Here is a 68044-nt window from a genome sequence, read left to right as displayed (position 1 = left end):
TATGGAGTGCTGGGATAGAAACCAGGTTGACACAGGCATGCCGCCAGACCCCACGCCAGCTGTTTCATTTGGGGCAAACTGGAGGTGGGTGGGTGAGGCCCCTCCCCACCCCAATGGAGCTAGCCCGGACAGCCGAAAACCTCCAGAACTGAACCAACGCTATGCTCACACGCTCAGGCTGAGCCTCACCCTGGAGTGAACCTATTCCTGGGCATCTCATACTTGACACCACCAATATAGCAAGTATAGTGCACCACATGTGATGGAGTTTAAAGTAGAAGGCAACCAAGCTTAGGGGGAAATATACAGATACAGATATAAAGACACAAGGCTCAACCTTTCACAGCACGTTATTAATCTCTTATTGAAGGGCTTAATGGCTCCTGAGTGAAATACAACAATCCTCACACACTTTCCTCTAAGAAAAGTTTTATGTCTCGTATTTAGTGGATTTTTCATAAGCAATAAAAAATATATTATTTCGGTTCTGCTTTGGGGACAGGATTTGGGGTTCAGGATGGAAATATGGTGGTGGGAAGGTTTAATTGTGGTGGAATTGGTGTTCAGATATTAAATTAATCAAATATTGTGAAAAGCTTTATAAAGTTTAAAAAAATCTGTACCCAAGGACCGGAGTGATAGTATAGCAGGGAAGGTGTTTGCCTTGCACGTGGTCAACCCAGGTTCAATCCCATATGGTTCTCCAAGCACCACCAGGAGTAATTCCTGAGTGCAGAGCCAGGAGTAACCCCTGGGCATCGGTGGGTGTGACCCAAAAAGACAAAAAAAATCCGTACCAATCCCCTTCCCCCCCCCCAAAAAAAGAAAGAAAACCAGGTTGACCACATACAGGGCAAACACCTTACCCTTTATACTTTCTCCCTGCTCAAGATTTTGGATGAATTTTAATTTTTTTTTCAACCCGGTCAGCCAAGATAATAGATTATAAAATGAGAGCCTGACACATGAAAATGGATATTCTCCAAGATACCTGATAAGCCAGTTCCAGTAAAGGATTTACCATGGGCTGGGCACTGTTCCTGAAGTATTCCCCAATCCCTGATCCACGTCCAGCCCCATCAGGAAGAGAAAGAACCCAGATGGGGAGGTGGTTACTTCCCTACGGTCACCAGCAGTAGATGAACCAGAGAAGATTTAAACCTGAATATCTGTAGGGCCAGTATTGTGTGTGTGTGTGTGTGTGTGTGTCTGTGTGTGTGTGTGTGTAAGAAAACAAACAGCAGAGAAGTGTGAGTAGTTTGATTCTAGAGGCGAGGCAATATTCTGCCCATCTAAGTTTGGATTGTTGGTCCTGATTTCTGGGCCACGCTCAGGGGCTACTCATAGCACAGTGCTCGGAGGTCGATCCCAGTGGTGGTGGATTGGGGACCGTCACACTGCCAGGATGGAATTAGGAACTTCCTCATGGAAATCCTGTGCTCCCTTTGAACTATGTCCCCAGACCCCATATTAGTGTTTTGGCCAGCACTCAAATGAAAGGCAGCTTAACAGGAGCAAAACGGGGCCAGAGCAATAGTACAGTGAGTAAGGCACTTGCTTGCAGCTGGCCCGGGTTTGATCCCTGGCATCCATATGGTCCCCAGAGCCCAGCAGGAGTGATTCCTGAGTGCAGATCCAGGAATAATCCCTGAGCATTGCTGGGTGTGGGCCCCAAAACAAAAACCAAAAAAAAAAAAAATCAAAGCAAAACGGTTCAATATGCATGCAGCACACATCTCATGGAAGAAGCCCAACAAAAGTATCTCAAATGGCAGCTTAAAACTCCCACTTGGAATGTGTCTTCAGCAAGGAACAATAAATCTAGAGAAATGATAGGACAAAGGAGAGCCGCTGAGGTTTCCAGGGGCTGGGACTGTCGGGAGGTGGATCGATGAGCGGAAACCGAGCAGTGAGAAGCTTGTCTGCTTGTCCCCACCTCATCCCTTCCCCGCCTCATCCCTGCACCCCTAAGATAAAAGTCTGGCTCCAGTAAAAGGAGAATCAATGCCCTGTCTTAAGGCAGAAAATAGGGAGTTTTTTTCTGGGTTTGCTGCTGCTTAATTACCTTCAGCTCAAAATAATTTTTATGTCAGAGAGGCATATTTTGGGATAATATATTCTAATTTCCTCCTTTTCCATATTTATGTGGGAGATAAATGTGTGTATGCTGATGTCTGCATAGACCCCACTCCCACGTTCTGTAAGATCAGCCAGATGGTGGGCCAGAGAGATAGTACAGTAGGTAAGGCACTTGCGTTCTACACAGCTGACCCCGGTTCTATTCCTGGCATCCCATATGGTCCCCTGAGCACCACCACGAGTGATTTTTGACCGCAGAGCCAGTAGTAAGCCCTGAGCACTGCTAGGTGTGGCCCCCCAAACCAGAATTAAATAAATAACATCAGCCTGATGGTAATTGTGATTGTGGGCAGGGACTGGCTGTGTGCTAGAATGGGAGGGACATTGTATGCTACCGTCTGTTCTACTGTATGTGTATGTGTGCTTTAGAGTTTTGGAGTCAGGGGCTGCAGGGAGAGCCCATTAGACTGAGCACATGTTTTTCATGCAGAAGCCTGAGTTTGATCCCTGTTACCATATGTTCCCTGTACACCACTGCTGTGACACAAAAGGTAAAGGTAAAGGTAAAGGCCCTCCCGTTGTTCGTCGATTTGCTCGAGCGGGCCCAGTAACGTCTCCATTGGAGACTTTGTTGTTACTGTGTCTGGCATATCGAATACGTCACGGGGAGCTTGCCAGGCTCTGCCGTGTGGGCGAGATACTCTCGGTAGCTTGCCGGGCTCTCCAAGAGGGGCGGAGGAATCGAATTCGGGTCGGCCATGTTGGCTGCGTGCAAGGCAAACGCCCTACCGCTGAAAATTATTTTGAACCCTGTACTTTCAGTGCCTTTTAAAGATCACAAAGGCTGGGGATAGATCCCAGCATACTAATGCATGCATTCCCATCAATAGGAGTATAAATTTTTAGGAGCATCTTGGAAAAATGAATGTCCCCAAATATGCACACAAGAGAAAAAAGGAAGTAGATCCCAAAAGGCAATTTTAATTTTTTCAATTGTTTAATTTAGTAAACAACCTAAATGTGCCTTAATAATTGAATATACAGGGGCTGAAGCGATAGCACAACAGGTAGGGTGTTTGCCTTGCACGCAGCCGACCCGGGTTCAATTCCCAGCATCCCATATAGTCCCCCAAGCACCGCCAGGAGTAATTCCTGAGTGCATGAGCCAGGAGTAACCTTTGTGCATCACCGGGTGTGACCCAAAAAGCAAAAAAAAAAAAAAAAGTTGAATATATAATACATGTGTATTTATACAGTAGGATGAATACTATACTGAGTACCAGTGAGCAGATGAGCGATACAAACATACTGATGATTTCACAAACATTGATCAAAATAGTCCAGACACAAAAAAGTAACTTCCACATCATTTCATGTATATAAATGTAATTTGTGTTGGGCCAGAAAGATAATACAGGGTTAGGCGCTTGCCTGGCATCCCACAGACACCTGTTCAAATTCTTGGCACCGCCAGGCTTACTCCCGAACAGAAAACCAGGAATAACCTCTAAACACTGAGTGTAGCCTATGCCCATTCCTCCCGCCTCACTCCCCAAAGCAATCTGGGGCCAAAGCAGTAGTATAGTGGGTAGCTATACTTGCATGTTGCTTACCTGGGTTCAATCGCTGATGCTACATATGGTTCCATGAGCCCCTCTATGAGTGGTCCCTGAGCACAGAGCCAGGAGTAAGCCCTGAGCACCTCCAGGTGTGGCCCAAAATACAAATAAAAAAAAAAAAACGAAAAAGTCATCTGTGACATCCAAAAATCAGGATTGAGAGAGTTCTCTCTGGAAAGGGAAGAGGAAAAAATACAAGAATTTCAGAAGACCCCTTGCAGAGTGGAGTGGGGAGGCTGGCCAGAGGGTATTTCTCAGTCTGATTTCTCAAATTGTTCTATTCAAGGAAATTCACTGAGCTACATGCTGGATTTTTCTGTTATTTAAGCTTATTGCATGTGACTGTTTCATGACTAGAATCTAAAGAAGGGAGAAGGCATGGTATTTGCCATTGTTGGGGTTACCAATGAGCAAACCATGGGCCTTGGTCTATGATGTTGCCTGTGGGCTGCAATGGGGGGGGGATTTCAGGGTTGCTTGGGGTGCTGAGATTTGGGGGGCATGGGGTGCAGGGAAGACCCAGCTTCTGGTCTGCAGCTCCCCGTGGTGGTGAAGCTGAGGCCACAGGGCTTGTGGGAGTAGAAGGGCTTGACTCTGAGCACCCTGAAAGGCCAGTGGCTATGGGCCGTGAGGGAACTGTATGGAGATATCATTAGGTGGCTCTGGGCCACTCACTGGGAATCCACTGTGTCAGGAAAAACACAGCCTGTCTCTCTGAGCATTGTCCCTGGGCCTTTGGACTTGAAACCTGCAGGTCAGGGGTGATCCTGCCCCTCTTGGTCCTCAGGCTCTACGGGTTCCTATCACATGACCCTTGGCCTAACTCCTCCTGATGGAGGCAGATAGATGGGGGCTGGGGAGGACAGCTGGTGATGAGTTCTTGAAAAGTAATGAAATCAGGTGGGATTTAGTGACATTACTGTCACCAGCCATAGTCCAAAAGCAGGAAAGCTGAACCCAGTCTGTGGACACAGGAATTGAGGTCTGATAAGATTCTAAGAGGCCCAGCAGGCTGGAGCAATAGCACAGCAAGTAGGGTGTTTGCCTTGCATGCAGCTGACCTGGGTATGATTCCCAGAGCATCCCATGTGGTCCCCTGAGCATCTCCAGGAGTAATTCCTGAGTGCAGACAGGAGTAACCCCTGCGCATCGCCAGGTGTGATCCAAAAAGGAAAAAAAAAGATTCTAAGAGGCTCAGAGAATGCTGGACCCCCTCCAGAGAGAAGCAGCACCTGGAACAAAAGACTGATGAGGGTATGAAGGTGAACAGCAAAGTTCCAGACTCTTCTCCCTGACAGCGCCCTGGCAGTAGGCTCCTATGTGCATAGGAGGCCCTGCACGGAGGAGTTTTGGGAGTTAACCTCTACAACCAGCTGTGCAAAGGCAAGTGGGCACTTCTCCATTCTAGGAGGTGGAGGGGGGTTGACCCCGAATCTCCTCCTGAGATGAGTTCTCTCATATGATGGCTCTCCTTTCTGGAGAGACCTACATTCTCTCTTCATTGTTTTTTTTGTTTTGTTTTGTTGTTTTTGGTTTTTGTTTGTTTGGGTTTTTTTTTTGCTTGTTTATTTGGGGACCACACCCAGCAGTGGTCAGGGGTCAATCCTGGCTCTGAGCTCAGGCATCATTCCTGGCAGTGCTCAGGAAACCATATGGGGGCGCTGGGGATTGAACCCAGATTGGCTGCATGCAAGGCAAGCGCCTTACATGCTCTCTGGCCCCACATCTCTCTTGAATGTATTTTTCTCCGCGTGTCTTTCTGTCCCTCTGTCTCTGTCTGTTTCTCTCTCCCTCCTCACCCCCTTTCCCTTTCTCACGATCACGACCATCCTGTTGTTCGTCGATTGCCTTGAGCAGGCCCCAGTAACATCTCCTTCATCCTAGCCCTGAGATTTTTTAAAAAGTGCCATATTCAAGGCTCTTTCAGGGTTAGGAGAATGAGACCCATCATTGTTACTGGTATTTGGCATATTGGGTACGCCACAGGGAGTTTGCCAGACTCTGCCGTGTGAGCAGTTTACATTCGGTAGCCTGCCAGTTTGTCCAAAGTAGGAATGAGATAATAAGATGTCAGGCAGCCGCAAATGTGGCCGTGCGCTTCCAGGAGCTGGATTTTATAGTCTCTGGGTCTTGGCCGTTGATGGGATTACACGGCGCCAGGGGGCCAGTTGGTGGGTGTGACCCCTGCCTACTGGAATATGAAGGATCTGGGTGGAGGATGCTCAGCCCCGATCCAAGCAGGCTTGGAGATCTCAGCCCCAGGACCCGCATGCCTTTGTTCCTCTGCCGGTACCTTCATGCGTGTGGAGAGTGGTCTCAGCATGGTTGTGGCTGGTTCTGGAGGTCTTCGGCTGCCGGAGCCCTGGTCGGGGCAGGGAGGGAAACTCAACCCACTCCCCTCCAAGGAGCCCCAGCGAGGACAGCCAGGCGCGGAGGCAGGAGACTCTGCACTGTTCTCTTTCTCAATCTCTAAATAAAACGAACTTCACTACCTGTCTCCTCCTGAAATTCTTTGCTGTGAGGGAAGGCAACATTCCTAGAAGATCTGGGTAGACATTAGGACTGATTCTCTTTCTCTGCAATGAGCAGTTGCTCACTCCAGCCTGGGTTCTGCAGCACCCCAAGAAATCAGGTGGTGGGGATCATTGCCCACGCCTTGGAGTCCAAGTGAGACGTGAGGTCTGCACCGTGCAGTTGCTCTGAGCAGACTCATCAGTCCTGGATTTCCCAGGCACACCCCCCTCCCTCCTCACGGGTTAGAGAGATGAGACAGACGCCTTTCCCACGCCCTCTCCTCTCTCCTCCCCACCTCACTCCTTCCAGGAAAGGCCCTGGGGAACATCTCTTCCACCTTTTCTCATCCACCAACATCCCTGAGCCACAGTCAAGGCGATGGACACAGGAAACCCATTTTCATGCAAAGAAACAGCATTGTAAGTGCCCAAGAACAGAGGAGTGAGTGCGAGGCTGGAGCGATAGTATAACAGGTAGGGCATTTGCCTTGCACATGGAAGACCTGGGTTCGATTTCTGGCATCCCATATGGTACCCCCAATGCCACCAGGAGTAATTTCTGAGTGCATGAGCCAGGAGTAACCCCTGTGCATCACTGGGTGTGACCCCCAAAAAACAGGAGTGAGTGGGTAAGGAAATGATGGTACATCTAAACAGTGGAAGACTATGCCGCTGTTAGAAAAAATTGAGTCATGAAATTGGCTTATACATGGATGGACATGGAGAGTATCATGCTGAGTGAAATGAGTCAGAGGGAGAGGGACAGAATGATCGCACTCATTTGTGAGTCATAAAAATCATAATAGGAGGAGCTGGAGCAATAGCACAGCGGGTAGGGCGTTTGCCTTGCATGCGGCCGACCCAGGTTCGATTCCCAGCATCCCATATGGTCCCCTGAGCACTGCCAGGAGTGATTGCTGAGTGCAAAGCCAGGAGTAAACCCTGCACATCGCCGGGTGTGACCCAAAAAAAAAATCATAATAGGAGACTAATACCCAAAGAAGGTAGAAACAAGGGCCAGAGCACTGGGTCATAGTAGGAAACTTGCCACAAAGGTGGGGGAGGAGGAGAGGACAGTTAGGACAGAGAAGGGACCACTGTGACAATGACAGTTGGAAATGATCATTCTGAACACAAACTGAGTGCTGAAAGGAGGTAAAATGATATGCATGATGCCCTTTCAGTAACATATTGCAAACCAAGTGCCTAAGAGAGAGAGAGAGAGAGAAAGAGAGAGAGAAAGTGCCTTCCATAAAGTGGCTGTAGGGGTGGGGGCTAGGGGTGGTGGGAGGGAAACTGGGGACTTGGGTGGTGGGAAATGTACACTGGTGAAGGGACTCGTGTTGGAACATTGTATGACTGAAAAGCAATCATGAACAATTCTGTAACTTTACATCTCACAGTGATTCAATTAAACAAAAAAAAAAACTAAACAGAAAGCCAATAAAATATTTTTTGTGAATTAAAAAAAATAAAGTGGTGTGCCACTACAGAACTCAAACATTCTTCTTCTTCTTCTTTTTTTTCTGTTTTTTTGTTTTGTTTTGTTATTGTGGCCATACTCAGTGGTGCTGAGAAATCACTCCTGGCAGGGCTCAGGGGACTCTTTGGGTGCTTGGGATCCAAGCCAGGTCGGCCACAGGCAAGGCAAGCACCTTAACCCTTGTACTGTCTCTCCAGCCCAGCATGCCACTTTTCACTTCTTTTGGTTTGGTTTTGTTTTCGGGCCGCACCCAGCAGTGCTTAGGATTTACTCCTAGCTCTACATTTAGGGATCATTGGCAGTGCTCAGGGAACCATTTGGGGTCCTGGCGATCAAATCTGGGTCAGCTGCATGCAAGGCAAGAACCCTACCCACTGTACTTCCAGTCCTTATAGGCCATAATTTTTGTTTTGAATACCACCGGGAATGGATGGATGGATCTATCTGGCATGTTCCAATCCACTTGCAGTCATTATATACACATAAAATCTGCTGTTCTGTGGACTTTGGAACTGTTTTTAATTGGAATTTTTCCAATGTGTCAGAGTCCCGGTTCCTGCCGGAAGTAAGCCCATATGAGCAAGCATAGTCCAATTTTAGAATGCTCATGTCTCTGAATAGCATTTGTTTTGTTTGATCCTCAAGAGGTTGAACAAAAATTCCTAGCAATGTTTTAAAATTAGGAAATTTCATACACAAACCCTCTGAATCTCTGACTTCCTTTTTAAAAATTAGCATGAAAAGAGACTCAGCATTATTAGGAATTAGAAAAATGCAAATGAAAACGGCAGTGAAATGCCACTTTATATTCACTATATTGACTATAATCAAAAAGACAGACCGTAACAAGTGGTGAAATGAAGAAAATCTGAGCCCTGTAGACATTGCCGGTGGGAATGTAAAATGGTTCAGCCTTTTTGGGAAAACAGATCAGCAGTTCCTCAGAAAGTCAAAATAGGGTCGGGGATGTGGTTCAGCAGTAGAGCACTGGCCTTGTTGTGTGAGGTCCCAGGCTCAATTCCAGAATCATCACTCCTCTCCCCCCAAAAAATACATCAAGCATAAAGTTACCATGTGGCTACTATATAAGACACATAAAGTGCTCACAAGCTCAACAGCAAAGAGATCCAATCACCCATCATTAAATGAGGAGGGTTCTATCTGGCAGTGTTTAGGACGTACTCCTGGCAGGGTTCAGGGGACCCCATGTGATGCCAGAGATAGAACCAGGATCAGCTGCATGCCAGATAAATGCTTTATCCCCTGTACCTTTTTTTTTTTCTTTTTGGGTCACACCCGGCAATGCACAAGGGTTACTCCTGGCTTTACACTCGGGAATTACTCCTGACAGTGCTCAGGGGGCCATATGGGATGCTGGGAATAGAAGCCGGGTCGGCCGCATGCAAGGCAAACGCCCTCCCACCGTACTATCACTCCAGCACCCCACCCCACCCCCATACCATTTTTATGACTCTGTTAAAACTTTTTTATGGGGACTGAAGAGATAGTAAAGTGGGTAGGGCTCTTGCCTTGCACACAACCAACCCAGATTTGATCCTTAGCCTCCCATATGGTCTCCTGACCACCATCAGGAGTAATTGCTGAGTGCAGAGCCACAAGTTAGCACCAGAACAACACCAGATGTGGCTCAAACAGCCCCCCTCTAATTTTTTTTTATGAACACTGCTTTCAATTCTATGTTAGATCTCCCTAATAACTGATTCATTTCTGCAATGGGTTTGGGTTTTTTTTTTTTCACATTTCATTTGTCTTAGCTCTTTTTATTATCAGTGACCATCAATCGTTTCTGGGTCCTTTTGCCAATTATGCATGGGAGTTCTGGTTTCCACTATGTTTTTCACTCTAGTAGTCAGTGACCAGAGTGAGGCTTAGCTTGCAGATCCTTGACAACTTTTGTGGCAGTATAGTTTTTGTTTGTTTTGTTTTGGGCCACACCTGGCAATGCCTAAGGGTTACTCGTAGCTCTGCACTCAGGAATTACTCCTAGCAGCACTCAGGGGACCATATGGGATGCTGGGGATCAAACCCTGGTGGACCGTGCGCAAGGCAAGAGCCCTCGGCACTGTGCTATCACTCTGGTCCCAGTGTAGTTTTCAAAGCCTTTGTGTCACTCTCTTGGTCACTTTGGTTTCTCTGGTCAAACTGGGTCTCCTGCTATCCTCGCCCATACCCAAAGGGTGCGTGGTGTTTCCCCCACCTGGTCACACGACTTTGGTGGCAAGACGAGAGTCAGATCCACTGTGGTTGCTTGTGATGGCAGGTCCTTTCTGCCTGATCCACAGCTGGCGCTACCAGTCTCTCCCAGTGGGGAAGAAGAATTGCCCCCCGGTGTGCTCACTGTTGGCAGGCCCCGCTCAGCACAGAGTGGCCTTGCAAGCCAGGCCTGCCTTCCCCACTCTACTGGAATTTGGTAACTTCTCAGTCTGGGTTACAGCCTTCTCCAGGGGAAGTCGAGGATAAAAACACAGGATACTCCATCGCTGTCACTCCCTGAGTCCTGGGGTCCCAAGCTACATCCCCCTCCTCCACTGCCTGGCGGTGTGCTCCTCTGTCCGTCTCTTGCTCTCCAGTTGAGCTCACCAGGGAGAAGCAGGCAGACATGAATCTCTGCCAACTTTTTCAACCAGAAGTTGGGCAAGCACATTTTTTTTAGGCCAGTGATTTTTTTTTTTCATTTGTTTCTTTTTGTAGTTTTTCTGTTGGTTGGTTGCTTTTTCTTTTTGGGCCACACCTGCCCATACTCAGGGCTTACTTCTGGCATTGCACACAGGGATCATCACTCCTGCTGGGCTCAGGGGCACACAGGTGATAGGGATGGGTGATCTCTCTCATATGCAGAGATAAAAAGAAACAGTCATAACAAATACCCAAAGGCAACAGAAACAGAATTTGGTAGGAAGCTTTTCAAAGGGAAGGGAAAAGGAGGAAAGGGAGGAGGATTGGGGCGGTGGGGGGGCAGGGAGGGAGGAGGATGAGACAACGGTAGAGGGAAATAGATACTCCGGGGAAGGGTATTGTGAGGGATTGTGTTATGCATGAAATCATATCATTAACACTATTATAAACCACATGCCTAACATAAAAATGTTTAAAGGTTTTTATTTTTATTATTTTATTTTTATTTAAATTTTGGGTCAAACCCGGCTTTGCACAGGGGTTACTCCTGGCTCACGCACTCAGGAATTACTCCTGTCAGTGCTCGGAGGACCGTATGGGATGCTGGAAATTAAACCCGGATCGGCCACGTGCAAGGCAAATGCCCTACCCGCTGTGCTATCGCTCCAGCCCTGTTTAAAGGTTTTTCACCATGAGATCACAGTCTTCCCGTTGTTCATTGATTTGCTCAAGCGGGCCCAGTAACGTCTCCATCGTGAGACTTCTTGTTACTCTGTTTGGCATATCAAATATGTCACAGGTAGCTTACCAGGCTCTGCCGTGCAGGCGAGATACTCTCGGTAGCTTTTTAAAATGTTAAAAAATAAATAAGGCCTTAGACCATAGGGGAATTTTTCCCCCTTTTTTTGGGTCACATCTGGCGATGTTCAGGGGTTACTCCTGGTTCTGCATTCAGGAATCACTCCTGGCAGTGCTCGGGGGACCATATGGGATGCTGGGAATCGAATCCGGGTTGGCCACATGCAAGGCAAACGCCCTACCCTCAATGCTATCACTCCAGTCTCCCATTAAGGAATTCTTTGACATAATGGAGAGAATGTGCTAGGAAGTTAGATACCACCTGGGAATTGGACAAATATTGGTGCTCTACCCAAATTCCCCATGACAGACTTACGGACAGACACCTCCCCTGAACAGACTATATATAGAGGGTATCCAGAGAGCGGGGTTCCGACAGAGAAAACATGATTCTGCCACTGAAATCCTCCTCTAGTCCAGGAGAACAAGCAGAAGTCAAGAGCTGTAGCTGAAATGTAACGTGTGGACATTAACCTTCAAGGGTTCAGCTCCCAGTTGGAGAGGTAGCACAGGGATTAACACTCTTGCCTTCAGTGCTACCAACCCAGTTTGTTTGTTTTTTTAACTTTTTTATTGAATCACTGTGAGATAGACCCTTACAAAGCTGTTCATGATTGGATTTTAGTCATACAGTATTCCAACACCCATTCCTCCACCAGTGTACATTTCCCAGCACCAGTGTCCCCAGATTCCCTTCCATCACTCCCTAACCCCTGCCATCCTCTATGCAAGGTGCTTTTCTTCTCTTTCTCTCTCCTTCTGCCCTCCCTAACTCTCTCTCTCTCCTTTTGGACATCAAGGTTTGCAATATTGATACTGAAAGGTTATCAAGAATATCCCTTTACCTATTTTTAACCCTCAGATCTTGTCCAGCGTGATCATTCCCAGCTATTATTGTCATACTGGTCTCTTCTCTATCTTACCTACCCTCAGCCCCCCCACACACATGAGGTTAGTTCCAACCATTGACCAGTCCTCCTAACCCGTTTTCCCTGGTCATGGATATTAGTTTTCTACTATATATCACTGTATCGCTGTATCACTGTCATCCCCTTGTTCATCGATTTGCTCAAGCAGGCACCAGTAACATCTCCATTCATCCCTGTCGCTTGCTAGTGTAGCCCAAAGGCGTATTGGAGGTTCCTTCAGGGTCAGGGGAACGGGGAACATCATTGTTACTGTTTTGACATATCGAGTACATCATGGGTAGCTTGCCAGGCTCTGCTGTGTGGGCGGGTTACTCTCGGTAGCTTGTCGGGCTCTCTGAGAGAGACAGAGGCTTTTGGGGTGGCCTCTAATCACTTTTACAGGTGTTCCCAGTCTATCAAGTGAGAGCTTTTGGTCGACTGGCATGTTGTAACAATCTGTACGTTGATAGACACGCACCTGCCTGTGTCTCTGGGACGTATGTGGCCTCAGGTTGATCTTGAGGTTGATGGAGTGCACCCGGAGGTTGTTGAGCAGCTGGCAGAGCAGGACCCTATCTCAGAGAGTCTGTGCCAGGTTGAACACCTGTGCCGAGTCTCAGGTCACCAGGTGGTCAGCGGACAGCACTCCAAAGTGGATGAGCCACTGTGCGCACTGCCGCCACCACTCCATGTCTGACGGCACCAGGACTCGGTCCGGCAGTGGAGTGTGGTAATTATGGAAAATGAGTAGGGAGTGTCTTATGATGTTTCCAGGAATATGTTCACTTGTATGTGAAGCTCGGCCCAAGCATGTGGAAAGCGGCCTGGAGAATGGCAGCAGTTGGGTAGTGGAGGTCGACTGCTGAGGCTGGGTCCCTTGGAGTGGGGAGGGCTCTCACCCGCCCCCCTCTGCGGCACCCCAAGTGAAAACAGCTTGGCACGGAGTCCAGTGGCATGGTTATGGGGGGGCCTCATTTTATGCTCCCTTCTGGGAGAAGTAGCCGTGAGTTCTGGATGGTGGCCAATGAGATTATCTGGCAAGCTGGCAGAGGATCTCTGCTCCCGGGTCTCGTTGAGCCCAGAGTCCAAGGTCACAAAGTTCCGCATTTCCTGAGTTCCATGGGGCTTCACTCATGCATGAGGCTCGGCCCAAGCATGTGGAAAGAGGCCTTATATCTATCTCGGTAGCCCGGCAAGCTACCGAGAGTATTCGATATGCCAGACACAGTAACAACAAAGTCTCCAATGGAGACGTTACTGGGCCCGCTCGAGCAAATCTACTATATATACATATATATTTTTTATATATGCCACAAATGAATGCAATCATTCTACATCTGTCCGTCTCCTTCTGACTCATTTAACTCAACATGATACTCTCCATGTTCACCCTTTTATAAGAAAATGTCACGACTTCATTTTTCCTAATAGCTGCATAGTATTCCATTGTGTAGATGTGCCATCGTTTCTTTATCCATTCATCTGTTCTTGAGCAATCAGGTTGTTTCCCAATTCTGACCATGGTGAATAGTTCTGCAGTGAACATAGGAGTGCAGATGGTGTTTCTGCTGTGTGCTTTTGGGCCTCCAGGGTATATTCCCTAAAGCACCAACCCCAGTTTGACCCCGGATACCATAGACCATCCCCTTGGAGCCACCAGCAGTGATCCCTGAGCACATTGACAGGAGCAACCTCTGAGCACCACTAGGTGTGGCCCAAACTCTTCCCCACCCCTTAAAAAAAAGACTCAACTCATACACAAAGGAGAGAGGGGAGAGGGAAGAAGTCAGAAAGAAGTGAGTTGGTGGGCAAATAGGGAAACAGAGAGAACATGAGAAGAGGGGAGAAGAACAGAGAGAGAGACTGAAGAACAGGGAGTAGTGAGGATAGAGAAAGAGAAAGTTAGAAGAGCAGAGAGTAGTGAAGAAAAGGAGTCACTGATAAAAGAAGTACGTGATTGCGGGGATTATTGTACAACAATGTGAATGCTACTGAAATACTTAATGTTACTGCAGTTTATACACTTAAAAATGGTAAAGGATGGGGCTGGAGAGATAGCACAGCAGGTAGGGCGTTTGCCTTGCATGCGGCCGACCCGGGTTCGATTCCCAGCATCCCATATGGTCCCCTGAGCACCGCCAGGAGTAACTCCTGAGTGCAGAGCCAGTAGTAACCCCTGTGCATTGTCAGGTGTGACCCAAAAAGAAAAAAAAATATGATAAAGGATGAGACTGAGCAATACTACGGTGGGAAGGGTGCTTGCCTTGCACACAGAAAACCCAGGTTCAATCCCTGGCACCCCATATGTTTCCCTGAGTCTGTCAAGAGTGATTCCCTGAACACAGAGCCAGGAGTAAGTCCTGGGCACAGTTTGGCCCCAAAACAAAAACAAACAATAATAGTTAAAGAGTAGGGGCTGGAGTGATAGCACAGTGGGTAGGGCGTTTGCCTTGCATGCGGCCTGACCCGGGTTCGATTCCCAGCATCCCATATGGTCCCCTGAGCACCGCCAGGAGTAATTCCTGAGTGCATGAGTCAGGAGTAACCCCTGTGCATTGCCAGGTGTGACCCAAAAAGCAAAAAAAAAAAATAGTTAAAGAGTAGGGAAGACAGGTCAAAGGGCTATAACACAATGCTTTGCATTGGGGGAGCCCCAAGTTCAATCCCCAGTGTTCCGTCCACCAAGAACTGCTAGGAGTGATGCCAAAGCCTCCCCCAGGAGTAGTCCTGAGCACTGCCTGATGTAGCCCCCAAACCAAAAATAAAGCAAAACATAACCAAAAAGGTTAAGATGAAAAACTCTATATGTATGTCTTACCATCACAAACACAAACTTCAAAACAGATTTACATTTGCTTAGCAGAGAGAAATGAAGTATACTGAGATAGACGACAGCGTGGACAAATCTCAGACTTTCTGTTGAGACAAAAACAAGACAGCACTATCCATTCCAGTTTACAATAACTAAAGGCCAAGCGTACAAAATGTGCTGGTCACATTTCACGTGCTGGGTAGCCACGTGTGTGCAGGAGTGTGTGTGCACGCAGATCAGATGGAGAATATTCTGTTGTTATGGAAGGCTCAGTTGCACAGCTCTCTTCTGGAACTAATCTACAGAGATAGGAATCAGGACAGCACTGGCCTTTCAGTTTGTCTATTTTGATTTGGAGGTTTTTTTCTTTCTTTTTTTTTTTTTTTTTTGGCTTTTGGGGTCATGCCTGGTGATGCTCAGGAGTTACTCCTGGCTCTGCATTCAGGAATTACTTCTGTTGATTCTTAGGGGACCATATGGGATGCTGGGGATCGAACTCTGGTCAGCATGTGCAAGGCAGAGGCCCTACCCACTATGCTATCACTCCAGCCCTGGCACTGGCCTTTTGGAGAGTGGCAGGCTAGAAGGGCACTTTTTTTTTCTTTTTGGGTCACACCCGGCGATGCACAGGGGTTACTCCTGGCTCTGCACTCAGAAATCACTCCTGGCGGTGCTCAGGGGACCATATGGGATGCTGGGAATCGAACCTGGGTCGGCTGCGTGCAAGGCAAATGCCCTACCCGCTGTGCTATCTCTCCAGCCCCTAGAAGGGCACTTTCTGAGGTGACACTCTTCATCTTGTTCAGAGCATTGGCTAGAACAGTGTCAAACACCTTTTGTAAAACCCTTCATACTTAAAAGCAGTGCCGTGACTCTGAATTCACATAGAGCAGACAGTTCCCTCAACAGGCACCAGGAGAGAGATGAAAACTGGCTCCCTGCAGGACCCATCCAGACCCCCAGAGGAGAGTGTCCCAGGTCCTTGGAGTGACCAGCCTCATGTCTCATGCGTGCGCACTGACTCACCTAAGGAAAAGGCAAGTACAGGGCAAACTGGACCTACTGGCCTCACTGAGAGCCAGAGGGCTTCAAGGTGGTGCCTTCGGAGGAACTGGCAAGTACGTCTGTGTGGACTTGTCATGAACCCCTGGAATAAAAAACTAGCCCCTGGGGCCGGAGCAATAGTACAGAGGATAGGGCACTTACTTTTCATGCAACAGATCCGGGATGTATCCCCGGCATCACGTAAGGTCCCCCTAGCAAAGTAATTCCTGAGTGCAGAGCTAGGAGTAACCCATGAGCATTGCCAGATGTGACCCAAAATACCAAAAAAAAAAAAACCCACAAAATCAGCCCACCTATAACTGAACGTGACCCAAACCAGCTGAGGAACATCTCCAAACCCTTAACAAGAGTCTTTTGGGCATCATTTTGCTCTCTAGAGGACTAAGCAGAAGTTCCAAGCCTCTGCTTTTGTAGTCCACATCCTACCATCAAAAATGACGAGGTGGGTAGGGCATTTGTCTTGCAAGCGGCCAACTCAGATTTGATTCCCATATGGTCCCCCAAGCACCGTCAGGAGTAATTCCTGAGTGCATGGGCCAGGAGTAATCCCTGTGCTTTACCAGGTGTGACTCAAAAAGGAAAATAAATAAATAAATAAATAAATAAAATCTGAATGAATGTTTCTTCCTTGGTGTTGGGAAAGTGTGTATGTTTCACCAGGAGTCTTCTCATCCTAACTGCTTTTTGTTGTTTCTAAGTAAACCCATTTTGCCAATGATATAACTGACAGTTTGAGGTTAGCCAGGGATTCTTAAACTTTTTCCATGTGTGCCCTGATGCTCCAGAAATAACTCCGATTTTTCTTGCATCTGATTTTGAGTTAATTTTTGGTCATTGCATCAGCCCTTCTCTCTCTCCTCTCTCTCTCTCTCTCTCTCTCTCTCTCTCTCTCTCTCTCTCTCTCTCTCTCTCCTCCCCTCCCCCTTTCGATGAGAGATGAGACTCTATATGGGGTAGAACGCAGTTTCAGAAGCCAGGCCCTTGTTACTGGAGAGATATCTAGCTCAATGAGCTAAGCATAGGTGAAACATGCTTTGCTGATTAGACAAACCCTTATTTTTCACAAAAGCCCTGAGGGAGGATACACCAAGTCACAGAGCAAATCACTGGCAATGCTAGATCTAGAGCCCAGATCTTCCTGCTATGCCACCCCCCACCCCCTGGCAACCTTCCTAGGATCCGCTGTGTTCCTTCTCTATGAATTGCTAATACCCGTAGGGGAAGTGCCCTGTGCTGGTGCCTGACCATCTGGCACATATCACATGGCCCCCAGGCAAGGCGGACAGCTGACCTCAGCTTTGGTGTGACCCTCCACGGCCCTCTGCAACGGGAATCTGGCAGACTTGTGAAGAGGCAGCTCTGTCTTCAGGGGGTCGGTCCCAGGCCCATCCTCACCTGCCTTCTGCTCCTGATAAGGCGGGGCTGCTCCCCAAGGGCTGTGAGGCTGCTTGGCGCTTGGCTACCACCTGGAGTTGGATCCTGAGCAACCTTAGTGCCTCTTGCATGTCACCTGGTCTTTGGATTCAGCGTCCTCCTGTGCACACGTGGCACTTCCTGCTTTCACAGTTGATCTGGATCCATTTGGACTTGACGTTGTTCCTACCGGCCCACTCTCTACCAAGGCAACCTGGTGGCTTCTGACACTCACGATCTGTTTGCCTGATAGTCCCCTCTGGGAGCACCTATGGGTCGCTACCCCTGCAAGACCACCCCTGCCCAAATCCAGACACCGGAATCCTCAGTCAACTCGGAAACCTAAACCAAGGAGTATTCTTCAGACATGATGGGCTGAAGAGAGAGTACAGCAGGTTCAATCCCCAGTGTCCCATGGGATCCCCTGCCCCCAAGCACGGCCAGAAGTGATCCCTGAGCACACCAAAGCAAGCACCAGCGGGTTTGGCCCAAAATGAAAATGAAATGAAGCCCCAGACTGCCACGGGTATGAAAGTCAGCCTGCATGAGATAATATTCAAAGGGCAACCTCCATGCCCACCCTCTCCTCTTGTGCAGCCCAGGGGAGGTGCATTTGTTCCCTCCAGCGAGGCTCCTGGCATAGAAGCATCTTATCATCAACACGGAGGCCAGACAGACTCCAGGACACTTCTGGCTTGATGTCCCTGTTAGTTTCCTGAGCTGTCATGATGAATTGCCAAACTTGCTGGCTTAATCATCAGAAGTTCATTCTCTCAATTCTTGGTGGTTGGAGGGGATGAAGTCAGGGTGACAACGAGGAAAGTCTCCTTTGGCAGTTCTGTGGGAGAATCTTTTATTTTATTTTCTTTATGGTGTGTGTATGAGGACTCCCAAGCAGTGCTCAGGGGAGTTTTGGGAACCACTCTCAACCAGACAAGAAAATTCATGCTCAGGCCTAGTGGAGTTCAGGGTCTGTGAGGGCTATACCAGGTACATCAGACAGTACTCAGGGGACCATGCAGTGCTAGAAACCAAAATCAGAGCCTTGGTCACATCCCAGACCTTGAGCTATATCTGCTGCCCTTGCTCCCTGACTCAGACACCAGTGGCTATTATTTCTGGCCAGTATTCACATCACTCCATTTTTCAATTTTTCAAGGCCAACAGCTTCAAATCCTTCAGTTCCACAGTCACATCGTGTGTGTGTGTGTGTGTGTATTCTCCCTGGGCTTCAGTCTTACATACAAACAATTTAGGGCCCACCCTGATCATCTAGTGTCATCTCCCCATCTCAAACTCCTTTATCTCATTTCAAAGGGCCTGTAAGCACATTAAGCGACATTCATAGGTTATGGGGATTGGCACCGGATTTCTTGGGAAAACTGGTTTTCAGGCTGTCATTTACAGACATAAGCAACTTGTCCACTATCACTAAACCTCAGCTTTCCCTTCAGTGAAAGGAAGTTAACAGGAGTATGGGGAGGAACACTGTAGCACTGTTCTCTCATTGTTCATCGACTTGCTCGAGTGGGCCCAGTAACGTCTCCATTGTGAGACTTCTTGTTACTGTGTCTGGCATATCGAATACGTCACCGGTAGCTTGCCAGGCTTTGCCGTGTGGGTGAGATACTCTCAGTAGCTTGCCGGGCTCTCCAAGAGGGGCGGAGGTATGGAACTCCGGTCGGCCGTGTGGGCCACAAGGCAAACACCGTGGGAGAGGATGCAATAGTGTTAGCTAGGAAAGAGGGAGTGTCCAAAGCTCTGGAGGAGGGTCGCAGCAGGAGGTAAAGCCCCACCTCAAAGATGAGGGCAAGGTTGCAAGGATGTCTGAAGTTCCCCATCAAACATTCAGGAGAATCTTCCAGAGAGGACCATCTCAGAGCCAGAGGGGACTTTCCAAAGATTGAACACCAGCAGAGCAATGACAAGCAGCAGACTTACCCAGGGTTATAGAAAATTCTAGAGGACCTTGTGGTGCTATGTTTTCTCTTTATTCGGGGTGGGAGAATCTCCCAAGGGAGAGAGGCAACAGGGGACTGGGATACTGCTATGGATTTCTCTTTGGGAGGGATTTCAGTGCTTCATCATCTTTGTAGTTGATTGACTCAAAAATGACCCTTACAAAATCTTGGGCTGGTGATAGCACGGTAGGTAGGGTGCTTGTTCTACATGTGGCGAACCCAGGTTCGATCCCTAGCATCCCACATGGTCTCCTGAGCCCTGCCAGCAGTGATTCATGGGTGTGGCTCCAACAAAAAACAAATAAAAGGGGCTGGAGCAAGAGCAGAGTGGGTAGGGTGTTTGCCTTGCACGAGACCGACCAGGTTCGATTCCCAGCATCCCATATGGTCCCCTGAGCACCGCCAGGGTATTTCCTGAGTGCAGAGCCAGGAGTAACCCCTGTGCATCACCAGGTGTGAGCCAAAAAGCGCACACAAAAAAAAGAACAAAAACAAAAAACAAATCTCTGGCACCTCTCTGAGAAGATGACTCTAAGATTTTTTTTTTTTTTTTTTAGTTTTTGGGCCACACCCAGCAGTGCTCAGGGCCTACTCCTAGCTCTGTGCTCAAGAATCACCCCTGGCAAGTTCTGGGGACGACACGGGGCATCAGGAATTGCACTGCGGTGGGCCAGGTGCAGGGCAAGTGCCCTAGCCACTGTTTTATCATTCTGGCCTCTCAAAGTTCCTTTCCTTTGGGAGGATAATGGGGTGTGGGCCACACCCAGTGGTGCTCCAGAGTGACCCCTGGCACTGCATGCTCAGGGACCATTATGTGGTACAGGTGTGTGTGTGTGTGTATGCGTGTATGTGAAGGGGTGGGGGGTTGTCTAACATGTGTTTTGCTGTATGCAAGGCAAGTGCCTTAACAACCCTGTACTATCTCTCTGGTCCCTAAATCTCCTTTCTTTTAATCTGAAAATGGGAGGAGGTATTAAATATGAAGTAATGTGGTTTCCAAGATAAGGTCATGAAATGAAAGTTCTCAGGCAGGTTGCCTAGAGGGCTGAGTGCCAGCTTCGCATGCTATCTGCCCCAGCAACACCACACACAGTGGGGCGTGGCACAAAGACCAAAAACCAAAGGGAAAAAAATGAAATAGCTGGGATAGATAAATCAGGGTCAGTGCTGCTGGCTAACCGTTATTTTTTTCATCACCAGTGCAGGCCAGGACTTATCCATGAGCACCAAGTCAGAACTAAGCACCTGAGCACCACCAGGTGGGGACTAAGGCCTCCCCATCCTAAAGAAATAGCTCTGCCTGCTTGTTTTTGTTCTGACACGTCTCATGGATCCAGCATCTGTAAGTTGGCTGTCGGTGTTAGCAGAACACCCAGTACGGCAGTGCTACAGGCTGAATACGGTGCAGAGCGAGTCCAACCGCCTCTCACCACGACCCTAGGCTCTGAGATCAGGGACTGCGTCCGCCTCGTGCACAGCTGGCGTGCCTGGGCACAGCGCATGGCATACAGTAGGTGCTCAGTAAGAATGATGCATGCACCTAAGGAGCTGACTGGCTTCAGGGCCGACTAGTTCAAAGAAGAAACGCGGGACCCAAAATGAGTCACTTTAACTGAGAGCTAACGTGAGTGAGCACACAAGAGAGAGCTGACCTCTACACTTGTAAGAGTGGGCCAGGAGCCAGAGAAACAGCACTGGGGTGGGGGTGGGGGAAGGCAATAGCCTTGCACAGGTTCCATCCCCAGAGGCTGCCCTGAGCCCCGGCGGGCGGGCGGGCAGGAACCCTAAGCACAGCCGGGTGTGGCCCCGACAGAAAAACCAGGCTGAGGGGCTGGAGAGATAACACAGCGGGGAGGGTGTTTTTGCTTTGCACGGGCCCACCCAATTCCCAGCATCCCATATGGTCCCCTGAGCACCGCCAGGAGTAAGTAATTCCTGAGTGCAGACCCAGGTGTAACCCCTATGCATCGCCAGGTGTTAAAAAGCAAAACATCAAAAAAACAAAAAAATAACAGGCCCAGCTTGCCCCAAGTCACCCCGCCAAGGCCCCAGCGGAGCCCCTGATCTTACTCCCCCTTCCCCCACTGCGGAAACCCGGCTCAAGACCCGCCAGCCCGGCTGGAAGCAGAGCCGAGAGCTAGGAAGCGGGGTGGGGGGGGTTGGGGGTGGGGCGAGCCGCGCGGCCGCGCACAAAGGCGGCATCCGGGCGCCTCCGGGCTTCCGGGCTTCCGGCCCCGCGGCCCGCCCCTCCCCCTTCTCCCTCCCCCCCACTCCCCGCCAATGCCGGTGCCGCGGGGCCGCGCACGCCGGGCTCGAGGCCGCGCACGCCGGGCCGGGCCGCGCGCACGCCGGGCTCGGGGCCGCGCGCGCAGGGCGGGGCGTGTGGAGGCGCGCGCGTGCGCAGGCGTCGCGCGGAGAGGGTCGAGGCCGAGCAGTGGAACCCGGCCGGGTCCCGTCGTGGTCTACGCCGCCTGTCGCGCCGCCCGCCCCGCCGCCGCCGCCACCACCGCCGCCGCCGCCGCCGCTGCCATGGGAGTGCAGGTGGAGACCATCTCCCCCGGAGACGGTGAGTGGGCGCCCCCCCCCCCCTCACCCCGGCCTCGGGCCCGGGGACCCTCCCGCCCCGCCGCGCGCGCAGCCGCTCACCGGCGTGCCGGCCCGACTGTCCGTCTGTCTGTCTGTCTGTCTCCGCAGGGCGCACCTTCCCGAAGCGCGGGCAGACCTGCGTGGTGCACTACACCGGTGAGTGCGGGGTCCCCCAACCCTTGCCCCAGCCCCTGCCCCAGCCCTGCCCGCCAGGCCCGGGGCGTGGCGGCGCCGCCGAGGCCCGCGTGGCCCGACCCCGAGGCCCGGCCGCTGGCCGCAGCCCCCGGGGGGTCGGGGGTGGGACCGCGACGGGCCCGCCGAGCCCCGCAGGCCCGGGCCGCCGCTGTCCCGCGCGCCCGCTGCACGGAGGGGGACGTTGAGGCCCGCGGCGGGGCGCCGAGGAGCGGCGGAACCACGCAAGGTCACGCCGCGCGCCCACACGGGGCCGGCGAGCCCGGCGCGAGGGTCCGTGCTCCCGGGTGTCCCGGCGCGCTGGTGCGGGGGAGAGAGGGGCGAGGTGGCTCGGGCGTGCGGGAGCGTCCCCCGCACCCCGCCGGAGTCACTGCGCTGGCCCAGCCCGGCGGGGAGCTGGGAACCTGCTGGGTCGTTGCCCCTCCCCGACAGTGACGGTCCAGGACCCGTGATTCAGGCGCCCCCCAGCCCGCCCTGCGCCCCGCATCCCGGTAGGAGCGCAGACGTTCCTCGGCCAGCGTCGTTTTACTTCGTTTTATTGGGGGGGAGGGCGGGGAAGCAACACCTGGCAGTGCTCGGGCCTGACTCCTGGCTCGGTGCTCAGGGATCACGCCTGGCGGTGCTCAGGGAGCCCTGTGGGGTCCCGGGGACGGCATCCGGGCAGGCAAGTGCCCTCACCCGCCCCCCTCCCCTTCCCCCTCGCCCTCCTCCCACCCGCACCTCTATCTCTAACCTAGACCCCTCCAGGGAATGTTCACGCGGTGCCTGGGACCATCTCTGACTTCATGCCCTTACAAGGCCCTCCTGGGTGGGAGGGGAGGGGAGGGGGAGCGGGCGGAGACTCCCCGGGAGGCTGTGGGCCGCCAGAGGGGGCGGTGATTGGCGGGGCCTCAGTAGTCGGTAGGAATAACCGCCCTCCCCCTCCTCCTGCGCGCTCCCCTCTCCCACCCTTTCCTCCCGGTCCTCCCCCTCCTTCCTCTGTTTCTTCCTTCTCCTGCTGGTAAGGAGGGGTGGAGGCAGTGTGGGCCCTGCTGCAGAGGGAAGAGCCCCTGGCCTCCCCGGGAGGAAACAGACTCTCCTTGGGAAGGGGAGGGGGGTGGGGAGGCGATGCCCTCCCCCTGCTTTGCCCTCTGATTTTTCTGGTCCCTTTTCCCTGGGGCAGGGGGTGGATGGAGGACCGGGACCTTTTAAAAGGGCCACCACAAGCGCTGGTGTAGCGGCCAGTGTCTGCAGGGAACCGGCCACTGACCTTCTCTGCATGTCCTGCTCAGTTGGGTGTGGATGAGAAGAGTGACCACTGTTGTGGGCTGGGGTTTGGAGGCTGAGCAGCCAGTTCCCCAGGGTCCCCTCGGGCCCTCCTTCCCCTTTAGGACTGCACATGCCCATGGGGAGGACCACCAGGCACATCATCATCCCTGGTGCCCCAGGTCCACGTGGCTGCTCCTCCTCCATGGCTCACCCATACAGCTTCTGCTGCCAGGCCAGGACCCCAGGATGTCAGCAGTGGCCACACTCCCAGCCTCGTGACAGGACCCCAGAGCATCGGCAGGGGCCCCCGGGCCTCTTCCCTGCAGCTGCTGTGTTTTCCTTGAGGGTGGCACTCACCCCCATGTCCCCAGAACCGTCGGGAGTCTGGTAGTGTGATAGGATCCAGGCTTGTGGGGTTTTTATTTCATCTTGTTTTTAATTTTTTTAAAAATTGGAGGGGGGCAGTTTGGCCTCACCTGGCGATGGTCAGAGGTTGTTACTCCTGGCTCTGAGCTCAGGAATTGCTCCTGGCAGTGCTGGGGGGACCATATGGGATGCCTGGGTTGGAACCCAGGTCGGCCGTGTACAAGGCAAACATCCTACCTTCTGTCCTGTTGCTCCAGGCCTCCTTGCCGCAAAGATGCTTTCTTGTGGGGCGGGCTCTGCCTCAGTCTCCCCCACCCGGTGGCTTTGTCTGCATGACTTTGTCCAACTGCCACCAGCCTCCCAGGAAGAACCTGTTTCAGACCTGTGGGGGTGTGGGAGGCGCTTTGAGATTTCATCTGTAGCAATTAAGGCTCTGGGAAGCGGTTCCATCTGAGGGAGCTAATTGTTGGGAGTGTGTTAGTATCAGAAAGATCTGAGGGGCTTCAGGGAAGCATCCTGGACCTCAAGAAAGGAAAAGGGATTCTCCTGGGGCCTCTTAATTTTCTTTTCGGGCGCCCAGTACCGTTCCAGAGGTTTCTATGGAGTTTTGTTGGCCAAACCTGGCAGTGCTCAGGGACCAGATGGGATGCCAGGGATCGAACCCAGGTTGGCCTCGTGTAAGGCAAACGCCCTACCCGCTGTGCTATCTCTCCGGCTCCAGGCTTCTGTTTTCATCCAACTGGGAAGGGGTGAAAGTTCAGCGGGGGGCCCTCCCACCCCATGCTGTGCACGCCCTGGGTCTCCTCTAGGGCAGGAAGCTCCCGGTGCTTGACAGTGTGTAATTTAGGGCCTTCCTGTTCGCAGGAGGGTGAAGTATAGTGGGCAGGGGTGCAGGGCTGGCAACCCTCTGACGCAGCCTGTCCTGGTTCCGCAGGTTCAGAGAAGCAGCTGTGGAAGCCAGCATCTCGCAGCAGTGAGGGGCATGCACAGCACGGGCCAATCCTAGCCACGGGAATGTTTTATTTTATGGTTTGGTTTGGTTCGGTTTTGGTTATTTTTATGTATGGGGGTGAGGAACATCGCCCTTTTTTTGTTCCTGGGCCATACCTGGTGATGCTCCGGAGTTATTCCTGGCTCTGCACTCGAGAGTCACTCCTGGTAGGGCTCAGGGGGTCGTGTGGAATGCTGGTTGTCGGAAGGCGGGTGGGAGTGCCGTCTCCCTGGTAGTGTTCGGAAAACTGGGGGTTCCACTTGGTGCTTGGGCTGTGTTGGGGACCCTTGCGGCTACCCCCAGCAGTGTTCAGGGGGCTCTGCGGTGCTGGATGGAACTTGACCGGCACCCACAATTCTGCCCCTTTGAGCCATAGTCCCCGTCCCCGTGCGAGTGTTGTAATGCTGCAGTGGTGGCCTGGAAGTCAACCTCTCGCCCACTCCCTAGGGTGCCTCCCATGCCCTCTGGCCTGTGCAGTGGCCCCTGGGGGTGTGTGTGCAGGGGGCGGGGGAATGAAAACTTCAGCGTTCACTAGTCAGACACCTCCCAGTAGGAACAGGCACTGCTGTGGGCAGCTAGTCCTCATCGTGCTGGATGACTCCTGACCCTTGTTGACTCCGTCAGTGGTGCTGTTGGCCCTGCCCTGACACACAGCCTGGCTCTGTCCCTTCTCACAGCTGCAGGCCACGTGCTTGCCATTGTCACACAGCATCAAGAGGGTGGAGGAATACTTTGATTATCCACTTCAAAAGGACTGAGGGGTGGGCTGGGGAGATAGTCAGGGCTTAGGGCCTGCACCTTGCATGCGTCCAACCCTTGGTTCATCTCCAGTATCACCTGATCCGGAAGCACTGCCAAATGCAGCCCCGAATGCCACCATGCCCACCACAGCACTGCCCGTGTGGCAGGTGCTCCCGAGCACCACAGGGTCCTTTTGTCTGTCTGACCTCTGGCTTTGAACCAAGCAAAACCAAAGATTCCTTGGTCCCATTGCCTCAGGAGTTTGACTTGGAGAACACTGAGGCTGCTGGGAGGGCGTGGGCACCTGCCCGTCCCACCCCGGCTCCATCCCACTGCTGTTCTTCAGCCTCTACCTCCCCTCCTACTTTGTTTCACCCCTGCTGAATGTGTCTCGGCCAACACGCTGGAACTGTCCCATGTCTAGGGACTCCCGGATGCCACCTGTGCTCCCCATTTGTCTTCTTCCTTGGGCAGACGGGTGGTCACTGGTGAGGCCCAGGGGCAGGATCCATTTGGTTCCTTCTTCAGGTGTTTGTTCAGAAGCAGCAGAAAGCCAAAATCCGGCGACGTGGCCCTTGAGCAGGTACAGATCGCACCTCTGGCTTGTAACCAGCGTGTTGAGAGCTTCTTTTGTGCCCCTCGCTCTGCTTTCCTGTGCTTTGCACTGAGCGGGAGCACAGCTCCTGCTGGGGCGCAAGTGGTCAGTGATGCCATCACTGCATGTGCTCCTTGTCCCAGGCACTTGAGTGACGTGTTCTTCCCTCTTCCTGGGTCCTTCTGCCAGCCACGTCTGTCTAGAGTGGACCCCGCAGAGCCTGGATTTCAGGGCTTCAGCTCTCGGAGTGGCTGAAGCTTTGCTGCAGTTGGAGACCAGTAGTGTTGAACAGAGCTGAGACTAGTCCTTCCATTTTACAAGTAGAGGAAATAAGCACTTACACAGGAGACATGGGTCTGAATGAAGAGTTTCTATTATTAGTAATTGTAGTAGCAGTAGTGGTTTTTGGGGGTTTTGGTTGTTTGTTTTGCGGTGCGGATATTGAACCCAAACCTTTAGCTTCACACGTGCAAGTGCTCTGCCCTAGCCCTGAGAATTCATGTTAAAGCAAGACCACACAGGGCCAAAGCTATAGCACCGCAGGAAGGGCATTTGCCTTGCATGTGGCGACCCGGATACAATCCCCTGAGCGTGGCCAGGAGTAATTCCTGAGTGCAGAGCCAGCAGTAATCCCTGAGCATAGTCCAGTATGACCCAAAAAGCAAAAGGTAAAGGTAAGGTAAAGGCCCTCCCGTTGATCGTCGATTTGCTCGAGCGGGCCCAGTAACGTCTCCATTGGAGACTTTGTTGTTACTGTGTCTGGCATATCGAATACTCTCGGTAGCTTGCCAGGCTCTCCGAGAGGGGCGGAGGAATCGAACTCGGGTCGGCCATGTTGGCCGCTTGTAAGGCGAACGCCCTACCCGCTGTGCTATCGCTCCAGCCCAAAAAGCAAAAAGAGAAAAAAAAAAGCCAACAACCCAAAAACACCACCAGTCAGGCCACACATTGCATCTAATTGTTTGGGGTCTTTCGGGGGTTGGTCACACCCAGCAGTGCTCAAGTGTTACTCCTGCCTCTGCATTCAGCAATCACTCCTGGCAGTGCTTGGGATGGATGGGGATCAAACTCCGGTCACTCAAGTCGGCTGCATGTGGGCAGATCCCTCCCCACTGTACTATCTCTGCAGCCATTCTCTTACATTTGCGAGTAAGGGCAGTTTTCAGTAGTGTTCATTGTTTCTGGGTGGGTAGCAGAGGGGTAGTGTCGGGCTACTCCAGCCTGACTGAGCGGATTAATGCAGGTCCCGGGCTGAGAGACGTCCCAGGACTCGAGTATGTGCTGGAGCCCCATTTTCATTTCCCTGCATCACATGGTCCCCTGAGCACCGCCAACAGTGGCCCCCTTAACACTGAGCCAGGAGTAGCGCCCAGCAGCACCTGTTGTGGCCAGATGACAAAAAGGTGTCCTTCCGCACCTCCCATATTCCTGTAAACAGTGGGGAATTGAACATTCGTAAAAACGTTGCTTTATTTTGCATTGTGATTACCAGCATACAGACTCAGATGCCATTTGGCTGCACAGGTGGTGTGGGGGATTGAACTGGGCTTACCACATTCAAAGCATCTGCACTGGTCTTTTGAGCGCTCTGATCCTTCGCTTATCCTTCCGCGTTCTATTTAATAGCTTTTTTGTGGTGGGTAGGAATAGGGGGTGGTGTTTGGGCCATGCCCTGCCATGCTCAGGGCTTACTCCTGGCTCTAAGCTCAAGGATCACTGCTGCCAGGCCCTGGCAACCAAAGTGTTGGGGATTGAATCCAGGTCTGACACACGGAGGACACCTTACCCGTTGTACTCTCAGAGGCCGCATAATAACCTTGTTTTTTAAAAAATTCAGTTGAGATTTACTCATTGTTATTGGAAGTTCTCCCCATTTTGTCAGTGTGGAAGAGTGCTCTCATACTGTTCTTAACTTAATGATCTGGTTTTTTTTTTTTTTTTGGTTTTGTTTTTTAAAGAGCAGGCTTATCTTATAGAATACCCTTCCTCTGTCCCATTGTTTTCTCCTAGTGTTGTTCAACCCCTTCCTCTGCCTTGATTTCCTGTAACCTGGCAGTTGAGTTTTAAATGTCTGAATAGTTTCTGGTAAACATTTTCGTTTGGAGACTTGATACGTGACTCCCTGTACTACATTCTCAGTACTTCTACCGTGGGGAAGGTTTTGCCAACCTGATCTTTTTGTAAAGGTCCATCTTCCCCCTTTGTGGTTGGTAGATGATCTGAGGAGTATTGGACCTACTGCAGATGCTATGCTGTCCGCTGGTCTTTCCCTGCTAGCCTTCATGTCAGTGGGTGATTCTCATCAGTTATTGATGACATTGACATGTATGAAGTGTAGGATTGGGGTATATGTGTACATGCATGTCTATCTTGGGCGCCAAGATAGACACTGGTAATTTCCTGTTAGAGGATGCTGTTGTTCACTGTATCACACCCACCACCGCGGTGTCATACCCCTCCACCACTCTCTCTAGATTTCCTCATGCCCCCTCTTCCCCTCCCAGCAGTTCTCTAGGCAGACTCTCCGGGTCTGTGATCTTTGACCATTTTTATTCCCTTATGGTGTTCCTTCATATTCCACATACGAAAAAGATCATTCGGTGTCTGTCCTTCTCTGTTTGATTGACTTTGCCCAGCACGATGCTCTCCAGTTCCACCCAAGCTGCAGCACACTGCAGTTCATGGTCTCTGAGAGCTCAGTAGTGTTCTGTGGTGTATACGGACTGTCAGTGGTTGACTTTTTGGACCACACCCAGCGGGTGCACTCTGGGGCCACTCCTGGTGGGGTGCCGGGAATCAAGCCTGGGTTGACTGTATGCAAGACAAGCTCCCTCCCCACTGTATTATCTTTATGCCCCAAGTACCATCATTTCTTTATCCACTCGTCTGTTTGAGGGTCAGAGCGGTAGGTTTTTAATCTTTCCAGTCCTACCACTTTCGTTAATTTGCATTCTTCTGTAAAATAGGGTAAGACCTAAATATTTCCTTTTAATTCCCAGTGTTGAAAGCGATAGATTAGTGTTGAAGACCTCCCCATGGTAACAAGTGACTTCCCTACCTCCTCTTTTTTATTTTTGGTCTCAAAGTATTAGAACTGAAATTTTACTGAGGACCTTAAAATTAATGGATTTTTGTTGTTGTTGTTTTTGATACCAGGAATGGAATGCTGAGCCAATTCCCAGTATCATCATATTTTTTGTGGGGGTTTTGTTGTTACTTTATTTGGGGGCTGCTCCTGGCTGTTTTTAGGGGTCACTCACGGTGGAGCTCATGGAACCACATGGGGTTCTGGGTATTGATCCTGGTTTAGCCACATGCACGGCAAGTACCCTGCCTTCTTTACTAGCTCTCCGGCTCCACCTTGTTATTTTTGACATTTTCTCTGACCCACGCTTCTCTAGGGGAACTGCTTCTGGCTGGCTTGCTATGTTCTTGACATTGCCCACTCTTCATTCCATCACGATTTCCTTGGTCTGACAGCCCTGCTTTGGCCCTGTGTATTTCTCTAGAGATCTCTGGTCACTTTCACTGGCTCTTACGAACTCCTCATTGATCATTACCAACTTAATTGTGTAGAGCTTACCTGCCATCAACTTCGCCCATTTGTCTGTATTTTGTGGGGAGGGTCCAGTGCCAAGATGGAACCCGGGTCTGGGGCAGGAAGGCTCACTATTCACTGGGCCACGTTGGGCATTGCCAGGGGCTACTCCTGGGAGTGCAGTTCCAAGGACTGAATGAACCTGGGCCTCCGCATGCAGGGCAAGTGGGAAGTCAACCCGTCGAGCTATCTCTGTGGCCTCCCATACTCACTGTATTATGAGCGTTTTGGTAGTTTAATATTAATTTTTAGGACGTATTAGTGAATTCATTTTATTTGTAAGCTGGGGGTTATTTATCTGCCTTGAGATTTTCTCTAAAAATATTGTCAGTTGCTGTTTCTCCTGGGAAATGCCAGGGGTAGGCCAGGTAACTTAGACACACAGTGGCCAGTTCTCCCTTTGCTACCCATGGCAAAGCTTGTTTATTTCTATTGTTTCCCCTCTTCTGGGTTTTTGTGGTGTTGGTTCCCCCCCCCATCCTACTAAGGGGTCTTTGTTTTTCCTTCCTCAGCCCCCTGTCCTTCTGCCAGATATATTCTAGCAACACAAAAAGGAGGAAGAGTCATGGGAAGTAGAGGGAAAGATAACTCCAGGATGCTGGCGGAGGGGAGCACCTGGCCCTTGGCCTGACCCGCACCCCTCCTCCTTCCTGCATACGCCTTCCCCCCCCCCCCCCCCCCCCGAGAGTCTCTGCTGGTACTCCCATCCCACCAGACTGCTCACGCCCCAGCACAGGACAGGCGCTTGCTCGCTGCACCTGCTCGGTAGATGCAGTGACCTGCACCCGTGCAGCCTTTCATCCTCTGACGAGCGTGGGTCCCGCGAGCTTCCATCGCAGGCAGGCTGTGTGTGCCTCTCTCTCCTGACCCGGCCACTGCAGCCCTGGAGACCAGACACCTGCACTGAGGGCCTCAGGCAGTCAGGCAGGGCCAGGCAGGCATGCTCCAGCCTCAGAGCAGTGAAACCTGTGTCCTACTGCGACTGGTTTGGTATTTGTTTCCTTTTAGAATATGAGAGAACATATTTGCAGCATGCTGGACATTACCCTGTTTCTATGGACTAATAAAATTGTCACCACTTCTTCCAGTGCATCCAGTGCCCGTAAGTTACCCTGTTGAGCTGATCTTGTTCCCACAGGGATTACTTGAACACGTGTTGGGAGCCGGGAAACAGACTGGCCTTGCCCTCGAGGTGCTGGCCTTGTGCAGAGTACGGGCTGTGTATGGCTCAGACAAGCTAGAGAGAAGGACTTTCCTAGTCTGGGGAGGGCCTTTGAGTTTTCTCTGGGTACTTACTGATCATTGATTATGTGCAAGGCACTATTCCGGGTACTACACATGTTATGTCGTGAAGACATCCCCCAGCCCTCATTGATCCTCCTCTGTTGTGGGAAAGACAGACAACAAATACATAATGTATTTCTTGCCTATTAATTGTTTTAGTCAGTAGGTGCTAAAGGGGGGACAAGAGAAAGTAGAGATTTTAGACAGGTCCATAAAGTCTCCAATGGGAAAGTGACATTCAGATCAGACCTGAGGGCAAGACAAAAATTTGTGTGACTGAGTAGGGCCATTGCAAGGCCCAGGAACCCGGCGGTGGGTGGAGAGAAGTATGGGTGAGCCAGTGAAACTGAGTGGAGACAGCAGTGCTCGGTGGGCCTCATGGCCACTGGAAGGACTTCTTGTCACCGCTGAGTGTGAGGGCAACCGTGGGGGTGTTGGGAGAGGGGTCTTTAAGCATCTGAGACAGTCTCCCTTGGATTGTGTCTGTCCTTTGAGGGAGAGAGTACAGTGCGGCACCGCCTGATGGGAACCTCTTCAGCCGTGATCCAGGTTCAGTCCTGGACCCCACAGGGTCCCCCACGCGCGGTTGGTAGGCCCAGCACCACTGGGTGTGGCTCCAGAGCAAGCAAAGACTGTCCCTTGGGCTGCCAGGTCAGACTGCAGGGAAGCTGGGGTCCCAGGCAGGAGCGGGTTGGGGTGCATGCGGCCAGGCCCAGGTCCTGGTCACTCTGTGGTCCCTTCCCAACGCTGGATATAGCCCTCTGACCCAGCACAGCTAGGGAGGCCCCTCCACAAAAAACAACAAGGAACCCAGGGAAGGAATTGCTGTAATGTGGAGCTGAGATTTAGCCCTGAAGTGGTAGGCAGAAATGCAGCCGCTTCCTTGCTCTGAGCCGGGAGCCATGGGCCGTGGCCTCCCGCCATGGGCCCTGCTGGGGAACTGACGGTGTTTAGCCAAAGGTGCCTTCTCCATTAGGGCTGGGAGCTCGGTGACTCACACTCAGGTCTTGTGAGACAGATAGGTCGGTTCCCTCCTTGGGGTGGGCAGCTGCCACCCACATCAGACCTCACAGGTGGGGTGCTGGAAGGTGCAGCCAGAGGCCTGGAAGTGGGACGGAGATGGGACCTTTAATTCACTTCCTTTATCTCGGTTCGTGTGTGGAACCTCTTTACACCCATCGCCATTGGGACAGAGGGAGTTGGTGTGTGAGTCATGAAAACGACGTGGCTTCTCTAAACATCTTATCTCAAACCCAGACATAAAAATTACTTGCTAACGGACTTTAAAGAGAACTCTCCTGGTGGAGTTCTAAAGTAGAGCAGGGACTGTTGTAAAACAGGCTGAGTGCCACACATTTCTAGATAATTGGTTTCTTTCTCCAAACTCAGGTTGACCTCGCCTGCAGTTACTCACGGGCAACACTTTTAGGGACCTGCTTGTGAAAACCTCCTGTGTAGATGGATCAGTGCTTAAAAACCACACCGCAAGTGCCCGAAGCCTTGGACTCTGCAGGGGCTTTTTTTTTTTTAACTCCACTCTTTCCCTGCCCTTGGTGATTGCTGGCACAGTGCTCAGCAGGTGTACCCCTGAACCTCCTGGCCTGGGTCTTCTAGGCCTTTCTATTCCGACCCCTCCCAGCCCTGTCCTCCCTCTGCAAGGATTCAAGTCTGGTTCCTAGAAACAAAACAGTCGAATAGTTTGGGAGCAACTGCAGGGAGAAGTATCAGCTGCCCCTTAATGCTCTTCATGCTCCTCTATCTCTCACTCCTTTCTCGGCCTCGTGCCTTTAACTGGACACCCCCAGTTCCCATTTTTCTCACTGATTAGGAACTTAAAGGTGCTGGAAGCAAAAACTCCCCTTCTGGGATTACCCCTCAGACTCTTCCTACCATATAGGGAGAAGTTCTAAATGTGGAAGCTTCATGCTTGTCCTGCTGGTTTTGAAAAATCGTGCAAGTGAAGCAAATCTGAACTTCTGAGTGCCAGTGTTGCAAGTGCCAGGAGCTGAGCTGAGTTGCACAGAGACAACTCAGTTCAGGTTTGTGACCTTGAATGTCGCACACAGAGACAAGAAATAATTCTTGTTGGGCTGCAGAGAATAGTCCAGCGGGGTAGGGCACTTGCCTTGTACACGGCTGACGCCCAGCAACCCATCTGGTCCCCTGAGCACTGCTTGGTGTGGCCCCCAAACAGAAACACTAAAATTTAAAAAAAGAATTTTTATTTTAAGAAAAATGTTGTTGGGGGTTAGTGGGCTCTTGCAGTGGTGGTCAGGGGGCTGTGCAGTCGTATCCAGAGCCTTCTGCCTGGCCAAGGATCAGTCTCTGACAGTGAGGATACAGAGCTGTCCCTTGCAGTTTCTGGGTCAGAATTTGGAATTGTCAGTTTTGCCCTGGGGCGTGCCAGCGTGGGTCTCGCTTGCAGGCCTTCAGAGCCGAGGTTTCTCCACCGTGACCTCAGCCGCCTTCTCTCGGGAACACTGGCTCGGCGGCCAGTTGACGGCTGCTGGTCTCTGGGTCCTGGCACAGAGTCCCCGGAGCCACTGCCGGCCTCACTTGATCCTTCCGGAGGAATCTTTCCCCGGGTGGATATTGGAGGTGTCCATGTGCGGGAGTTCAGTAAAGCTCATTTTCACAAGCCCCGTTTAATTACTTTTTACAATTTCCAGTGAACTACACATGTGTAAAGTATACAATATCATGAGTTTTCATCTCTCTTTTTTTTTTTTTAATGGAAAGGGTCAAACGTGGCAGTGCTCAGGGCCTCCTCCTTGGCTCTGCACTCAGGGATGACTCCTGGTGGTTCTCTGGGGCCAGGCGGAGCCAGAGGGCAAGCCTTTGCTGTGTGCAAGGCCAGCACCTGACCCACTGTATTAGCCTCTAGCCCAGTAGAATAAGGAGTGGGTGGTTTGTTGGGGGTTTTTTAATGCATATTTGTCCACCTTTGAACCTCTCCTTTGTTCTCATCCCCAAAACCTGTAATACTTTACTGCATTCATTTTTATTTTTTAATGTTCTAATGTTTGTACAAATGAAGTGGTCTTCTTAGTTTTCTCATATTGCTCTTACCTGGTCTTTTACTTGGCATAATTATTTGGTTTCACTGTCATTGTCATTGTCCTCTCGTTGTTCATCGATTTGCTCAAGCAGACCCAGTAACGTCTCCATTGTGAGACTTGTTACTGTGTTTGGCATATTGAATACATCGCGGGTAGGTTGCCAGGCTTTGCCGTGCGGGCGAGGCCGCGTGCAAGGCAACCGCCCTACCCGCTGTGCTATAGTTTCATATGTTAGTAATCATTATGTTTTATTGCTTAGTGGTTTTCCTTTGTGTTCCTTTACTGGTTAATAACTCTGTCTGACAAACGGGTTCCTGTTTGTGATGAATACAAGCGTCTGCTATGAATTCAGGTCCTTGTGCGGACCGTTGGCTGTCATTGATTTTGGATGAAAGTCCACGAATTGAGGCTGCTCTATAGGCCCGCGTTCTCCCATGAACACATAGCTTAGCTTACCTACTTGCTTTTCACTTTGCGGAAGCCCATGTTCTCTTGAACACTTAACTTCTCCCTCCCTTTCTTTTTTATCTTTCGTCTTGGGAGGTGAGGGATTGGGCCACAGTCAGTGATGCTTAGGGGTACTCCTGGCTCAGCACTCAGGTATCACTCCTGGTGATGCTTGGGACCATTTGGGTTGCTGGGGATCTAACCAGGGTTGGCTGCATGCAAGGCAAGCACCAGCTCTCTTTTTTCTTCCCTCACAGCTTTCTAAATAAACTTAAATAAAAACTACCTTCACCCCCACCCCAAACAAGGAAGCCCAGGAGTAGAGTGACTGTATCATAAGGCAGTAGATATATGTTAACCTAAACTACCAAGCTATTTTCCAGAGGGGTGGTTCCCTTTCATGTCTTCATCCAGGACCAGACCATCCGTCTTTTAAATTGTACATGTTCTCATAGGTACTAATTGTGTCTCCTACAAGTTTTTTTTTTCTTTTTGGGTCACACCTGGCGATGCACAGGGGTTACTACTGGCGGTTCTCAGGGGACCATATGGGATGCTGGGAATTGAACCCGGGTTGGCTGCGTGCAAGGCAAACGTCCTACCCGCTGTGCTATCTCTCCAGCCCTCTCCTACAAGTTTTAATTTGAATTTTTATAATGACTCATTTTTGTGTTTGTTTACCGTGTGTTTTTGTTTTGTTTGGGGGCCACACCCAGTGATGCTCAGGAGTTACTCCTGGCTCAGCATCCAGGAGTTAACTCCTGACGGGACTCAGGGCATAACAGAATGCTGGGGATCAAATCCCCATCGCCCCATGCAAGGCAAACGCCTTACCGCCTTACCCGCTGTACTATCTCTTCGGCCTAGCGCATATATATATATGTATATATATATATCTTGTTGGTGAAGTACCTGTTCAAATTCCACATCCTTTTAAAATCGTGTTTTCCCTACCCTTTCCTCTCCCTCCCCCCCTTCTCCACCCTCCTCACTTGTTCACTACCACGATCCTCCCTCCGTGGGGATTGAACCCAAGGCCTCATGTCAGTAAGTGTTCTTCACTGAGCACCCCCCCTCGGTCACTTCCTTCATGTTGAAGAGTTGAGAGCTCTTTAAATATGTTGACTAAGCCTTAATCAGATAGATATTTTGCAAAGATTCTTTTCCATATCTATGGCATGTACTTCCATTCTTTCCTTCTTTTAAAGGCATCTTTCTATTTTTGAATAATAGTATCCTGATGGTTGGAAGGTGCTTGTGGTTTTGATTTGCATTTTCCTGAAGACGAGTGGTGTTGGGCTAGAGATACGGCTCAAAGGCCTGGAGCACACGCCCTGTCTGCAGGAGCCCTGATTCGTGCCCTGCAGCCCCCACGTCACAACGGACGTGGCTGCCTGGGCACCACCAGGATGTGCCCGAAGGAGGCTGGGGGAGCCCTGGTGTTACCTGGCTGGAGGTTCCTTCGATGCAGGTTTTTGGTTCCTGTTGTGGGACCAACCTGACCCTCAGCCACTGGGGCCTGAGCGCGGGGCCCCCACCTGAGCCACACCCGCTTTATTTTAACTTTTTTTTTTCCTGGGAGAATTTGTTCTCTTTGGGGAGGAGGGGGGGACATACCTGGCAGTGCCCAGGGCTTACTCCTGCCTCAGCTACTTGTCCCCCAGGAATGTACATTTTGTGTTTAGTAGTATATTGTTATTTAGGATAGCATTAAAATTTATCACTATGCTATTTATGTCCCTCTTCACGTATGTCTGCCCTTTTTTTAGATATAATTGACAAATGAATTCACAATAAGTGACATCATCTATTATTATATGGTTATAATTTTTTTTAATAGAGGTTAGGTTTTAATTTGTTTCATTGGTCTGGAGTGTGCATTGACTTTACTAGTTCGAAACAGTAACAGGGAAGTTGTCCGATTCTAAGTCAAGGCCATCTGGAGGATGATTGTTGCAGGGTTCCTCTTTGGTTCCTTGGGTTGGTTGCCGGAGAGTATTCTTGACTTTCTTTGGGTAGTATAGAGATAGCATCGGACTTTCTGAGCACGTTACTTGGGTTTTTGTTTCTGTGGTTGTTGTTGATTTATTTTTAACTGAATCCCCATGAGATACAAAGTTGTTTATGATTGGGTTTCAGTCAATGTTCCAGCACCCATCCCTTCACCAGTGTACAGTTCCCACCACCAGTGCCTCCCACCAATGTCCTCGTCCTCCTCCACCCAACCCCTCCTACCTCTATGGCCGACACTTCTCTCTCTCTCTCCAGGATGAGACTTTTTTTAAATTATTTTTTTTTTATTTAAATTATTTTTTTAATTTTTATTTTTTTCTTTTTATTAGTGAGACACCATGAGGTAAAGTTGACTTACACATTTTTGTGCTTGGGTTTCAATTGTACAATGATCAAATACTCATCCCTCCACCACTGCCCATTTCCCATCACGACGGATCCCAGTATCCCTCCCACCCCCCCCCACCCCACCACAGGATGAGACTTCTTTTAAAGAGCTACTCTTGTATTAACTTTAAAATATTTAATATGGGGGTCAGAGAGGTTGTACAGCGAGTACAAGGTTTTCCTTGATCTTCGACACCTCAGAAGATTCCTTGAACACTGCCAGGTGTGACCCCAAAACAACAAATTTTTAATAGGGCATTAACTGTAGTCACCAAGCTGTATGTTACACCTTCAGGTCTTGCTATTTTATTCCTTAGTCATTCGTAATCTTTAACTTCCTCGCTCTTTTTTTTTGGTCTGCTCCTTTTCCACTCCTCTGGTCTCTGGCAGCCCCCACTCGATTTCTGTTCTCTGTGTCTCGTTTGGTTTTCATTTATCTGTCCATTTTGTTCTATTTGTTCACACCTGGCAGTGTAAGGGACTGTTCCTGGCTCTTTGCTTAGGAGTGATCCCTGAAGATGCTGGGGGACCATGTGTGTGACCAAAATCCACTGCCTGCCAGGCGCCTTTTCTCATGTTCTACCTCTCTGGCCCACTTTTTGTTAAAGATTCTACATATAAGCACTTCTAGTTGTGACCCCCAAACTCTTCTTGCCCTCCCCTCAAAAAGTTTTCCTCATGTAAATGTGGTGAAGTCTTTCTCTTCTTAATTACTTCACTTAGTACAAATTCCCAGTGGTTTGTCTGTCTTGTTGTGACAATATTTCATTCTTATTTTTGTAGCTGAATAATATTTCACATAGATAATACACAGATTTTATGCACTACACTTCCAGTTGTCAGACCCTTAAATTGTTTCAATACCTTGGCTGTTGTAAATAATGTTGCAGTGAACTTGGGGGGTTTTGTTTGTTTGTTTGTTTGTAAGCCACACCCAGTGGTACTCAGGACTTACTGCTGACTCTGTTCAGGGGTTCCTCCTGGTAAGCTCTGGCAAACCCCTGATCCCGGGGGTGCCAGGGATCAAACACAGGTCGGCCACATGCAGGGTAAACACACTACCTACTTCACCCTCAGGCCTGTTACAGTGAACTTGGGGGTGAATATACTCCTACTCATCAGTAGAATTCTGGGCTGTGTCCTATTTTTAATTTTTTTTTTCTTTTTTGGGTCACAACGAGCAATGCACAGGGGTTACTTCTGGCGATGCTCAGGAGACCATATGGGATGCTGGGAATCAAATGCGGGTTGGCCGCGTGCAAGGCAAACGTCCTACCCACTGTGCTATCGCTCCAGCCCACTAGCACAGCAAGTAGGGCGTTTGCCTTGCACGCAGCCAACATGGCCGACCCGAGTTCGATTCTTCTGCCCCTCTCGGAGAGCCTGGCAAGCTACCCGTGACGTATTCAATATGCCAAACACAGTAACAGCAAAGTCTCATGATGGAGACGTTACTGGGCCCGCTTGAGAAAATCGATGAACAACGGGAGCAGGACAGGCATCTCCACACTTTCCCAGAGGCTGAACCATTGCATTCCTACCAACAATGCCTAAGGACTTCCTTTCCTGCGTCCTTGCCATCACCTTTTTGGTAATAGACATTCTAGCAGGAATAAGGCAATGTTTCAGTGGGATTTTCATTTGCGTTTTCTGGTGAAAATGAGCGCCTTCTCATGCCCGCTGGCCATCTGTATGCCCTCTTTGGGAAACTGTTTAGAGTCTCTGCCCACCTTTTAGTTGGATTGTGTGCCTTGTTTTTGTTATTAAGTAGAATGAATTCCTTGATGTGTTTTGACTATTAACCCCTTATCTGATAAATAACTTGTCTTGTTTTGGTTTTGGGGCCACTCCCAGAGATGCTCAGGGGTTATAGCTGGCTCTGCTCTCCAGGTGGGGCTCAAGAAACCATATGGGTTGCCAGGGAACAAGCCCAGGTGGGCTTTTGCAAGGCAAACACCCTGCCCACTGTACTGTGACTCCAGCCTCCAGATAGTTTTAAAGGGCAAGAGGTTTTTAATTAGGTGTATTTTATTCTCTCATGGATTGTGCTTTTTGGAATCATATCTAAGAAATCTTTGCCTGACTCACAGTTACAATGATTATTTCTTTATATTTGCTCCTAAAATGAAGGTCTAGCATTTATATTTAGGTTTGTTCACTATTTTAAATTGGTATTATGTGAAATACAGAGCGACGTTTGTACTTTTCTGGCTTCACACCCGGTGATGCTCAGGTTACTCCTGGCTCTGCACTCAGGAATCACTCCTGGTGGTGCTGGGGGACCATAGGGGATGCTGGGAACCGAACCCAGGTTGGCCGCGTGCAAGGCAAACACCCTACCTGCTTTGCTATCCGCTCCAGACCCAGTTTTTACTTTTTGCTTGTAGAATCTCCAGTTTTTCCACCTTAGTGTACTTTCATACCAGCATTGTAGTTTTCATCTGTGGAAGTTTAACTCTTCCTCCTGTCCTTCCCTTCTAATTCTAGACACTCCGTTGCGGGAGGTGAGTCAAACAAATCTTACTGAGCTTTACACCAGTAAATCTTCCTGAGGGGGGAGGAGCGCTCGCACAGCAAGCAGGGCACTTGCCTTGCATTCGGCTCACCCAGGTTCTATTGCTGCCACCACATACGGTCTCTAAGCACCGAGCGTCAGCCCTGAGCACAACTGGGTGTGATCCAAAAATAAAGTCTTTAAAACAAAATTTTACTCAGCTTTGTATGAGCACAAAATTTTGTGCTGTTTTCTAAAACACTTGGGTGATCTGGAATCAGTTGGTCCTTTTGTGTCTTCTGTGTTTATTAGGTAGATCTGGAGCAGTGCTCCGTTGAGGGGTCCTCTTTCCATCCCCCTGCTGAAGTGAATCTTCCTGGGTTTTTCATCAGCCCTGAGTTTCTCCTGCCAATAACAGTCCCTGGTAACGCCCATGCGTGGGTTCTCTGTGACACCAGGTCTGAACTCAGCGTCTGCCCTGAGCAAGGCCTGTGCTCCTGCTCTTAAAATAACAGGGAGAAGCTTCGCCCCACGTCGTCCCAGAAAAGCTTAAGAGCACTGGGTTGGACAGACAACTTTCCATCATTGTACCAGGGAGCACCCACTCTCCGGGTGAATCAGCATCAGAGACGCGGGGGGGGGGGGGGGGGGGCAGGAGGAGAGAGGCCCCCAGCCTGCCTCTAGTCGGGAGAGCAGCTCCTTCCGGCAGGACCAGATTGATGTGGGGGGATGTGCTTAAGCTGAAAAGTGAAGCGAAAGAAACCCCACACCTGGGGAGGAGCTTAGAATAAGACAAAATTCTGGATTGATGTCTGTAACATCTGGAAGTTGCGTCGGCTTTGTTAAGGCTCAGAAACAAAGCATATAGGGGCCCGGAGTGATAGTACAGTGGGGAGAGTGTGTTTGCCTTGCATTTGCCGGATGTGGTTCAATCCCTGGCATCCCATATGGTTCCTCCATGCACAGCCAGGAGTAATTCCTGAGTGCAGAGTCAGGATTAGCCCCTGAACATCGCCAGGTGTGACCCAAAAAGCCAAAAACAAAAGCGTAGAGAATGTTTTTCAATATTTGCCGTGCATTTATAAGATACTGTGCTGGTTGGAGGGGTGTCCAGTGATGCTTTTTAGAGTATGCTATATTATTTAAACTCTTGAGTTACAACTCTTTGTTTATCATGAAATAAATTTAGGGGCTCACAATGATGATCAGCTTTCAAAACTAATAATGCTTTCCTGGCATTTATTGTTACATGCGAGTTTCGTTTCCTGTATACATGTTCATGTGTGTACTAGGCCCAGAGGTGCCCCAGGTAAGACTCGGTCATCCAGTGCTTCTCCGCTCATCTGTTGGCTGGTTGGAATATTTGGCAGTTGTCCTGGGCTTGTGAGCAGCGCCTGTCCCTTGGCTGTCTCCCAGTGGGGGGCTGGGAACTTTCTCTGAAGTGTCTGCTCAGGTTAGGTGGGGCTCTCCTCCAGGCTTCTTGGTCTTCATGCTGGGATTGTTCCTGTGGGCTGGGTTCCAGGCGTCCCTCTCGGCCTTGTGGGTCTTCTCCATTGAGCCTTTGCAGACAGGGCTCTGGGGCCAGGGACCACCTTGCTGTCCTTGATCCTTTGTCAGGCTCTTCCTGGTTGGTGATGTGACTGCTGGGGCGCTCGCAGTTCCTGAGTTTTCACTAGGTCCGACGAGTGTGGGGCAGGGTGACATGGTTTCAAGTTTAGTGTCTCATGATTCAGCGCTGCACATTTGGCCTGATGAGGCCTTCCGTTTACGGGGGAGATGTTTTAGATGGTGGGACCTGTGTGAGGCCCTGAGTTTGAGCCTTAGCACTGCCTTGGATCCCTTACCCCCTCATCCCCACAAGCATTGCAGCGATAGCCCTGATGGACCTGGAGAACTGAGCCAGGAGGCTGCATGACCAGGCATAACTACGTTCCAAATGACCCTCGAAGCTGCCTGGCACGGCAGAATAAAGATGGTTTAGGCAGCAGTAGTCAAGCTCTGTGACCTCAACGTCTGCCAGCTCCTCTCTGCTCACTTGTTTTGCCTGTGAAACGGGAACAGCTGGGTGGGGAGGGTTAACACGTTGACACGGGTGCTGCCATTAGAGTTAACAGAGGTTGTCTGCCTGGAGTGGAAGCGTTGCCCCGCAGCTCAGCTCTTTGCCAAAGCTGCTTTCCCAGTTACCTGGTTCCCTACCACCACCTGCTGCCCCATACTGGCCTTCGATTCTCCAGTATTCTAACAGGATCCTAATTTCTGTAAATAATGGTGCGTGAGTTGAGGGATCACAGTCACTTGCATTCTCTGGATCTTGCTGTCACGTGCACCCAAAAGGGCCCCATTTTCAGATGGGGGTGGGGAGGCTTGTGGAAGAAGCTGGAGACTTCTGCCAGGAGAGAACAGTGCAGACCCGACCGTGTGTGCTCTGACGTTGGGGGGAAACTCCCACAAACTCGGGACGACCACCCCAGCTTCTCTGCAGCCCTCCTTGGCCGGGGATCCTCCAGCCCTGAATGGGCCCTGCTGCCTGTTGGCTCCCTCCTGCCCTCCCCCGTGTTGCTCATGTTACAATTGCCCTTTCTCACAGGGATGCTTGAAGATGGAAAGAAATTCGATTCCTCCCGGGACAGAAACAAGCCCTTTAAGTTTATGCTAGGCAAGCAGGAAGTGATTCGAGGCTGGGAAGAAGGGGTCGCCCAGGTATGTACCCATTCACTTACTCTAAGTGGTGTGGTTCCTGTGTTTCAAGGGTTTTATTGATTTTTGTTTATTTTATTTTTGTTGGTTTTGGTTTGGGGCCACACTGGGCAAGGCTGGGGGTCTACATGGGATACCAGGAATCAAGCCCGGGTCGGGCACATGTAAAAAAGCAAGTGCCTTACTCGCTGTCCAATCTGTCTGACTGCTTGGTTGAAGGTTTTAGAAAGTGTGTTTAGTGGGGCCAGGGTAACAAGATGCTCATGGTGGCTTTCACTTAGGCAGACCCTGCCTGGTGGCATGAGTTTATTTCCTTCTCTCCAAAGAGAATTGGAGATTTAAATGAAAGGGAGAGAAAGACTCATTCTTTCACCCAGACTACACTGCACCCAGCATCACTTCTATAAAACATTACTGCCTTATCTCCAGGTGAGTGGCTTTGCTTTCAGAAACTTGAAGCCGGGTGTCTAGATTTCCGTCCCTGCAGGGCAGAGGCTCGGCGGTCCAAGGAGAGAGCTTTGGGGCCTGCTTCCCTCGGGAATCTCTGCCAGCCCTCTGGCCCGCTGCGTCCTGCCTCGAGTCTAGCTGGCTCTGTGTCTGCAGCCCATCCCCCGTCTCTCGTGCCAGCCATTGTCCACACCATGGCTCTTCGGAGAATGTTCCAGCGCTGGAACAATAACTGTGTTGTGTGTTCCAAGAGCCCTAGCTGCTACGGAGATAGTGTTATCAGCCAGCTCCACGCCCCAGGCTGGCCAAGTATGACACTTGGGGCGCTGCCCAGGCTCCCTTGACCCAGTGTGCTTTGGCACCAGCCACAGCCTTGTCACCTGGGAGGAGTCTGAGGCCTACACACAGCCACCCCCACCTCCCCAGCACCCAGCAGTCTCGGGCTACTCTGTGTCTAGCTTCCTGGCGCCTAGAGCAGCTTCTAAACTCTTTGTGGTCCTGCTCTTTTTTAATTTTTTTTTTTAACTTTATTTGTTTTGCTTTTTGGATCACACCTGATGATGTACAGGGTTTACTCCTGGCTCTGAATTTAGGAGTCACTCCTGGCTCAGGGGACCATATGGGATGCCAGGGATCAAACCCAAGGCAAACACTCCCCCCACTGTGCTGTTACTCCAGCCCCACAAATGTATTCTTAAAAGTGATTTTTGTCTTGTTTTGGGGCCACACTCGGTGATGCTCAGGGCTTGTTCCCAGTTCAGTGCTCAGGGATCACTCCTGCTGGTGCTTGGGGTACCATATGGCGTCCAGGGAACCAAACCTGATTCACATGCCAATCAAATGCCCTACTCGCTACACTATCACTTTGGCCCCTTAAAAAAAGTGAATTTTGACCCTGACCATTGTATTTTTTCCCCATGAAAAACCATTGGTACTATGTTCTTTGGCAGTATTTTCACTTTACACAGGAGGGTACAGGGTACAGATGCTTGTATATTGCCGTTAAGCACATAGTAGTACATATGTATGCTGCTTTATGTCCCTGAAAATTTGAGTCTTTTCTGTATTCTTAAGAATGCAGATGGGGCCGGAGTGATAGCACAGCGGGTAGGGCGTTTGCCTTGCACGCGGCCAACCTGGGTTCGATCCCCGGCATTCTATATGGTCCCGCGAGCACCGCCAGGAGTGATTCCTGAGTACAGAGCCAGGAATAACCCCTGAGCATCGCTTGATGTGACCCAAAAAGAAAAAAAAAATGTGGAAAATGCAACGTAGTAGACTGCCCCCCACCCCCGAAAGTACCATTCTTTGGATATTGTCCTTTGAGCAAAAATGACATTTTTTCAAGCACTTAGGTGATTCTTGTTCTTTCAGTGACAGGCCACTGGCCACCAAGTGGGGACACTTCTCGGGTGTTGGCTGCCTGGAGTCAGGTTCTTCAGCCCTTAGTAGAGAGGCTAAGCTCCTTGGTTGTTTCTGGAGCCAGGGTAGGGTCTGGCTGCGGCCGGATTCAGGGACTGTCCTACCACACCAGCTGCAGACTCTGGGCACTGGCCCTGGCCAAGGCACCCAGGTAGACGCAGCTCATGGAGGCTGTCAGAACTGTGCAGCTAACGGTCTCTCGTTCCTCTCTCAGATGAGTGTGGGCCAGAGAGCCAAACTGACCATCTCTCCAGACTACGCCTATGGTGCCACTGGACACCCAGGCATCATCCCACCCAACGCCACTCTCGTCTTTGACGTGGAACTTCTAAAGCTGGAATGACAGGAATGGCTCCCCCCCCCTGCGTTCCCCCTGGTAAGGATATGGACGAGTGGGCGGCAGAAAGAGCCAGACTCTCAGCGCTGGCATTGGGTGGTCTGGTAACTGTGTGTGCTGCAGAGTGACTGTCGCCTCCCGCACGCCCAGCCCTGAGGCACCACTGGGAGAGAGAGAGAGAGATCTTGGGGGGGTGTGAAAGATGTTGGGTGAATGTGTGTGCAGTGCTTGGGCAAATGCGAGAGTGTGTGTGCGGACATGCAGTGCTTGGGCGAGTATGTGCGTATGTGTGTGCGTGTGTGTGTGCGCGCGTGCATGCAGTGCTTGGGCCAGTATGTGAGAGTTGTGTGCGCGCGTGTGTGCGCGCGTGCATGCAGTGCTTGGGCCGGTATGCGAATGTGTGTGTGTCGGGCCACTCTCAGCAGTGCTCAGATTCCCTCCTTCCTCTGTGCCCAGAGATCACACCCAGGTTAACTGTGCCAGGCAGGCGCCCTACCCACTGTACTCTCTCACCAGCCTCCATGCTGTTGGTAGGGTTTTGTTGTTGGGAACTGAACATATAGTGCCAAGTTTGTGGGACCAACATTTTTGTTTCAAGAAAACTGTTGCTGTCCGGATCGTGCTTCCGCGGTCCCCAGCCACCTGCCTCGGGGGCAGACTCAGCCACTTCAGACAGCAGGCCAGCTTGTTACTATGGGGCGAAATCGGGGTCAGAGTTTGCCTCTGCAGCTAAAGGGTTTCTCCCCTAGTCCTGTGAAGGCTTTGAGGGACGCTGGTCCCCCTTCCTCTGGAACATCTGAGGTCCCCGAGAGAAGGGTTTCCCTGCAGGCCACAGGACACTGGGACCCCCTTCTGCTTCTGCTCCCCTCCCTTCATTTCTAGCCACTGAGCGTGGCATCCTCGTGGCACATAACATTGACAGATGAGAATCAAATTCCAGGGTACTTGAGTGCTAGTTGGTCCTCGGGGGCTGAGTGGGCAGGGGAGGAGCCAGCAGGGACTTTGTTGAGGGCTGCAGTGGCGTCGCTTGCGCCTGTCGTGGCCTTCTTCCCATGGAGGGGCATCTTTATGATTCCCTCTTTGGGGGCCATATCCACCGGTGCTTGGGGAGTTGCGAGGTGGCGGGGATTGAACCCCCAGGATCCCACGTGCAAAGTCTCCTTTAAGCATCTCCCAGGCCCTGTTCTTCCTGCCAGGGGGAGAGTCCCAAGGCTCCTCAAGCCTTTGTCTGCCCCTGTCCAAACCCTCCATGCTGCTCTGAGAACAGCATCACCTACCAAAGGCCTATCGGAGAGCCTGACAGTGTGCACTGAAAGGACGAGCACCTCAGCACAACCCTGTCTGCCCACTGCCAAAAAGGTCGGCACTTACTGCAGGGGTCTGGAAGGAACCACAAGGGCCAACCCAGAAAGTTGCAGGTTCTGGTAAATGAAGGAAGACCAGACGTACTTACTTGAGGAACCTGGGGCCTCACTCGTGCAAGGCAGGTGCTCTGCCGCTCAGTGGCACGCCCTCTGCTGCCCTCCCCTCTCCTCCCCTCCCTGCGAAGATTCAGCTGAGCCACTGGGTCTCTGGCTGCAGCAGAGGTGACTGTGCTGGCTGGGAAGGAGCTTGGGGTGGCCCCTTGTCTGGCCTGCCCTAGACAGGAAACTTAACCAGGTTGCTGGAACTCAGACTCACCTGCTTTCTGTCCCCAGCAGATGTGCCATGGAGGGACCTGGCACCCCCGGCGCCAGCAGGCGGATCCACACGGAGCTTCCCCGACGTTCCACTCCACTCTGTACAAACCTCTCCCGACTGGATGTGTGCTGACACCTGGCTTTGCTCCCCCCCTCCCCCCTCGTGTGTGTGTGTGTGTTGACCGACTCTATGCCATAAACCTCAAGTTACTCAGTTTATTTTGTTTCATTTTGGGGTGATGATTCAGTTTCAGACGTTTGGAATAGGTTTCCAATTAAGTATTTGTCGAGTATTAACAGCACAAGTCATGGGTTAACTTTAGAATAGGAATTGGTGGAGGGAGGGGGAGGGAGTTGCAAGAATTGTTATTTTATTTTCTTCTTTTCTTGGATGAAATTTTTATTATATATTAAACATTCTTGCTGCTGCGCTGTGAAGCCATAGCAGATTTGAGGCGCTCTTGAGGGCCCAAATACTCTCCACGTCGAGAGGAGTCCTTGGGTTGAATGAACAGCCCTACCTAAAACTGAAGCGGGAGGGGGGACTCTGCCCTCCCCGCCCGCCCCGCCCTCCCCTTGAATCCTTTGCCTTCGAAAGCAGATTGTTCTCACCGCCACGGACACTGCAGGTACCCGTCCCGGGCCAGGCGGCACCCCCGAAGCCTTCTGTGGCCTGGCCTGTCCCCTCCCCCCCCCCCAATCCTGTGGTTTTTCTAATGGATATTCAGGACTTTTGTAATCTAGCTATCCAAACTTCACTTCCTAAATTTTAAGAACTTCAACCGAACGTTTTAAGTTGAAGGTGCTGTTTGTAGACACTCACCACCAGTGAAAGCCCCGTCCTCAGCCCCGCCTTGGGTGTTCTCTTAGGATTCAGGCTGCTGTCGCAGCGTCGGCATCTCCGTCCCTGATGCTCAGCGCCCCCGCCCCCGCCCCTCTCACCCCTTTGCTGTCCTGTGTAGTGATTTGGTGAGAGGCTATCGCTGCCTCCCCCCCTCCCCTCTGCACTATGTATGAGTTTCCGGTTTTATTATTGCAATAAAAGTGCTTTATGCTGGCTTTTCTCAGCTCTGTGTGATGCTACTCACTCTCAGCTGTTCTTGGGGGCTGGGGTTGGGGGGCAGGGGGCCGTGCGACAGTGGATGGAGCCCAAGGTGGTGTGTTGGAAATGAATCTGAACAGTGGACATGCTCTCCTGTTTGCCGATCCAGGCGGTGGGGATGGAAGGAGGTAGGTTTGCATCCGGGGATCAGCATGGGGTCATCTGGGAGCACCCCCATGACCATCACCAAATGTCCATTAAATGCCTGGGAGAAGTGGGGGTCTCTGGGCAGCGCGAGGTGTGACCAGTTCACAGCCCAGGGGGGAAGTGTCACTGTCATGTCAGTGTGTAGAGCCACGGAGAGAGCTCTGAAGACCCTACACGAGGCCTTTCATAGGGTCGCTGGCACTTCTCGGCCCTCTGAGCACCACCAGGTGTGTCTCTGGTTGGCCCTTAGCATCACCAGGTCCAGCTACCGAAACTGTCAGGCCTGCACCCCCTAGTGTGGCCATAAGATGTTTAATGGTTTTCTAAATACATCCTTTAATTAATGTAGTAATGTTTCAGGTTTGTATCGCTACCCGAAGTTCTTTTGTCTTGTGTTTTAGGCCACACCTGGCTGTGCTCGGTGCTGACAACTGGCAGGGCTCAGGGACCTTCTAGGGTACCAGGGAGTGAACCTGGGTTGGCCACATGCAGGGCAGACATGCTGTCCACTGTCCTGTCCCTCTGGCCCCCTTTACCCAGAGGTGTCATTAACATTGCCACACCAAGGAGATGGGCAGCTCAGAGGGCTGGAACATGCTGCACGGGCATCGTTGCTGCCTCGTTCCCATCCCTGGCGCTGCATGGCCCCTCAGCACTGCTGGCTGCAGCCCTCATGGGAGCACACGGCGGGAGGCTTGGGACCCAGCACGCCACAGCCTGAGCAGCACCACCCCATCCCCAGGCTCGGAACTGAGCCTCTGGTGCGGGGACCCCAGAAAGGTCTTGTTTTTTGTTTCCTTTTGCTCACACCCAGCTGTGCTCAGGGCTTACTCCTGGCTCTGCACTCAGGAATCAGGAACCATATGGCAATTCCTGGCAGGGTTTAGGGGACATATGGGGTGTTGGGGATAGAACCCAAGTCTGTCACATGCAAGGCAAGTGCTCTGCCCACTCTACTTTCCCTCCAGCCCCCAAATAAAAGATTTTGATGGTGAACCACCAACATGTCCGCCTCCAGGACACTCATTTCTTTTAGACGACATTTCAGGATAAAGGGCAGCATCACTGTACGTATCATTGAAGTGCAGTATTTTACTCCGATGCCCGTGATGCAGAGTAGTGGCATCATCTTGAAGAGCCTCTTGGCCTTTTCCTGTCAGCCCCATCCCGCCTTCAGGTAGAGGTTTTAATTTAGATTATTACTTTTTACCATAGTGTTGCTTGTTCTAAAAGTTGGTTAAGTAAATTTCTACACCAGGTCTTCTTGCCAGCTCTAGATAGGGCCTTCTCTTCCTGGGGAATTTGTTCTCATTGAACCTAAAGGTTCTGAGAGTAGTGTAGATTTGGGCCAGAACCAGGACCTCTCTCACTCCCCGAAAGTGTCCACGTCCTGTTCCCTGGGCTCTGAATGGCATCCTTTATGCAGCAGAGTGGGATGTCATACATTGTAAATACATGTCCTGGTGGCATGCCCACTCCCTAATCCTGTGGGCAGAGCTGGAGGCCTTACCCGAGACTGAAGAAACTGCTGCTAACTTTGAGGATGGGACAGGAACTTTGAGCTAGGGAACAGGTGGGAGAGACCTTGACATGAATTCTAGGACCTCCAGAAGGAACCAGCCCTGCGCGCAATTAGTGTTTGTCCATGGAGAGACTGATTTTGGTCTGTCAGCTTTCCTAACTGGAACCTGATCAGACAGTTGGCCAATCATCACATACCAAAACCGAGCCCCACGCATGTCCCAGAGCAGGAAAATGGGCTAGTTCCAAAAGAAATGGAAAACTTCCAGAAGCCCCCACAAACACCCACTTTCCCTCCTATTTGGCGGCCAGAACTGAATCTGGGATATTCACGTGCTCCCACCACCCGCCACCTTCCACCCGGGATTGGGTAAGGCCCCAGACTGCCCTGAAATCCAGAGCCTTGCAGTGAAATGAGGGTTCTTTTAGGAAGGAACTGCTTTCTATTTTTTTTTTGGAGGGGGTCACACCTGGCGATGCACAGGGGTTACTCCTGGCTCTACACCCAGGAGTTACTCCTGGCGGTGCTCAGGGGACCATATATGATGCTGGGAATCGAACCCGGGTCAGCCGCGTGCAAGGCAAACGCCCTACCTGCTGTGCTATCTCTCCAGCCCCAAGGAACTGCTTTCTATGGCTGTGCATATTTCTGTTTATTTTTGAGGAGCATGATGGTTATATTCACCGCCCTAGGTCCTGGACAATTCATTTGTAATTCTGCTTCTGGCCTTCTGTTAAGGTTTAGACCCCAAATTGACCCCCATTTGAGATTTCTCCATTTGTTGAAAGGATTTGGGGTGGGGACCGCGTATTCAAGGGGTGGTCAGAGCAACTAGATGAGCTTCAATATTCTTCCACTTCTCCAGCTTTAATTCTTTGCGGGGAGGGAGACCCGAGCTCTGCTCAGGGCTTTTTCCTGGATCTGTGTTTGAAGATTAGGGAACCATGTGGGATTCGGGGGCGGGGTTGGACGCCAGGGGGCCACATCAAGGCAAGCACCTCACCTCCCGATTTGCCTCTCCAGCACCCACAGTTCTAATTATTGGGAATTGAATGACTGACAAGTGGGGACTTTAGGGCTCAGACTGAGGTCTGTGAACTTCAACTTCCTCTTGGGTAAACCCCTGACCCTAAGCAGGAGGGAAAGGGGAGACCAGAGATGGGTCCACGTCCACAGGTGAGTAAGGCCCCCGCCAGCTGCAGGCCAGTTTGAGTGAGCCACCTGGGTGTTCTGCCCTACTGAGCCCACCGGTGCCCCGAGGCACAGAAACATCTCACAGGTGAGAGGGGCTGGAGAGAGAGAGAGAATAGTGGGTAGGGCACCTGCCTTGCATATCGCCAACCCAGGTTCAGTTTCTTGTGTGCTGTACAGTCCCCCAGGCCCTGTCAGGGAGTAATCCCTGAGCACAGAGACAGGAGTAAGCTCTGAGCAACACCAGGTGTGGTCTCCAGAAAGAATCCAAAGCTAACTGTTAAGGATTTTACATTGTGGCACTTTCGGACAGTTTAATACCCCCACCTACCCCACCACACATGCACACACACTCCACAGACAAGTGGTCTGGGTTCCAGGGTGAGAGAAGATACTCCGATCGTCTCTAACATCCCAACAATGGAAGTTGCATAGTACCACTGCTGCTCCAGCCGTCCCGTGTGTCACTGGTCAGGACCAGTCACAAAGCCAGCCCCAACACGAAAGGTCCAAGAAATCGACTCCTGCTCCCCGGCTGGGAAGAATGGCGTTGGGGAGCCTGGTGACCACAGGGAGGGGACCCTGACCAGAACACTGCTTCACCTTGTCTATAAAGCCTTTCCTCTGTCCTTGCTGGGCAGTGTGGCTCAGGAGTTTTATTCTAGACCAGTAGTTATTGTCCCTAAGGACAAGGACATTGCTGCATTGTCTTATTAGAGTTTTGTAATTGTTGTTGTTTACTTTATCAACCAAAATGATTTATTTTCTGAAACCACATTGTAGCACAGTCTGGTATAAGGTTCAAATTAGGATCATTAATAGTAGGGCATTTGCCTTGCACACGACTGGCCCGGCTGAGCTGGGTTCGATTCCTCCGCCCCTGTCAGAGAGCCCGGCAAGCTACCGAGAGTATCTCACCCGCACGGCAAAGCCTGGCAAGCTACCCATGACATATTTAGTATGCAAACACAGTAACAAGTCTCAAAATGGAGGCGTTACTGGGCCCGCTGGAGCAAATCGATGAACAATGGGAGGACAGAGCTACAGTGCAACAGTAAAGAGTGGGAACGGTCAGTGCGTTGGTTTTTAATAAGTTAAACTTTTAAAACAAGTAGTGGCTTGTATATGTGTGTGCCTACCTGTTCGTTTTCCTATTTAATACAATGTAGAAAGAAGAAAATGAGAAAAACCAACTCTGCAAATTATCATAGCTTTACTTTTCAAGAAAATCATTGCATTATTTAAAAATCATCTTTAGATATGCCCTCATATAACAGTTGAGAGCATTTTTCTACACAGAAACAGCAAATGCTCAGTGATACTATATGACTTTTCCTGTCTCTTTCATCTCATGCTATGTCTGTCATTTTATTTTATTTTTAATTTTATTTCTTAAATTTAATTTTTATAAAATTGTTCACATAGGATTTTTTTTTTACTGATTCACCGTGAGGTGCAGTAACAACTTTCATATGTGAGCTTCAATTATAGAGTCATCAAACACCCATCCCTTCACAGTGCACGTTTTCTACCACCAAAGTTCCCAGTATCCCTATCCCCAATTCCACACCTCCCCCTGCCTATGTGACAGACAGTTTGCACAATTCTCTCTTTAGTTACCTTCTATATTTCGAGACCAGCCCACCACCACTCATACCTATTGAAAAGGCAATGCTAGACAATGTTTTTTGTATTGCTTGTTATGGATACAATATAATGTGTGGCCACAAGAGCGGCTGCATGCTCTAGGAATTCTAAAATTTTAATAATTAAGGTCTGAAGAGATTGCAGCAGCAAGTTGCTCGGGTCCGAGAGCTTAAGTAGACTTTGGCAGGATGTGGCATCATCTCAAGAGACCCATGAGGGGGCGTTGGGGGAGGGAGAAGAGCACACTCCTCCCCTGTCCTGTGAGGCCTGGCGTTTGCCAACAACACTCGTACCTGGAGCTTGTCCCTGACTTATAGAAAATGGAAGCTGCTGGGGCTCCTAGAAGGCAGGGGGAGGGGCGGCACCTACCCCGTCTGGAGCAGCCCAGTGAAAACGGCCTGTTGCAAAGTCCAGGGCCATCCCTGCAGCAAGTTGCTCAGGTCTGAGATTCATTTGTGTGCCCCACAAAAAAAGTTTCATTGTTTTAAGAAGAATGTTTTCTTTATGTGGAATCACTTTTATTGTCTAAAATTTTTTATTCTCCTGGGGGACCACATCTGGAGGTGCTCAGGGCTTACTCAATTCTGTATTCAGGGATCACTCCTGGCAGGGTTCAGGGGACGTATGGGGTGCTAGGGACTGAACCAAGTTGGCTGCGTGCAAGGCAAACGCCCTACCCACTGTACTATCTCTTTGGCCCCTCTCTGAAATTTTACAGGATCTATTTATGTCTGGCCTGATGAGTCTATAATGTGACCGGGTCTAATATGAGCGTTTATCTTCCCTCCTACCTCATGCTGGATATAAGCCTAGCGCCAGCGCATTTTTATTCAGAAATAATTCCTGAATGCAGAATGTACTTCTGTTTGGAAGGTGGTTTTGTTTGTTTGTTTGGTGGGTTGAGTTGGTTTTTTTTTTTTTTTTAACCTTTTACTTCCGATAGCTGTCTTTTCCACAGATACATTTTTCTCACAAAACAGAAGAGTGGTGTTATTTTACATTTCTACCACTCCTCTTAATGCCTGGCTCAATAGGAGACAGCTGAATTCTCACATCAACTCCAGCATTCCATCTGTTGCGATATGTTGTTTTGGTTGAAGTACATGAAGAAATTCTGTCTAAGCACATTTTTTAAAAAGAACTTGTGCCTGAACAGATAGGAAAGGAAGCAGTCTAACTAGGGACCTGGTCCCATTATTTATCTTAGAACTTGACTGCATTGGGAACTCTTCAGTTCTCTTTTCTGTTTGGTTTTGCTTCTCAGGGGTTATTCCTTGCCTGGTGCTGAGAGACTTTGCGGTGCTAAGAACTGAATGCAGGGGCTGGAGTGATACAGCAGAAATGGCATTTGCCTTGCTGACCCAGGTTTGATCATCAGCATCACATATGGTCCCCTAAGCACTGCTAGAAATAATTCCTGAATGCAGAACCAGGAGCATTGCTGGATGATACCCGGCGAGGGGTCGGCGGGGGGGGGGGGGGGGGGGGAGACTTGAATCCAGCACATACAAAGCACATGCTCAGTCCTTCAAACCATCTCATCAGCCCTGGATTGCATATATTTCAATCTTGCTTGATCGAAGATAATTCGCTTTGTTTTCCTATATGAAACCCTGGATCACTTCATTAGCAGCTCTGGCTATAGAATTTTGTGAAGAGACCCGTGATAGAAATCATGTAGGGACTTTGTAAAGAGAAGTAGCCAAGAGAAAAACCGGCTCTTAGCTGGTCTGAGAATAGCCATCACAACGTCAATCTGCCGTTCAGAGTAACAAACTTCCACTAGGGAAAAGAGTGCCTGGAATGGATGGAGACAGACTTCAGAGACCCGAGGATGTGGATGGGAATGTTGAGTGAGATTCCTAACTCATCACCAAACACCAGATACTCCAGGGCCAGAGAGATAATCTACTGGGGAGGGTACTTGCCTTGCACATGACCCACTCAAGTTTGACCCCCGGGCACTGCCAGGTGTGATCCCTGCGCACAGGGCCAGGAATAAGCCCTGAGCACCAACAAACATCAACTGTCTCATCAGCCCTGGATTACATCAGACACTCCACATAAAGGGGTGCTGAACAGTAGCCAGCCACTCACAAAATAAACAAGAGGTCTCTGCTATTGCTAACATGTAAGGCATAGCAAGATGCAGTCAAGATGACAGACATCTAAAATCAACTTTTTTTTTTTATGTGCTTTGGGCATGTGAGTAGGAATTATAAGATGGTACAGGTCAATTTGGGTTTTTAAAAAATCCTTGGGGGCTGGAGTGATAGCGCAGCGGGTAGGGCGTTTGCCTTGCATGGGTTCAATTCCCAGCATCCCATATGGTCCCCAGATCACTGCCAGGAGTAATTCCTGAGTGTAGAACCAGAAGTAAACTCTAAACATTGTTGGGTGTGACCCAAAAAGCAAAAAAATATATATATATATATCTCCATTCCTTGAAATCTTGAAATGAGTTTTTAGGGGTCAAGCTTTTCCCTCCTTGAATCTACAGGCAGAAGCTTTGAAAACAAACACAGCAGTGCAGGAGGCAGAAGTAACCGGGCCACTGGCTTTGAGGGTTTCTGAGGCAAGAGTAGAGGAAGGCAACGATCCCAATGAAAGCATTGAGGGGCAGGAGATGGCACTGGCCTTGCATAAAGCTGATTGCAGTTTGATTCCCAGCAACGCATAAGGTCCCCTGACAACTGTCGGGTGATCCCCGAGGACTGCTGTGTGTGGCCCCCAGAACAAAAAAGAGCCAGAGTGATAGTACAGTGGGTAGGGCATTTGCCATGCACGCGGCCGACCTAGGTTCGATCTCTGACATCCCATATGGTCCCCCGAGCACCGCCAAGAGTAATTCCTGAGTTCAGAGCCAGGAGGAACCCCTGAACATTGTTGGGTGTGACCCAAAAAGCAAAAAAAGAAAGAAAAGAAAAGTTTCCCAAATGAAAGCAGAGGACAGAGTGTGGCAGAACTCAGCAACAAGCGGGCAGGAACTGCTAATACACCCCCTGGAATGAACCTCCCAGATGCTCTGGGTCACAGTGGCAGACTTCATCCTGACAGGGTACATTCTTGGTCACTTTCTCTATCTGAAACTCAAACAGATGAGTCTAGGACCCAGAGCCACAGTACGGTGGGCAGGGCACCTGCCTTGCACGTGGCTGACCCAGGTTCGTTCCCAGTATCCCATATGTTTCCCCGATCACTGCCAGGACTGATTCCTGAGCACAGAGCCAAGAGTAAGCTCTGAGCATCACTGGGTGTGGCTCACAACCAAACAAGCACTGGTGACCAGCAAGCCCACAGCATGGGGTCAATTGATGATGGAACCACGGTTGTGCCTAAGTTCCTAACAGGGATCTCACCTAGCCCCTGCCACACGCATCACTGCCCTGCTCACAGCATGGAAGCAGGGGTATGGCCGGCGGGCCACAGGGGATCCCACTCAGGAAGGCCTTTCTAGCACAGAAACGGGGCACCACGTGCTCAGGCTCCCCCTCCCCACCACGGTGGCACCTCACTTTGAGTGTCCTCTTGCTTTTCACCCAGAAGAGCTGAGCAGTGCTCGCCTTGCATGCAGCTGACCTCGGTACAGTCCCCCGTACCCCATAGGGTCCCCCGAGCACCACCAGGAGGGATCCCTGAGTGCAGAAGCAGGAGTGAGCCATGAGCACCGCCGAGTGTGACCCCCAAACAAAGATCCAAGTGGATCCCCAGTTTTGTCAGCTCTGCCTCCAAGTCTCCATCCTGGTGCATCTGCAGGGGTGTCACCGCCCTCCCCCCACACACTCACCGTCCAAGGGGCCCCTGCAGGAGGGTGCCCCAGTTGGAATGAGCTACCAGCTGGGGTGCGTCTGCCCACATCAGGATCCCCACGGCTGCAGTGGTCTGAGCCAGGACATGGCTGAGCTGCACCAGGGCCACCTTGTCCTCCCCCAGCCCCAGAGGAACCGGAAGTCCAGCCGTACGCCCACGCCTCACACCGACCCCAGCACGGCCCTAGCTCACCCCACACTCCACTGAGCCCTGGACTGAAGCATTCTAAGATGGGCTGGCGCTGTCCCTTCCTTTGCAAACAGGAGCTGGATGTCCAGCTGTGATTCTCATTGGCTTGCTGTTATTTTTGCACCTTTTATCCCTCAAAGGATGTGGATCCAGCCTGGGTTTTAAATAGAAGCATTTATTTCCAGTTAAGATTTTGTCTTTTGGGGCCAGAGCGATAGTTCAGTGGGGAGGGCGTTTGCCTTGTACCCAGCCGACCCCGTTTCGATTCCCAGCATCCCATATAGTCCCCTGAGTTCCGCCAGGGGTAATATCTGAGAGCAGAGTCAGGCGTGACCCTTGTGCATTGCCAGGTGTGACCCCAAAAGCAAAATATATATATATATATATATATATTGTTTTTCAGGGTTGGATCGATAGTACAGTGGGAAGGGAGTTCGCCTTGCATTCAGTGGACCTGGGTTTGACCCTGACATCCCATACGGTCCCCTGAGCACCACCAGGAGTAATTCCTGAGTGCAGAGCCAGGAGTAACACCTGACCATCACTGGGTGTGACCCAGAAAGTATCACTCAGACCCCTCATGGCAGTTTTATTATTTTTTACTGAATCACCATGAGATATACAGTTACAAAGCTGTTGATGCTTGGGTTTCAGTCATACAATGTTCTATCACCCATCCCTCCACCAGTGTACGTTTCCCACCACCAAAGTCCCTGGTATCCCTCCTGCCACCCCCTTCCCCCTGGCAGTTTTCAAGGACACACCTGATTTGCTTCTTTCATGAAAAATTTGTTAGAGGGACCAGAGCAATAGTACAGCGGAGGAGGGTGTTTGCCTTGCACACAGCTGACCCGGGTTCAATCCCTGACATCCCATATGGTCCCCCAAGCACCGCCAGGAGTAATTTCTGAGTGCAGAGCCAAGATTAACCTCTGAGGGGCTGGAGCAATAGCACAGCGGGTAGGGCATTTGCCTTGCACCTGGCCAACCTGGGTTCAGTTTCCAGCATCCCATATGGTCCCCTGAGCACCGCCAGGGGTAATTCCTGAGTGCAGAGCCAGGAGTAAACCCTGTGCATTGCCGGGTGTGACCCCAAAAGCAAAAAAAAAAAAGATTAACCTCTGAGCATTGCTGGATGTGACCCAAAAAAGAAAAAATGTTTTAGATACAATATTTTTATATTTCTGCAATTGATGTCATAATTCACATGAATCCACTCAAAGTAAAGAAGAGATTGTTTTGATTACAAGCAGTGGTTATGGCTGGAGAGATAAGATAGCACCTCCACGCCTGCTTTACATGGAGACCCACATGGTCCCCTGAGCAGAGAGCAGGGGGTAAATTCCAATATCTCATGGGGGGAGGGAGGGAGGGAGGAGGGAAGGAGGGAAGGGAGGGAAGTAGGGAGGGAAGGGAGGGAGGGAGGGAGGAAGGAAGGAAGAGAAGGAAGGAAGGAAGGAAGGAAGGAAGGAAGGAAGGAAGGAGGAAAGGGAGGGAGGGAGGAAAGAGGGAAGGTGGGCAGAAGGGAAGGAAGGAAGGAGGGAGAAAAGGTAGAAAGAAGACCCACTTCAAGCTGCTTACATGAAAGAGCTTTTCCTGGCCTCTCTGATACATTTCCTGAAGGAATTGTATTTAGAGATAGCCCCCTGCCTCCTTTGGGTTTTGTTTTGTTTTCTTTTCTTTTCAATGCACATATTCTGGGGCTCAGGCATGGGAGGCATTCACTTTGTCACTGAGCCACAGTCCTGGCCACGAGGTTTTATTCAGAGACTCTTCTGTTTGGGTGGAGGAGCCCAGCATCCACCAGCTTTCCCCTAAGGCCACCTTTGTTATTACCAGTTTAAGGACTTTAATGGACGGTGGGGGGGGGGGGAGGGGCACAAAGCCAGGTCCCTCAGCTGCTGGAATATGGAAAGGAATATGAGGTACGGGGAGGGCAGGGCTTTAGTATAGCAATTTATATAGCAGTTTGGCAACAGGGAAGCAAAGAGGCTACAGCTGTCCTCGAAAGAATTGAAAAGGAAAAGGAGGAGAAAGAATTGTATGTGATTGGTGTGTGTGTGTTGTGTGTGTGTGTGTATGAGAGAGAGAGAGAGAGAGAGAGAGAGAGAGAGAGAGAGAGAGAGAGAGAGAGAGAGATGGTTAAGCTACGATGATTAAGCTCGGAGAACCTGGATGGTCCAGGTTCACTTACTTTCACCCGTTACTTCCCATGCCTCAGTTGCTGCATCTTTGAGTTGGGGCTAGTGATGAAGGCACATTCCGAGAGACACACGTGGGGCCCCGAGAACTGGAACTCAGGACCGACCATGGACCTACAGGATTGCCCTGCATCTCATGCTTTGCCTCCTCCCTTTTAGCTCCCTGTCTCGTGACACACCAGATCTTCTCGTTCCTGTTGCTGCTTTGCGGGCGTGGGGAGGCTTAGAAGCCCCCATCATTGGCAGGCGGCTCCCCCTCAAGCAGGTTGAAATAGTGACCCCCCCAAAGACAGCTCAGGGACACAGCGGTGTGTCCCATTCTTCGAGGCACCCCTCCCCCCAGTGCGCAGCCCCTCTTTCTAACCCTGCTCTACAGCCCGCTGGGGACGCAGCCCCTCTCTCACCATTGGTTTCCCCCCCCCACATCCGAGCTGTCGTGCTCACTCTCCAGAGAGGACACGGCTCTCGGAGTGAAGGCTGATCCCCTCTCTCACGCGGAGACATCACAGCCCCCAAGGACACAGCTGCTCCCCCTGCCCAGACACCAGTGATCCAGGCCGCCTGGCAGATACCCCCCAGAGGCAGAGGTCAGAGGTCACTTCCCCACTCTCCGCCTCTGCCTGACCCTGTATGATTAGGAGGAGGGGGTGACTAGCCCGGACCCACACAGTGTGAGCAGTGAGCTTCGTCCCCTTCAGTGGGGGTAATTGCCAGCAGGACCCTCTCCGTCAGCCCTGGCCACTGCCAGTCTTCGAGAGGGTGGCCGAGGCGGAGGGAGGTGAGTGGACAGCTCAGCCCCCAGTGCTGGGCGGATGGGGGCCCGGGAGAGCACGGCCTCAAGCAGGTCTCTCACACGCAAGACCAGGGGGGAGCTGAGACCAGGCGGCTCTCTGCCTCTGGCCCCCGGGGCCTGGCACTGGCCCTGGAGTCACCACGTGCTGGCCCTGCTCTTCTTACCTGCCTCCCCTCCCTCTTCCTGGGGACCAAGGCTGCAGGGGCTTCAGGCTGTTTGCATGCCTGTTTGCTGTGGGGGGGCTGCACTTTTCCATGCTGGTGCTCACACATGTGGCTGCAGGGCACTGGAGTGTGCATGTGTGTGCACACACGCATATACCACACACACTTCACACGTATACACTACACACACGACACACATATATTCCACACATATATACCACAAATACACACACCACATACATACACACCACTGCACTGCACTGTCCTCCCGTTGTTCATCGATTTGCTCAAGTGAGCCCAGTAACATCTCCATTGTTAGACTCGTTGTTACTGTGTTTGGCATGTCGAATACGTCACGGGTAGCTTGCCGGTCTTTGCCATGCGGGCGAAATACTCTTGGTAGCTTGCCAGGCTCTCAAGAGGGACAGAGGAATTGAACCCAGCTTGGCCGGGCCGGCCGCTTGCAAGGCAAATGCCCTACTACTGTGCTATCGCTCTATCCCATACACAACACACACATAAACATACACATCACATATACATACATACACATACACACACCACACATACGCATACACATACACACCACACATGCACACACACACATAACACATATCCACATACACATACTGCACACACACATATATACCACACACATAGACACATAGACACACATTCATACCTGCACATACACACACTGTACACACATATACATATACCACACATATACACATATACACATGTACACACATCATACACACATATACTATACACATACACACAACACACACATACATGCACACACCACACAGACATGCACAGACACTCAGACACACACTACACACACATGCACAACATACACATATGCACAGACACACACATTTTGCTCTGCCCCTGGGACCCACAGCAGGGCTTCTTGACTGCTGCTGCCAAGCCCCCTTTGCTGGTCTAGGTCAGCCCCAGCTTACCAGTCATTTGCCCCCAAGGCGCATGGCCCCGGTCCTGGTCCCTAGCCCCAGTGCAGACCTTTGGAGAAAACCCATCTGTCAGGTTTCCAGAGAGAGCCCCAAAGCCCTCCTGAGTGTGTCTGTGTCCACTGTCTCCCCCCTTCCGAGACAGGCTCATAGTCCAGGTGTCGGGGTGTGTGTGGGGGGGAGGGGGGCCTGAGGGATGATTCCGCTGTGAAACCACCTGGCTGGGTTCTCTGACTCCCACCCTGGAGGCTGTAAGCACCCCCGACCCCAATGGGCTCTAGTGAGTTTCCTTGTTGGCCACAGAACCCACGGCCAGCAGCTTTGGGCTGTGACCACAAATCCTCGGGTCCTGCTGCGATCACAAATCCTCGAGGCTGCTGTTTCTTCTCGGGCGCTCCTCTGAGCTGACCGCCCCCACCCTCACTCTCCCGGTGTTTAGGTGCTGTTCCCGTACCTCTTAGGGAACTGGGAACCACGGCCAGCCAGCGCTGACTAGACTGGAACCATTAGAATAGCCCCATGTTGCATTATTGCCTTACTCAAGGGGGGAAAACAAAAGCCACCTCTTCCAACAGGGCTGCAGACGGAACCCCAGACACTCCTGACTTCCCTTTACAAAAAAGTCCCGGGAGTGCCCCGGGGCCTCCCTTGAGGCAAGAGCTTCCATTGCAAGGGGTTCAGACCCAGGTCAAAGACGTCATATGTGTTCTTTAGGCCCCGGAATGCCTCTGAACCTTGGTTTCTTTCCCTGTCACTCCGCCCCACAGGCATTTTCTTTATTTCTTTTGGTTTGGGGGCCACACCTGGAGGTAGGCAGGGGGTGTTCCTGACTCTGCTCAGGAGGGACCCCTGGTGGTGAGCTGGGGCCTGGCCACCTGTGGTGCACCCTTACCGGAGGGCTCCCACCCGCCCCTGCCACTCCCTGTCCCAAGGGCGGGCATTTTTCTCTGTGTTAGAGTTAAAAAGAAGCCTGGGGTGGGAATCTCTTTGCTCTGTGCCTCGCAGCGTAGACGTGAAGAGGACCCTGGCTCTTGTACCAGGTGCGTCAGAGTCCTATGGAGAGCTAAGTCAAGCACAGGGGAGGTCACGTGTGGCAAGGTAGGGTGGGCTGCGGGCATCTGCAGTTAACAAGTAGCCCCTGTCCAGCTCCGTCACTAACCCCCGCCCCCCAGTCCCCTTCCCCCACGCCCCACAGCATGGGCCTGTGACCACTGCACTGGACACAGTTAACTCTGAGGGGCTCAGGACCATGGACGGAGTCTCCAGCCATTAGCTTCTCTTGCTGGAAGGTTTACTAATTCTTCCTGGACTTCACTGGGAAAGGGAGCAGGGGGTTTCTGCATATTCTTTCTTCAGTCACATCCAGGAGAAACAGATTTGCTTTCCTCATTCAAATAATGCAATATATATATATATATATATATATATACATATATATTTCTTTTTGGGTCACACCTGCTGATGCTCAGGGTCTACTCCTGGCTCTGCACTCAGGAATTACTCCTGGCGGTCCTCGAGTACCATATAGGATGCTGGGAATTGAACCTGGGTCGGCTGCGTGAAAGGCAAATGCCTTACCCGCTGTACTGTTGCTCTGGCTCCAGCTCTTTTAAGGCAGATCCTTCTCCCTGCTCCAGGCGTGTTATGTGAGCACTGGATCTGTGCTGACAAACACAGAGTGAATCCATTTTCCCCATCTTGCAGGTGAGGAAACTGAGGTCCAGGGAGACAAAGTAGCTTACCCAGGGTTCCACGTTTGAGCTGATACTGAGCCCAGGTAGGTTGGATTGCAGACTCCATCCTCGAAGCTGGTCCACGTTCAGATCACTTTGAGGGCGGTTGGTGCAGGAGTTTTCACTTCCAGGTCAGGGGTTGAGGCTCAGGGTATAATGAAGTGGAAGGGGTGAGAGTGAAGTGTGCGGTCAGGCCTGCCTCATTATGGGGCCGGACCCCATATCGGGCTGAGAAGAGACTATGACAGTTTGAGGCAGGGGTGATAACCAGCATGCAGCAACTCAGCACTCAGGGCTCTCTCTCCCTCTCACTGTGACCCACGGGAGTTCCCAGCAACCCAGTCCCTTTCTTTGTCCGGAGAGTGCACTTCTATTTTCATTTGTGTTTCTGCAGTTGCAGCCCGACTTCGAGAAGTCAGAGTCTTGATTTGTTGAGCACGGGCGCTTGGCAGGATGGACTCATGAATTAACTCAGCTCCGGGATCGGTTTGTCCCCGGGCCAAGCCAGCGATACGAGGGGCGAGGAGATTGTCACACAATCTCCCACCACAGACGCGGGACCTGGCACGTTGTCCTCAGAGGGACTTGGCAGCTTGCAAAGCATCGCAGGTCCCACGCCCCCACCCACCACATGTGACGGAGCCAACAAGTGTCCCTGTCACTGACTCAGAGTCTAGGGGCGTGTGTGAGGGGGCACTGGCTTGCTCATTCATTCAGAATGCACTTAGTAACTCTGTCGTCTGCCAAGTTCGGGGCCGGGCCCTGAGAATCACTTCCTTCTCCTCACCCATCCCCCAGGCTTCCTTCCTAATGATTTACCCATTCTCGATGCCAGATTTCACTGGGCGGGGCAAGCCCAGTTGTCAGCAGCTGCCTGTGACGTTGAGATTTGGAGCATCTGGGCTGGGCCGGAAGGGGTCTCCAGGGCGCCCTCAGGGGTCTGAGCACCAGCTGCAGGGCAACACCCACATCTGGGCTTAGACAAAAGGCTGCATGAAGTTGTAAACAGACAGAAATAGGGGACTGAAGAGACGACAAAGCGGGCCAGGGGGCACTTGCCTTGCATGTGGCCCACCTGGGTTTGACCCCTGGCACTGCACACAGTCCCCCTCGGAAGGAGTGATCCGTGAACTCAGAGCCAGGAATAAGCCCCGAGTCCTATGGCACACCCCTCCCACTCACCCCCAAGTAATAACCACCCTGCAGAAATGCGTCTTTGTTGGGGTCCAATGCATCCTTGCAAATTGCCGTTGTGAACCTCTTTTATTTTTTTTTATTTTTTTGCTTTTTGGGGTCACACCCAGCGATGCTCAGGGGTCACTCCTGGCTCTGCACTCAGGAATCACTCCTGGCGGTGCTTGGGGGAGCATATGGGATACCAGGGATCGAATCCAGGTTGGCCGCGTGCAAGACAAACGCCCTACCATCTGTGCTATCACTCCGGCCCATGTGAACCTCTTTATGAAGCGCTTCTCTCTGGTCAGAGCCATCTCAGGGACTGGGGAACTCCAGATGCCAGGGAGGGGGAAGTCACAGGGATGGAGAGTCAGCCAGGGCCTCTAGGAGGGCGCAGGTGGGGTGAGGCTGCCCACCGGACCCTGAGCAGCAGCCTGGCCAAGCACAAGCAGTGGGGTGGAGGGACCTGGCCAGGCCTGGGCAGGGGTGTCGGAAGGGGAGCAAGTATCTGGAAAGGGACCAAGGGACTGGTGTGGCCCGGAGCCACTCTGCTGTCCCGGCCCTGAGGCAGGGGGGGAGCTCTAAAGCCTGAGTCAGGGTGCACCCCTGAGACATCTCTGGGGGTGCAGAAACAAGAGGGGAGATGGGGTGTCTCCAGTCTCATTGCCTGGAGAGCGATTCCTGGCCTCCAGCAGGGGGTGGTCCCAGATCTGTCCCGACCCTTGGGACTTCCCTTTCTCTTCTCTCGAGCCAGGTCTGTCACTGGTGTCCCTTGTATGTGAGGGGCCTCTGGGTTCAACCAAGGTCTCTTTTCTTGGAGCAGAGCGGGGGGAGGGGGTGGGTAGGAGGTGGGGTGGAGTTTGGGGCCACACCCAGTGGTGCTCTGGGATCAGCCTGGAGGTGAGGGTGGGGGAATCATATGATGCCAGGGATGTGACCAGGCCCGGCTGGACTGTCGCTCCAACCTACTCACAAGTTCTTTGGCCTTGAAGGCTGGGCTTCAGGCAGGTCACCCCATAGGGCTCAACCCCTGCTTTGGGCCCACAGGGCTCACCCTGGGGTGTTTGTGTCGCAGAGGACATGGCTGGGAGCCTTTTTTTGCTCAATGCTGGGGACAGTCTTCACTGCTCACCCCTGCCTCACAGGAAAGGTCAGCGCAGCCAAGGGGTACTCAGTAGGAAGTGCTCTTCTGACCTTCTCTTGTCCAGCTTTGTTCCCGGTGTAGGGTGCTTGGTTGTGGAACCCCTTAGAGACCTGCAGGTGCTCTGTCACTGGAGTCTGGCCCCTAGACCAGCCTTTCCCACAGTGGGCAATGCAACCCCACTCTGGGGGCCATTAGAAAAACCCAGGGCGTCAGCAGTAGCCTTGGCCATGTAGGAGCGGGCAGATTGCGGAATGATTTTTTTTCCCTTTTGGGTCTCACCCGTCGATGCTCAGGGATTATTCCTGGCTTTGCACTCAGGAATTACTCGTGGCGGTGCTCGGGGGACCATATGGGATGCTGGGAATCGAACCCGGGTCGGCCGCGTGCAAGGCAAAATGCCCTACTCGCTGTGCTATCGCTCCAGCTCCATGATTTTTTAAAATTATTATTATTTTATTTTTAGTGTTTGAGCCAAGCTGGTGGTGCTCAGGGCTGACTCTGGTGTGCTGTGCTCACTCCCTCCCGGTTACGATCGGTGTCCTAACAGTGCTCAGGAGACCACAGGTGGCGCCTGGGATCAAACTAGGTTTGGTATCATGCAAAGCAAGTGCCCTGAACGGTTTTCTTTCTAGAAAGGGGGTGGGCCTGTGTCCTGGGCAAATGCAGCTCTGCCTGGGCTCTGCCTGGCGCAGAAGCTGTGTGGGCAACCCTGAGACTCACCCCACCCTAGGGTGTCACTGCTCGGGGATCTCCCACTCACAGGTTTCGGGTCTCTTCCTAGTCACCAAACCAGGAACCAAAACTAACAGGAAGTAGACTAATTTCCTTCTCTATCCCTATTTAATTCTTAAGAATAAATAAAGGAAGGGGCTGGAGAGATAGCACAGTGGGTAGGGCGTTTGCCTTGCACGCGGCCAACCCGGGTTCGATTCCCAGCATCCCGTATGGTCCCCTGAGCACCGCCAGGAGTAACCCCTGTGCATCGCCAGGTGTGACCCAAAAAGAAAAAGAGAATAAATGAAAAGTAATACATCAGTTTTCTCAAAATGAAGACACGAATATGCTGTGAGGGCCAGAGAGATAGCACAGTGGGTAGGGCGCTTGCCTCGCACACAGTCAACCCGGATTTGATCCTCGGAATCCCATATGGTCCCCTCGCACCACCAGGAGTAATACCTGATTGCAGAGCCAGGAATGACCCCTGAACACTGCCAGGTGTGACCTAAAAACAAAACTAAGTGCTATGAAAGAGCCCTTCCACTCCAGCACAGCCTCCTGGCTGCCCTTCCCAGAGACAACCAATCCAATCGTCCCTGAAAAAACAAATAGAATTTGCTTCCACTTCCAAACATCATATTCAAAGAAGTGACTAGCTTCAAAACGGAACCTCACCACCTTGGTGCAGATGTGAAAGTAAAACCCAAACCTGCCCTCACTCCCACTACCCAGGTTTTCAGTGGTTTTTTTTTTTTTTTTTTTTTACTATATTTTTGGTTTCTGGTTCACTCTCCAGCAATGCTCAAGGAACCGTGCTTTCCCAGGGAGCGAACCCGGGCCCCCTTCATGCCAAGCGTGCGCTCCAGCCCTCTGAGCCATCTTCCCTGGCCCTATTTATTTATTTATTTATTTATTTTTTGCTTTTAGGGTCATACCGGCGATGCTCAGGGGTCACTCCTGGCTCTGCACTCAGGAATTACTCCTGGCGGTGCTCGGGGGTCCATATGGGATGCTGGGAATTGAACCCGGGTTGGCCGTGTGCAAGGCAAACGCCCTACCCACTGTGCTATCACTCCAGCCCCAAAGTTTGTTTGTTTGTTTTAACTATTGATTGATACTCTCAGTAGCTTGCCGGGCTCTCCGAGAGGGACAGAGGAATCGAACCCAGGTCAGCCGCGTGCAAGGCAAATGCCCTACCCGCTGTGCTATCATCGCTCCAGCCTTGGCCCGATTTCTTTAAAATGCCCAGCTGGGCTGTGTTTGGTGCATATTCCTGTCTCAATGATTGTTAACAAAAACCAAGCTCAGAATCCCAAGAGGAGTTTTCCAGTATCTCCCCTGGCCTGGGAACCTTCCCCTCCCCCCTGGCTCTTCCTTCAGTGAGCTTCATGAGGGCTTGTGAGCAGCCGCAGTCCTGACTGAGCCAGGCCCAAGTGCTCGGCTCAGAATTTCAAAATTTCTGCATTTTCCTGAGATGACGATGACAGGCTGTGGCACTTTGTGCCCGCCTTGTTTCTTGTCATCCTGGTTTTTGGGGCAGTGCTCAGGGCTTACTTCTGTCTCTGTGCTTCTGGATCACTCCTGGAGGGGGGCGGCAGGGGATTGGGGGACCATAGAGGGTGCCTGGGATCAAATCCGAGTCGGCTGCATGCAAGGCAAACACCCTACCTGCTGCTGTACCATCTCTCTTGGCTCCCTTCTTGTTTATTTTCCATAACACATTCCTGGAAGAGGAGAGGTGGGGTCCCGAGGCATGGCCATCTTTTTTTTTTTAATTTTATTAGTGAAGCACCATGAGGTACAGTTGTAGATTTACAAATCTTTGTGCTTGGGTTTCGGTCATACAATGATCAAATACCCATCCCTCCACCAGTGCCCATTTTCCACCACCATGGATAATATCCCCACCCCCACCCCCATGGCCATCTTTTAAGACTCCGAGCACCCACCAGACTGCCCGTGAGGTCAGGAGGAGCGGGCATCCAACCTGTCTGGTTTCCTCAAGGTCCTGCTTGGCTTCCCATGCACACTCCTGGTCCCGCTTCCACACTCCATCACAGCCGCGGCTCTGTGTGGGCCAGTCACCTGCTAAACAGGTCTCGGGGCCGAGGCTGGGCCAGCCCCATGAGTCAGCTGAGCGAGCGGCGCGCCCCATTCCAGGCTCAGGTGCTGGCCAGCATGAACACAGGGCCGCGACATGACAAAGGTCGAAATCTCCCGGGAGGAGCAGACACTGCAGCGGGAGGACGAGGAGCAGTCGCAGCACCTGGCCAGCAGGTAAGAGCTGGGGGCCTTCGGGGCTGGTGGCAGGGCGGGGAAGCTAACACTGGTCCCTCCTGCCAAGCCTGGACACTTCTGGGGATTCTCCGGTGGTTCCTTTCCCAGGTCTTTGCCCCAGGAAGCAAGGCGCAAACTGGGCTTTCCTCTTCTGTCCCCAGCCCTTAGCCACTGGTCATCTTCATCTGGACATCAGGAAGGTCGCAGGCTCCTGACAGCCCGGGATAGTGCTGGAGGAAAGGGGACCCACACGCTGCTCTGTACTGCGTGGGGGGGAGGAGGAGGAGGAGGAAGTGGAGGAGGAGAAGGAAGAAGAGGAGGAGGAGAAGGAGGAGGAGGAGGAGGAGGAGGAGGAGGAGGAGGAGAGGAGGAGGAGGAGGAGAAGGAGGAGGGAGAGTGTAGAGGGGTTAAGGCACTTGCCTTGCATGCAGCCAAACCCAGTTGGAGCCGTGGAACTCTGGAGGGTTCCCCGAGCACTCCCAGGAGTGATTCCTGAACAGTCAGGAGTAAGCCCTTGAGCACTACTGGGTATGGGCGCCTTCCCCCCCCCCCCCAAAAAAAAAATAAGACCTTGACCCCTCATTTAGAGCTCTGGAACATCCACACAGAGGGTATAACTGAGATGGACATCAGGGCCAGGGCGCGCCCCACCCAGCAGTGTCATAAAATGGGGCAGGTGGTAAGGAAAGGCCGCTGCACACTGGCCGCACCTCACGGTTTACACAGCAGCTGCTTCTAAACCAGCATTTTTTTTTTTTATTATTAGTGAAACACCATGAGGTACAGTTGTAGATTTACAATTTTTTGTCCTTGGGTTTCGATTATACAATGATCAAATACTCATCCCTCCACCAGTGCCCATTTTCTACCACCATGGATAATATTCCTCCCACCCCCATCCCTCCCATCCCACCCTGCCGCTGTGGCAGGGCAATTCCTTGTGTTCTCTCTCTCCTTTTGGGTGTTGTGGTCTGCAAAAGAGGCTTTGAGTGGCAAACATGTTCAGTCCATAGTCTACTTTCGACATGCATCTCCCCTCCTGGGTTTTTTTTCTTTTGGGGTCACACCTGGCGATGCACAGGGGTTACTCCTGGCTCATGCACTTAGGAATCACTCCTGGCGGTGCTCGGGGGACCATATGGGATGCTGGGAATCAAACCCATGATGGCCGTGTGCAAGGCAAAGACCCTACCCGTTGTGCTATTGCTCTAGCCCCATAAGCCAGCGGCTTTTCCTGCCAGGCCACAGGCAGACAGAGGCTGAGCATCACTTGCCCCCCAAGTCCATCTCTTCTCCCCTGGGTACAATCCGCAGCACTTCCAGTGC

General features: G+C 51.3%; 1 protein-coding gene across 1 annotated transcript; it reads left to right on the top strand.

Annotated features, from left to right (window-relative positions):
- Nucleotides 1–21764: 21764 nt before the first annotated feature.
- Nucleotides 21765–44282, top strand: FKBP1A (FKBP prolyl isomerase 1A). Its single transcript, XM_056107827.1, has 4 exons — nt 21765–21914; nt 22043–22090; nt 41937–42049; nt 44130–44282. Exons 1-4 carry the CDS (start codon nt 21878–21880, stop codon nt 44256–44258), a joined length of 327 nt encoding a protein of 108 aa, XP_055963802.1. The 5' UTR covers nt 21765–21877; the 3' UTR covers nt 44259–44282.
- Nucleotides 44283–68044: the final 23762 nt, after the last annotated feature.

Source organism: Sorex fumeus, unplaced genomic scaffold (assembly GCF_029834395.1).
Source record: "Sorex fumeus unplaced genomic scaffold, SorFum_2.1 ptg000178l, whole genome shotgun sequence".
In the NCBI taxonomy this organism is placed as follows: Eukaryota; Metazoa; Chordata; class Mammalia; order Eulipotyphla; family Soricidae; genus Sorex; species Sorex fumeus.
This window is presented reverse-complemented; position numbering and strand designations above follow the sequence as displayed.

Bases quoted from the DNA above. Each gene is read 5' to 3' on its own strand.
- FKBP1A (XM_056107827.1), top strand. From the start codon at position 21,878: ATGGGAGTGCAGGTGGAGACCATCTCCCCCGGAGACG. The intron at 21,915-22,042 runs GTGAGTGGGCGC...CTGTCTCCGCAG, and splicing joins GACCATCTCCCCCGGAGACG to GGCGCACCTTCCCGAAGCGC. The intron at 22,091-41,936 runs GTGAGTGCGGGG...CCTTTCTCACAG, and splicing joins CTGCGTGGTGCACTACACCG to GGATGCTTGAAGATGGAAAG.